A 72,089-nucleotide genomic window follows, 5' to 3' on the forward strand; every position below is an offset into this window, starting at 1 on the left:
TTAAATAATTAAATGAATAATAAGGAAAATAAATAAATAATTAGAGCACTCTATTTATTATGCATTAGGTTATAGAATTAATCTAAATAAACTTTTTAATTATGTTATTAATTAAAATTAGTTTAAGTTCTAACGAAATTTCGGCAGTAACTCCCCTATAATTTGAATTATCCACCGTTAGATAACACAGTATTATAATTTAATGAATACATTTACTAAATAACTCGACTCGCCCTTATGTATATAGATATATATATATATATATATCAATTCTTATAACTAGTTTATCTAAATGTTCGCAATTATTCAGAATAGTTGTTGTTCATCAAAATAGGTCATTCTCAACCTAGCTCATATATGATGTATGAATCAATTCATTCAAATTTTCAATTTAATTGACTAATGATTACTAAGTTTAGAATTTAGACCAAAAATAGGAAATTGGTCTTAGAACGTACCAATTGAAATTGAGCGACGATTCCACGATCCTCGCGAAGAGAGGAACATTCTGTCCCTGGCACCTCATCGGAGACTCGCCGGACCGCCGCCGCCGCCGCCGTCCACGGTGGCCGGAAAAGTTGGGGCCACCCAGAATTGACCCTTCTTCACGCCACCCCACTCAAATTTCATCGAGGAGTCCGTTTTTTATGTCGGTTGTGCGAGGTTGGCCCTCCATTTGGCTGAATTAGTCCCGACAGTAGCTTGGTGCCGCCATTAATGGTGATTTCGCTATTTCAAGCGTTGTAGCCGGAATTAATGGAGGAGAAACACTCACAAGGTGGAGGTGACTCGATCGACGCCTGCCTTTTGTGTTGACGTCGCCGGAATTGCTCGATCTCGCCGGAGATCGAAGAAGGAGAACTGCCGATGGAGACAGTCCCACTTCGCATCACTGGAGACTCTGCCAGTGTGGAAGGAGGTCGGAAAATGGACCAGGAGCTCTAGCGGAGACGATCGCCATCTCGCTCTAGTCGAGCGGTGGCCGGAAACGGAGGGAGAGGGTGGAGGGAGGCTGTCGCGCGCCTGAAGAAGGAGAAGAGAAAGAAAAGAAAAAAAAGTAAGGCGGTTTCTAGCAAACTCTAGGCCATTCCGGTTCGATTCAAACCGGTTTGGTCCGATTTAGTGGTTTAGTCTCATTTTGTTTGATTTTCAAGTTTTTTTCCCTCGGTTTTCGGATTATTTGGGTGGTTCTCGACAAATTAAACTGATTTTCGGGCCTAATTCAATTTATTTTAACCGTTTAGTTCGGTTTCGTAATATTTTCTCCATTTACTCAATAATTATAAAATTATTTATAGTAACAATATTTGATTTTAGGATAATGAATTTATATATATTCATAATAGGTTAAATTACGGGTTTCGTATTATTTCTCAAAAATTTTAACCGTTTACGATTCAAAATTTCTTTTCGACATTTTATTTGGGCTTGGGCCCAACTTGTAAAATTTTGGGCTCGAATTGAGATTGTTTGGTATATATATAGCCCATTAGTTGAAAATCGAGATTTTTGATTTATTAAAAATTCGAAAGTTTTCAAAAATAAAAATTCGGGGTGTTTCACAAATGATCATTTTGAAATTAAAATTACTAAAAAAATTAAATTCTAATCTACTGTGCATCTTCTTCCTTAGAAATAGTGTTACCCTTCTGAATACCATAATTTGATATGCTTATATGTAATTTGATCCCTTAATTATTTATCTCAAGCCTTAATTAATTAGTTTAGTGTTTAAACTAATTAATTGACAACGTTACAAACTCGTCTAATCTCTCCTTTTAAACCAGTTTTAACACCAATATTCCCCAACTTCACCATCGCTTCAGCAAAATCAGCTTTAAAAGACGATGTACTGACGGCGACATAGGAGTCCAGAATCTGTCTGGTTGTATCATCATCATAAAGCTGAGCATCTGATGCTACAACGGCAAACCCATTTCTGATATTATGGAAGATATGATCATCGAACGTTGATTCAGATGACCAATCAAGAGGTAATCGAACGTTAACATCTCCATTAAGAGGACATTGAGCCATAAGGTGTGGTAGAAATTGAGGATTAATTGCAGGGTCAGAATCTCCATTGCCAGAATAATTGTAGAGTCTCTTTGGCATGAAGAAGCATGCAGTTGTCCCAATTGTGTGCCCACCTGAAAATTTAATAAAAATAGAGAAAATTTAATAAAAATAAAGAAATTTTAATAATAAAAAATTGTGTCCCAATTGATGCATACCAGCACTGAGAAGGACAAGGTCTTCCTCTGAGAGGCCCTTTTCTTTGAACTTAAACTTGAGAAGGTGAATTGAGTCATCAACGTCTGGCAAATTTTCAGCAAGTGAAACATTTGAAATCCGACCATCTCTTCTACCAGTTGGAACCTCATAGAATGGTCCACCGGTCTTCATAAACCATTAAAATCATAGCATTATTACACATATACATGCATGTGTATAGATATGTTTTTTTTCTTTTTTCTTTTTTTTTTTTTTTACAATAATATAAATAAAATTAAAGTACCAATGCAATAGCATCACGGGCAGCTAAAGCCACAATGTCTGCACAAGAAACAACACCAGGGCATGCTCCTTCTAGTTGTTGCTTGGCGTTTTGTATCACTTCGAAACCTCCTAAACCCAGGTTCCCTTTTGCCCTTCTCTCACCACCTTCTAGCAAGATTGACCCATCACAACCCTAAACCCCAGAAAAAGAAAACAAAAATCATCACATTAATTATCAAACCTTGATACCCCAATTCATTTTGCTACTTGTTTGGTATAAATTAAATCTACGAGAATGAAATGAATAATTTTTATTTATATTAAATGTGAAAATATGTAATCGTCTCTGAATTTAGTAGAATTAGAATCATTTTCGTAACCATGAGGATTCAAGTCGAAATCCTCACTAGGAACCAAATTAGAAAAGAGAAAAAAAAAAAAAAAGACAACTTTGGAAGCGTGAAGTTCATGAAAGTTTATAATTTTTTTGTATACCAAACATGGCCTTCAGAAAAAGTTTCGGACCTGAACAAAGCAGTCATGGAAAACAAGCCTGAGCAATCTTGCAGCAACTTGACGATCAACAGAAACAGCTTCTTGAACAGCATTGAGCACAATAGATTCAGCAAACGGACATGTTTGGGAGTAGAATCCAGTTTGGAGTTCTTGCTCTTCTGAAACACCAAATACAGAGAAAGAATAAATTATAAGAAGAATAAAAACCAGAGCTTTCATTTTGTAATTGAGCATTTCTTGAAAATGTCATATGGAGATAGTAATAGATGAACTAATTGAGCTAGAAAAGTGTTTTTAAAGGTGTCCAAAACTGGATGCTACTTTGGTTGTAGTTCTTTTTGCCACCTTTTCTTGTCTTCTTCTATTTCGAATCACTCTCTTCTATGCAAATTTTCGCAGCTGGTGTCAACCTTTCTTCCCTTTCTTCATTACCTAATTAATTACATGACCAGGTCTGCTGACCAGAACACTCATGACATTGCTTGCCATGTATAGTAATTTGGATTTGTTGCTTTAGTTTTTGAAAATTAGAACCTATATAATCTCTCTGCATAGTATAGAATTATCACAGTTTATAGGACTCGGATAAAACTAGCATTTGTCTCAAAAATTATGAAGTAATGAGCTCAATTAAAATTACCTGTTAAAATTTAAATAATACATAGATGGACAAAGAGTCATATGGTATATCACGGGTCAAAAGTCTACCTCCATGGTGGGTTATGCATCGATCGATTTGCTCTTTGAACCTAACCCAACTAATTAATAACCGAAATGAGAAAATATAGGTATTTAAAATCGCATTGAATAACATATAAATTCAAAATGAAACCGATTCAATTTGATTATGTCGAATCAGTTTAACTATTTTGAGCATAAAATAAATTTGGTTGGAAGTATATAAAACTGCAATCAAAGAAAAAATGGTTCAATTTTCTATGTGAAAAACCAAAATTTTAAAAAACCAATCTAACTGAATCAATTCAGTTCACTTTTCGGTTAATAATGTTCAACCTCTGTTCATGATCCTACTCATGCTGGGACTAGATGATTTCTAAATTAGAGAAAATAATATTTACCCCTAAATTTTATTATTTTAATTTTTTGACATTTTCAACATTTACTTTGATCGATCAAAGGTCATTGGTTTAAACTCCCATAGTGGTCTTTTCTTTAGGGCAAATTTCTCGTTCTTGCTCAGTATGTCCCCTCTTTCATTGAGTGTTACATTCATTTTATAAATACTTCAACTTATAAAATTACATTTATTAAATATTTTAATTTATAATATTTTTTTATCAAATACATGAACTAGATCAATTAAACACTTTATTAAATAATTAAAAAAATATAAAAGATTATTGTTGCAAAAGGTGTACTAACTATATATCAAATTAAGATTTTGCATTTATGAAAATTAAAAACTCTAACAACTATTGTTATTAATATTCAAAAATATGTAATATTGCCAGACTTTATAAATTTAAATGCATAATAAATCATTACAGCGAATAAAATATAGAGCAAAGTATGCTTGTGAACTCAAACAAATCCTATAAGTTAAAATTTAAAAATAAAAAATTCATACACTACAAGACAAGCCCTCAATTGCTAACTATATTAATGAACGGAATTAGGTTTTAGGTTGGAAGTGTGACGTGCTATCTTTAGAATTAATGTAGCAGTGTAGCAGCTGGCAAAGGCTATAAAGAGAGAGGGAGGGAGAGAGCTTCTTTGTCTTTCAATTGCAAATGGAAATTTGAGATTCTGAGACTCACTAATGCTTATCCTTAATGGATGAGGACAAGCTTCCCTTGGAATTTTATATGGTCTTTTTTCTTTTAAACTTCCTCGGTTAGGTCGCAAGTGGAAGTGGCAGTTAATTTGATTTAGCCTTTGTTTGGATGAGTATGTTTTTTTACCAAAGGAAAATAACTATAAAAAATATCTAACAAAATATAAATATATGAAAAGTCGGAAAAATTAATATTTCACTTATTTTTGATTCAGGTCCATATAATTTGAATCTCTTCAAATTGATGAGAAAATAATTTAGAAAAGTGGAAATTACAATCACTTTTATTAAATTATCTAAATACCTCGAATTAATTAATAAAATCTAACCATTTCTTATATGCCCTATAATTTAAGTGATGATATAATTATTAATTTTCAACGATATAATTTATTTTCCTCTAAAATTTAATTCCCTTACAAACAAAGAAAAATAAATGTATTTTCTTTCATTTATTATATCCAAACACAACTGTGAAAAGTGACTATGAAAAGAAAGTTCACAATTCTATTATTTTCCTTTATCATTTTTTTCCTCTAATATTTTCCTTCCTCTCCTTTCCAAATAAAGGGTTAGTGAGCTTTTAAGGACGTGAAATAGAGACTCACAAGCTCAGCATATCAATAATGTAGTGTGGTATATTTAGCTGTAACCAATAATGCTTATTGTGAAAAATCATTTTAATGCTATATATAGAGCTTGTGATTATCTATTTATTTTAGCAAAATGAAATTAATCAATTCCATTCTAGCTATAGGGCATGTTCGGCAAGATTAATTGTTTAGTAGCTGTTAGCTGTTACTTGTTATATATTGATTGTTAATTGTTAGCTGTTAATATAGCTGTTTAGAGTAAAAAGTGTTCGATAAAAATAATTATTTGATTAGTTGTTGAATTTAAAATGACAAAAAAAAAAAAGAAGATTTAAATATTGAGTTAGAATTTTAAGTTATAACTATAGAAGTAAACTCAATATAATAAAAAGAAAGATTGATTATGTGATGTGTTATTAATTTTTTATGAAAAGAATGTCAATCTATAGTGTATATTCCAACTATATAAAAGGAGGTATCGTTGCAGTATCTTATCTTAGCAACGAGGTTTTGAACAGTTTAAGTATTTACTTCTTGATATCTAAGTAATTGAGGAAGTGATTCACGCTGCAATTGAAATAATAAAAAGGGTTTTAAATTAAGGGCAAGATTACCAATAAATTTTCAATAAAAAAGTGAAACACTAAACGTTAGGCGGATAATGTTTCACTATTATCCACTGAAAGCTTTTTTTATAAACTATCTCGAACGGTATAATATATCAAAATAGTATTTTGACGTAGTCAAAACTATAAACACTCCCTCAATTGCTATTGGTTGCCGAACAAAGCTATAATCAGTTTGATTCCAAAGTAGTGATAAATTTACAATTCAAATTTACTAGTGTAAAATTTGCTGGGAGATATATCTAATGCATAGTGAATTTAGTAAAAGTCAATTTGTTTATTTTACTTACAAGGAATGTTCATGGACACATACTGGAAGTTTATACATATATATCAAAAAGAATTTGAAAAAGAACTCTTAGACAATGAAAAAGAAGGAAAAAATATATCAAAAGCTAACATTACCTTAAACGAAGAAGAAATTGTTATGTAATTCAAAATCTGAAAAATAAAAATAACAAAAATTGAATGTAAATATGAATATATATATATATATATATATATATATATATATATATATATATATCAAAATAATAAAAAGAAATGAAATGAAAAAAAAAAAATTAAATAGAGTTGTTGATCCAGTATTATTATTAGTTATTATTAAATATTATTTTTAAATGATCCAATCATAATATACATAAATAAATAAATAAACTAAAAAAACTTAACAACATTTATTTTAGCTAGAGTTTATACATATATCTACGCTTAGTTCCTAGGAGAGTGATATAATCTAATAGCTAAAATTTAACTTAGAGTTCGTAATTCAAATAATTTATTTACTTATATAGATCAAGTAATTTTTAGACAACACTAATATCCTATCAAATCATAGTAAAGATAAAAGTATCAAATCACAACAAAAATAAAAAGAAAATTAAAAAAAATTATAGAAAAAGTAAAATAAAAGAAAACTCAAAAATTTGTAAAATAAAAGAAAATTACTGGATCTTATTAACACTAATATCCATTAATTTGGGAATATCCCATAAATTAACAAGATGAAATTCGACGAGCATATATAAAAGTTGGACCTTATTAAAATTACGCTTGAGAAGTATCCTATATCAGTTTCAAATAAACATGCTCATCATTTTTGGAGTAGTTGGTTTGATTTATTTTCATCTTGCCTTGAATATCCTATGCTGCATTTTGCTTACCTCGTTATTTATTTGTAATCCTTATGGAGCGTTTGATTTGAAAAAAATTATTGTTGGTAGTTTCAAAAATAAAAAAAAAAAAGGATAATAATGGATTGAATTGTGCTTTTCTTCGACGTGTGGGAAAAAAAAATATTGATTCTTTTGGCAAGAATGCTGTAAAAAGTCTGCAATGATTTGATGAATGTTAATCAACATATTGACAATTTGATTGAAAAGCAAACCAATGATCAAGTTGCATAAATTGACTAAGATTTCAAGTTTCCGTTGATATAGTTCTACCGTTTACCTTTCAAGTTTGTATTTTTAACGGTGAAAATTTAGATTCTCTTAATTGTAAATTTTTTTTTGAACTAATTATAAATTGTTGGCTTCGTACGAATTGTTTTTATATTTTATTTTGTTTTTTAAAATTGAACCCTTCCTTACTTTATATACAATGTGAATTTCATTTGTTTTAATGTTTTTGTTTCTCTTTTAATTGAAAAGGTTGCAAATATTGTTCAACAACGTGCCAATGAATACATCTTATATATCACCGGAAATTCAAAAAGAGATTCTTTTTATCTTTTCAAATAAGATTATATATATATATATATATATAAAGTATGTCAAGAGAAGGGGGGCTTCCTTGAAGTTCTCATTTTGATTAAATTTCTAGTAAATCAAAGATTGTTTGAGCAACTATTGACAGAGGAGAGAGAGAATAAACTTCTCGAAATCACCAGTTTTTCATGATGTTATAATACCCTCATGGTCAATGAGATATTTGAACTCCATATGAAGATATATAAATAAGAACTCTTCTAGTGGGTACCTGTGAATAGATATGTACAAAACACCAGCAGCAACCTACGGAGGTTCTACAAAGATCATTAGTGTGTGGGATTATAGATAAGATTGAGAGGAAAGAAAGAGAGAGCTAGTTATGTTTTAAACTATGTTACGAAATATTAAAATTGAAAAAACAAACTTTATATAACAACCTTTTTTGGGATAGAAAAATGCTTCTAATTTTTAGAAAAATATATTATTTTAAAGATTTAAATATTGAAAATCAATAAGCTACAATTAATAAAAAAATATTCTTAGAAATTTAAGTAGACGAAAAGATATAAAAAAAAGAAAAATAGAAAGAGGAAAAGTAAAAAAACAATGGAAAATGTTGCAGCTGTCACGGTTTGTAAAAAAACGTGCGTCTCAATGCAGATGATAATGTAGTTTCACTTTCACCAAATGTTTTTTTCTTAAAAAGGAAAATACTGAACTAATCAAGCAAAACGTCTAGATTAGATAGTATCTCAAATTTGAAAGCGAATACTGTGAATGGAAGGTCTAGCGAATAACTAAACCTTATAATGTATATAATAATAATAATAATAATAATAATAGAAATGTAATTAATGCTGTTTGTTTTTTAAAATAATTTGCATGAAAATATTTTTCATAAAATTTCATTGTTTTATGGTTCAAAAATATAAGTCAATGAAAATATTTTTCTAGTCAAGGAAAAACTAAGTCCACATAATAAGAAAAATGATTTCCCATTTCAAGAGATTAAAATAATTTTTCGGATTGGTTACAAACTTATTATAAATATGTATTTTTTAATTTATTAATCAACAATCTGTCACTGTTCACTATCACCAGCTACTATCACAGCCTACAACCATCGCGGTCACCATCACCGCCTACAACCATCGCGGTCACCGGCAATTTTCATAATTTACCAATTTTTTACATTTTTCTTATATTTACATAAGGTTTTTTAAAATTTGAAATTTTCTTAATTATAAATATTTTTATGCTAAATATTTTAATATTTTTTAACTAATTGTCAATATTTCAACAAAATAAATCATTTGAAAAATATTTTTAATGAAAAATATTTTCTTTGAAAAATATTTTATAAACGGAAAAGTTATTTTTCATAAATAACTGGAACTTAAAGCACATTAAAACATAACCTAATAATAACTATATTACAACCTAACAATATTTTGAAGTTTGAAATCCCTTTCCAATTTAAAAAAAAAAAAAGAGAAATGCAATTAAGAATATCTTTGAGTATTAATTTATAATGTATACTTGCTCATATTCCCTCTATTTCTGAATACTTTTTAAGTCATTCAAGAAAATAATTCAATTTATTTAAGTTAAAACATATATATATATATATATATATATATATATATATATATATATATATAGCACAATAATAATCTTTATATTTTTGCTATTTCTTGCCTAGTTTAATTTTATTAGTAATTGCCTATATCCTTCCCCCTGCTTAAAGTGGTGCGTCAAGGTGGTAATGTTTAATTATATCCGGGCAGAGACAGGGCAAGCACACACGGGTGGAAAATAAGTGAAAGCCCAGTTAACCGTCTAACCCGAATACAGATCCCAAATCCTCCCTTCTTCTTCACCGTTTATCAAATCCATATCCATCTATTCAAGCCTTCTAGGGTTATAAGTATAAAGATTTTTCACGCCTAAAACCCCAAAATCAAACAGACTTCAATCGGAAAGTTTGACTCAAGAAACAAGAACGAAGCTATGCCTCGTCATAGGGACGAAGACGATGATGAGCTCGATGCGGAAGATGAGGAATACGATGACCAGGAGCAGCAGATGATGGACGACGATGAAGAAGAGGAAGAGGAAGAAGATAGAGGAGCTTCGCACAGGAAGAGGCGAAGATCAGATTTTATAGATGATGTTGCTGAAGAGGACGATGAGGAGGAAGAAGATGATGAGGACGATGAGTATGGCGGTGGAGGTGGTAGGAGGCAGAAGGCTAAGAGAAGGTCAGGAACTCATTTCTTTGAGCTCGAAGCCGAGGTGGATAGCGACGACGAAGAGGAAGAAGATGAAGATGCTGAAGACGGTATGCTGTTTTTCTTGGAAATTTGTTTGTTTGGTTTGCTTTAGTTTCATGCGTTATTAGGGTCATGTTTAATGAATTGACTTTTAAGGTTTATTGATGAATTTGGGTTTCTTGGAACTTTGTGGATTTGGAGTATGGTAGACCCTGTAGTTGGCCTGTTGATTTTGGCGAAATTAGGGTTGAACAGAGTCCGATTACTGACTGACTTTACTGGGTTTGGGTTTTTCTTTTTTTTTTTTTTTTTTTTTTTTTTTTCCTATTCACGTTTGTGTTCTGTAATTCTTATGTTCGGTTGGTTTTTGTTTTGTAGTGAAACCTAATTCCGCTGTTTTTTTTAAGAGAATAGGGATTACTGACAGGAAGATTTTTAATTTGATAGAATTGCTTGTTTATTTGACTACTTGGTTTAGAATTGGTGTTGTGGTTATAGAGACACCTACATTATATGTTTCGTTTCTATCAAATTCAAATCTTTGATAGTATGCACATGCTTGTTTCTTTTGTTCTCTCTGTTTTCATTATTCAAAACCAAGAAATTGAGTGCAGTTTGACAAGTGGAATAACGGGCCTCTGCATGTGGAGATAGCAATAGCAAAGCATTTATACTTGAATGTAGAAATGAACAAGTTTTATGACATGGTTGTGTGCGCACACATTATACTGAAAATATAAATACTGGAATCGAACTCAGAAGAATATATTTAGATATATGATTTAGATGCTTGATGTAGCAGTGTGGTAGATTTCTCATTTATTCATGTGTTTGCCTAATGGTTTTGTTGTGGAAATGCAAAAGACTTGTGGACTTAATTGGTAATCTTATTATCAGTTATAGTAACAGGGCGTTGACTAAGAGCTCTTTTTTTTATATTGATGGAATTCAATAGACAGGTTTAACGAGTTCACATACTCATGTCCTCTCTTGAAATCACAGGATAGTCTTGCCACACATGTTAATATCTATTTTATATAGTGAATGTCCTCTAAATATTTTTATGGCGAAGGTCCTTCTTGATGTCTCTCTAAATTAAAGAAATATTTTCAAATATAATGCACTAATATTTTAATTTTATTTTAGAATGCCAAAACACATAGGAATATTACTTTAGGACTAAAAACTAGACTTGGTTGGTGAAGGAAATATCTATTGGAGATTCGAAACTAGGCTTGTGTATCATATGATTGTCAAATTCAAACATAAATAGACCCTTTGCTCTGAAAACTAGAGCCCACAATTCCAGAGATGGCACAAAAATGCTTATCCACTTGAACTACAGTGCATATTTTCATAATGGTGATAGGCTACCATTTGAACTACAGTGGCAGTCCATACACTTTGCTGAGACCTTTTTTTAATTGAATTTTAAAATAAATTGGTATGCTTATCATTGGCAGATCTGGTCTCTATTCTGCTTTTCTATTGTCTTTTTAGTCTTCTTCTACTTTCATCAAACTCATGTTCTCTATTTCTTATGTGGTAATACCTGCTGTGGTGGTCCTACTTGTGTTATGGTTGTTTTTCTGCTCAGCTAATAATCAGTATCCTTGAAATTTCATCAAGGTTTTTTTTTTTTTTAAATTTTTTTTTATTTTTTATATTCTATGTGATGGACAAATATGGAGAATTTTTCTGTAATATCTGATTCCCGTAGCTTCTTCATGTTGTTCAGTCATTAATCTTGAAGATGACATCTTATTTGAATATTGAAGATGGTGTTTTATTTGAATTGGGAGGTTTTTAAGTGGTATTTTGGCATTTATGTTTTAACATATAGTGATCTATGCTATGGTGTGATATGTGACACCTTTTGCCATAGCATAGGTGTTGAGACATTTGTCTGGATGTGCTTTCTGTTATGTTCCTTTTAAGTGTTTCTTGGTGGTTGTTTGCACTTAGGATTAGACCGACTTAGATACTAGCAATGTCTATTTTTTCTTTTGTGCGTCTATGTGTTGCAATTTCTTAGGGATAATGTTATGACTTAATTCACATCGATCATAAACCCTGTTTGTACTTGCAAGTTTCTAATGTTACTTCAATTTCTTTATCAAACTGTTATAGTGGAAGTCAATTTTTGTATGATCGACAAATTCTACATGACAATAACTTATAGTGGATATATATTGAGGTATTCATAATGGAAAGATGGATATTGATTTTTCTTTCATATATGTGTTTATGTGTGTGTATTTTGGGGTAGTATCTTGAGACAGTTGAGATTTGTAGCCTGTTGTGGTGAAGGCTGGTATTTGTGCTTGCAGATTTTATAGTAGATACCGGAGCTGAACTACCTGATGATGGTGATGGTAGAAGGACGCATCGTAGGCCACTGCTGCCTAGGGAGGAGGATCAAGAAGATGTTGAAGCTCTTGAGAGAAGCATCCAAGCAAGGTATTCAAGATCAAGTCATACTGAATATGATGAAGAGACTACAGACGTGGAGCAACAAGCTCTTCTGCCGTCTGTCCGAGATCCAAAGTTATGGATGGTGAAATGTGCGGTATGATTTATAGTTTTTCTGTGAGTTTCCTGTACAAATTTTCCCATTATGGTTCCCTTTGTTTTCAATGTACTTATTAAGGTGCTTTAACATATGTTAGATTGGTCGGGAACGAGAAACAGCAGTTTGCCTAATGCAAAAGTGTATTGATAAAGGATCTGAGTTGCAAATCAGGTCTGCTATTGCTCTTGATCATCTCAAAAACTATATTTATATTGAAGCAGACAAGGAAGTCCATGTGAGGGAGGTATGTTATTGATATCAAGCTTGGCATTGGCTTCCAACTTACCTTTTTTTTTTTTTTGGAAATAGCATATAGCTCTAATAAATGACTTATTGATTTCTGTTGCTTCAGGCTTGTAAAGGTCTGCGCAATATATATGCCCAGAAAATAATGCTTGTCCCAATCAAAGAAATGACAGATGTTCTTTCGGTTGAAAGTAAAGCAATAGATCTTTCAAGGGATACCTGGGTCAGAATGAAGATTGGGACTTACAAAGGGGACCTTGCCAAAGTATGTTTTATGACTTCTGTTTTACTTGCACTATCATTTGATAGATTTTATGAGCTGATGTTTCTTCCTCTTTTTTTTTTTTTGTTTTTCCCTTTTCTTTTCTTCAAGGTAGTAGATGTAGATAATGTCCGGCAGAGGGTTACAGTGAAGTTAATTCCTAGGATTGACTTGCAGGCTCTTGCAAATAAACTGGTACAAAGATTCTTACTACTTTATCATGCTAGAGTTGTGCTTGCTGGGCATAGAAGTTTTTGCTTCAGAAATATAACAGCATGATGTTGCAAATCTTCTTTTTCTAATTATAAGGCGTTTTAGATTTCTTTTGGCTTGAATTTTTTATAGGAAGGCAGAGAGGTAGTAAAAAAGAAGGCATTTGTACCTCCTCCGCGTTTTATGAATGTAGATGAAGCTAGGTAATGCTGATTTCACACTTTTTCATTGGAGTAAAAATTCTAAGAAAAGTATATGTTAACTGAATACATATATATTTTTATTTTGGGTGCTTATAATGTTTGTTTCCAGAGAACTACATATTCGTGTAGAGCGCAGAAGGGACCCTATGAGTGGCGATTATTTTGAAAACATTGGTGGCATGCTGTTTAAAGATGGGTTCTTGTATAAAACTGTCTCAATGAAATCTATAAGCATTCAAAACATAAAGCCAAGTTTTGATGAACTTGAGAAGTTTCGACAGCCTGGTGAAAGTGGTGATGGTGATATGGCCAGTTTGTCAACCTTATTTGCAAATAGAAAGAAGGGCCACTTTGTGAAGGGTGATGCAGTTATTATTGTCAAGGGAGATTTGAAAAATCTCAAGGGATGGGTTGAAAAAGTGGATGAAGAAAATGTTCATATTAGACCTGAGATGAAGGACCTTCCGGTAAGATTATTTGAAGAGATATTAATGGTTCAGTTCTGCTCTAGTGTGTTGCAAGATCATTATTAACATTCATTTGAAGTTACTTGGTTTACCATATATTGATCGTCAATTATTTATTGGCAGAGAACCATTGCAGTGAATGAAAAGGAGCTGTGTAAATTTTTTGAACCAGGCAATCATGTGAAGGTTGTCACTGGTACCCAGGAAGGTGCAACTGGCATGGTTGTTAAAGTTGAGCAGCATGTCCTCATCATTCTATCTGATACAACTAAGGAACACGTAGGTGATAAATGTAGTACAGCAATTAAGTTCTTAAGTATTATCATTATAACAGTAAAACTAATGTGTGGAAATTGTCGATGTCTGACATTTTCAGATCCGTGTTTTTGCTGATGATGTTGTGGAAAGTTCTGAGGTAACTACTGGTATTACTAAAATTGGAGAATATGAGCTCCATGATCTTGTGGTACTAGAGTAAGTTCTGTTTCCTCAATTATCATTTGTTATTTTTCTGTTTAATATTTGAGGTCTTGTCTATTCTTATTTTATGATGCAGATAGTTTTTTATTTTTGTTATTATTATCATTGGAGTTCTTACACGTTCCCTCTATGTGGTGCAGTAATTCGAGCTTTGGCGTAATTATACGCGTAGAAAGTGAAGCTTTTCAGGTGAGTAATTACTTTAAGTGCCTTAAATATGTGCTGACCTGTCACTTGTTAAATCTTTCTCAAATGTCACCATTAACCTCAGGTTCTTAAGGGGGTCCCAGAAAGACCTGAGGTTGCTCTTGTTAGATTGAGAGAGATCAAATGCAAGATTGAGAAGAAATTTAATGTGCAAGATCGGTTCAAGAATACTATAGCAGCAAAGGATGTTGTTAGAATTGTTGATGGTCCTTGCAAAGTGAGATTTTCTATTGCTATTTGGTTTGTCTTATTATAACATATTCACAGTTTTAAGTAGTTCACCATTTATCCTTCTTATCTTGTTAGGGGAAACAAGGTCCTGTAGAACACATATACAAAGGAGTCTTGTTCATCTATGATCGTCATCACCTTGAACATGCTGGGTTTATTTGTGCTAAATCCAGTGCCTGCATTGTGGTTGGAGGTTCACGGGCCAATGGTGATAGAAATGTGAGTCTTTTTTTATGTTCTACCTCTTCAACAAAATTCCATTTAACAGTTGAAAATGTGAATTTTGATCTCAGTTTAATTATTTGCTCCTTTTAAGGGCTCATGGTTTGGTTTTTAGCCAGTTTTGGTATTAATGAATATAAAAAATAACTATAATTTATTGGCTTAAAATTTGTTAAGTTGGCTGATTTCTATGTATTATTACATTTTACTTGATCATATTGTTAATTTGGAGTATTTTAGTTATTGCTTTAAACGGTGTTTGTGGTTGAATATCTTGAAATCACTAAGGCCATGTTTAGTAGCTTGAATAGGAATAGGAATGGGATTTCTATTCCTCATTCCTTTGTTCACTAGCAAAAGGGCTGGTGGTTTTGTAATAGGTATGACAATAAATCATGTAATAACAAATCCAGGCTTCCCTAAATTGCTAGTACAGAGCTTAGCATTTTTATAAAATACCAGTTTTGCCCTTATGCTGTATATCTTTTTTGGTCTATTATATTTTCTCTTTCCTTGTTTGGTTCATTTCTATCATTATACTATAAAAAAATCAATTTCAATAATTATACCAAGGCATTGCATTTGCACCATACCAAGTCAACATCATTTAGTAAAAATTTAAAATTTCATTTTCTTCTCTTTATGGCTATGAACATTTTATATATATATTTTTTAATTATTAGAAAGAAAAATTATAGGTTTAAAAGGTTTTTCCTTATAATTTCCAAATATTAAACGTAATCATATGGTTGTTCTAAAGAATAAGCTTTTTTTATAAAATAATTAATTGGATAGATTGATTTATAATAAATTTACTAATATGGGTATTTTGGTCTTTTTACAAATTCCTCCTATTCCTTCTATTATTTTTATCAACGAAACACATGAATTTAATATGAATTCCTATTCCATGGTGAATACTAAACAATGGAATAGGAATTATATTTCCTATTCCATTCCTTGCTTCCAACTAAACATGGCCTAAGTTTCATGTGCAATCAACTTAAACCGGTTTGATCATATTTAGTTATTAAATCAACCAAAACTATCAGAGGCAAAGTGATGCTAATCTCACTCGTGAATTAATTCAGGTTGATTCGTACTCAAGGTTTAGCAGTTTCAAGCCTCCCCCTCGTGGACCCCCATCATCACCAGGGAGATTTCATAGAGGTGGTCCTTCATTTGAGTGTAAGTTGCTGATGATTAATAGTTGCCTGTTTCAACAAGTTTTGTCATTATTTGTTTTGAACTATGTTAACACTCCCAATCCCCTACCTAAAGAAAGATGGCTGTATTGTACTATAATTGAAATCTTGCTTGAGAAAGAATCATGTCATCAACTTCAATATTACTGCCACAGCTAGAGGAAGGAATAGGGGTGGTGGTAGTGGTGGAAGAGGAGGGCATGATGCTCTGGTTGGTACCACAGTCAAGATACGCCAAGGTCCTTTCAAGGGCTACCGTGGGCGGGTTAAAGAAATCAAAGGCCAAAATGTTCGAGTTGAGTTGGAGTCCCAAATGAAAGTTGTTTTAGGCAAGTCTATATTAACATATGCTAATTAGTTGGTTCCCTGGTTTTTGCATTTTCCATGTGAAGTGGGGATTGTAACTGCCTTTCTATGTGCAGTTGATCGCAGTAATATTTCTGACAATGTGGTCGTATCTACTCCACATCGGTAATTGACATTCTGCATAAAATTCTTTTAACCAGTTCTATAATTCGTTGTTTCTGATTGTATTCATTGATATTTATATGCAGTGATTTATCTCGGTATGGTATGGGAAGTGAAACTCCCATGCATCCTTCTCGGACTCCACTGCACCCATATATGACTCCAATGAGAGATGCCGGAGGTTCGTTCTTTTGATACTAGTTGTTTTATATTATTTAGTAGCTTGGCTTCTTTCATTAATTGTGATAGATGATTGTCATGATCCCTTATTTTCTTCTCTTTTGTTCTTGCTCTTACATTTGCAGCAACGCCTATTCATGATGGTATGAGGACACCTATGCGTGACCCAGCGTGGAATCCTTATGCACCAATGAGTCCTCATAGGTTTGTCTGTTAATTTTCTTGCTAGCAATTCATTTTCTTTTCTTGTCCTTGATGTTGCATTTTGATGGCCTTTGAGTTTTACTTGATGAGGAAATTTATGTGTGATTTACATGGATGATTGATTGATTTTTTCTTTTCAAGCAATGTATATTTTGTTTCATGGTGTTGGTTTAAAACATACTATTTCAGTATCACCTGCTTGATTAATTCTTTTCTTTACAAGCATTGGATTTCGTAAATGTAATTTTAATCACTGCATTATCATTGCTAAGTGGGAGGCTTAAATTGGTTCATTGTAGAACTCTGTTCTGTTCTGGGTTGGAATCTGTTTCAAAATATTGATAAGGAGTAAAAGCTAGTAGAGTGACGTGATAAATAGGAACAAGCCTATGAAGTTTGATGGATCTGAAAGATTAACCAATTTGTATCTTGTTTATCTTCTTGATGATGAAAATATCCACATACAATATGTTGGAGGGAAAGTGATTTTACTACTATGGAAAGCTGAGAGCCAAGTTGTCTTCGCACCAGATAAACCTAACCTATCTATGTCACTCGACAAGATAGTAGAAATGACCATGTAACCAAAATAGGATTTTTAGTAAACTCCAATTAAGAGCTATGGTGGGAAAGTAAGCATGATTTTTGTTAGTTCATTGTTAAACAACATGAAGGTGTGAGCTATGCAGATCTATTCTGAGAAAAATGATGTATCTGCTTTCTGCCCGCTACATCCAAGTTATGCGCTGTAGATTACTCCAAACAATTGAAGATCCATGACGTTACCTTTTTTTTTTTTTTTTTTTTTTAAATTTCTCCCCCAAAATATTGTCTGTCATGTTAGAAAACTACTCTTTGATGTTTTATTAGATTCAGTTAAAGGCTTCACATTTATCAATGTTGATTTTGACTCTCTTTGTCCTTTCTAAATGCTTTTTCAGCAAGCCATTATTATTTCCTGACAAAATTATATTTAGTCCACTGTGTCTGTCTTATTGTTGACAGAAGTCAACAAATTTCCTTTTCTTTGCTAAGGGTTATCAATTCTTTTGTACTAGCACCATATGTCAAACACAAAAAGCCTTTAATCATGTCAGATCTAGGATTGTTTCTGCAGAATATTTTTGATTTATGTTTTTGACCAATGAATGGTTCAGTTGGGAAGATGGCAATCCTGCGTCTTGGGGTACCAGTCCACAGTATCAGGTTAGGAACATGGCACTAGCGCTACGAATTATTCTTTACTGTTTGTCTATTTGCTGAATAAATATATTGTTTCCTCCGTTTGCAGCCAGGAAGTCCCCCTTCACGAGCGTATGAAGCTCCAACTCCTGGTTCGGGCTGGGCTAGCACTCCTAGTGGTAATTATAGTGAAGCTGGAACACCGAGGGATAGCAGCTCTGCCTATGGTAATTTACCTTCTCTGATTGATTTGAGCAGTAGGGGCATGTTTAGTAGCTTGAATGGAATAGTAATGGGATTCCTATTCCTCATTCCTTCATTCACTAGCAATAGGGTCGGTGGGTTTGTAATAGGTATTACAATAAACCATGTAATAGCAATTCCTAGGTTTCCCCTCTGAATTGCTATTACGGAGCTTAGTTTTTTTTATAAAATACCACTTTTGCCCTTATGCTGTATATCTTTTTTGGTCTATTATTTTCTCTCTTCTTTGGTTCATTCATACCATTATACTATAAAAAAATCAATTCCTATAACTACACTAACGCATTGCATTTGCACCACCAAGTAAAGATCATTTAATAAAAATTTAAGTTCCATTTTCTTCTCTTTATGGCTATGAACAATTTATATATTTTTTTAAATTATTAGAAAGAAAAATTATAGATTTAAAAATATTTTTCCTTATTATTTCTAAACATTAAACGTAATCACATGATTTTTATAAAGAATAAGCTTTTTTTGATAAAATAATTAATTGAATAAATTAATTTATTGTAAATTTACTGATATGGGTATTTTGGTCTTTTATGAATTCCTCATTCTATTCGTTCTATTATTTTTATCAACTAGACACATGAATGTATTATGAATTTCTATTCCATGATACATACTAAACACTGGAATAGAAATTATATTCCCTTTCCATTCCCTTCCATTACCTATTACATTCCCTGTTCCATTCTTTACTCCCAACTGAACATGGCCTAATTGTTATTTCACAGTAATCAACTGTCTGTATTTGCAGCCAATGCTCCAAGTCCATACTTGCCATCAACTCCTGGTGGGCAGCCTATGACTCCAAGTTCTGCAGCCTACCTTCCTGGCACTCCTGGAGGACAGCCAATGACACCTGGAACTGGCGGTCTTGATATCATGTCTCCTGTTATAGGTTTGATTCACGGTTTTAATCTCTGCTGTTTTAGTTATGACATTATGGATCTCTTTAATTTTTCCCAATTTATTTCTAGAAAATTCTTTCCATCTTCTTCTTCTGAAAAGTTGTTAGGCTATAGAAGTCTTGTTACCATCTAGACATTTTTGAGGTATATTGTGATAATTTCTGTAGAATGGGGTTTTTGATGTCAGTACAGAGTGAGAGTTGTTACATTCTCTTCTGGAATTCGAGTGTCCAAGACTAGTTCCAATATCATCAGTTGGTGCTTGATTCCAGAAACAGAGGGGTTGTTTGGTGGGACCTTTTTCTTGCTTTTCCTTGATTTGATCATATTCTATGACAATATAATCTGTTTTTATTGTACTTTGATTACTTGCATGGGTTTTGCTAAATGTCTTGTTCTGTCTATGAAGATTGATTTTGTTGCCTTTATCTATGCTTTTTCAGACCTTTCTTTAGCAATTATGCAAAGCTGACATCCATTGAATTGCAGGAGGGGAGCATGAAGGCCCATGGTTCATGCCAGATATATCGGTTAATGTACGCAAGGCTGGGGATGAATCTTCTGTCGGTGTTATCAGGGAGGTGCTTCCGGTATGTTCTTATGGACTTGATGAGAATCCGCACTTCATTTCTTTGTTTAGAGTCTTAAAAAATGATGTTTGGCCCCTATAAAAGTAAAGATTTCAAAGTTCCTACTGAAGTGTAAAGGTACATCAATTGGATTACTGTATGTCATGGTTATTTTTGAAGAGAAGGGGAAAATTTCACAATAGGTTTCCTAGGTTTTGGCTAGTGAAACAATGTCTCTAATGGCAGAAAGTGGGGATGAAGAAAAAATAGGGTTGAAAGAGGGTGAGTAAATGAGAATGGAAACCAAAATGCTGTCTGCATGCAAATTTCTCTTTGAATTGGGATGGACGGGAAATTCTTCTAATTACCTTTTCATCTCTATAGCAAACTTCTAATTGTACCTTTTTAGAAGCAGAGTTTTTTACATTTTCCTTGTCCTAGCACAACTTGATTTGCTTTCTACAAAAAAAAAAAAATGGTTTAGTTTCAGTTGATAAAATAAAAAAAAATCTCCTAAACTAAACTGAACCCGACATTCTACACTTTATCTGTGGAATTCGAGGCTTTTGAGAGTGGATGGAAAATATTTCATTGAATTACCTACTTGCTTTCAGCATGAGGATTGCTGAACTGTTCATGAATGAATAATTTAATACTGTTACATGGTGCAGGATGGGTCCTGTAGGGTAGTCCTTGGGGCAAATGGCAATGGTGAAACAATAACAGCTCTCCCAAATGAAATCGAGATAGTGGTACCAAGGAAATCAGATAAGATAAAGATCATGGGTGGGGCGCATCGTGGTGCCACTGGTAAGTTAATTGGTGTGGATGGCACTGATGGTATTGTAAAAATAGATGACACTCTTGACGTTAAGATATTAGACATGGTTATACTGGCAAAACTGGCACAGTCATGACTGTTATTAAAATGAATTAATGAAAATTATTTGGGTCTCATCATCTGAGGATTTCATGTGTCTTCCTCTCCCCCCACCCTTCTCTCTCTCTCTCTCTCTCTCTCTCTCTCTCTCTCTCATCTATCAACTTAGAGTCATTTATAATTTTACTGGGTGTTCTGTAACTATCAAAATGCTGCTCTATATGCTGGGTTGGACTGGTGAACCATAGTAGTAGAATATTTTTAATGACCTAGTAATATAGGACAGAATTATATGAATTATATGCATAACTGTTCTTTTTATTTGATATATGCTTGCGCAGCAATGTACAATTTAAACAGGGCAAGAGGTCTAATTTGATTTTTTTGTATTGTAATATCGCTGATTATATTGTATTTTTCTGACTGCTGGACGTGCTATTGCTTTTGCAAATCCATTTGCTCACTTTATTTGATTCCTTGTTGCAAATCCATTTTCTGATAATGTTTTACGGTTTGGCGCGAACAACTAAATATATATACTATCATCTTTTTTTATTTGTTTGTATTATGTTACGTTACAGGGTATGAATTGTGTTTATGAATAATTGCCGTGATTATGACTTAACTATCTAAAACTGTATTCTGCGGTTTAGTTTAGTTTTTCATTTTTAGGATCAAAATAGAAAAATTGTGAAAATTGAAGAATTCAATTTTGATTTGAAATTGGAATCGAGTTTAATTGGCGGTCATAACCGTCTATGAAACCGCCTAAGGACGGTTCAGCTTAAGTTCTACTTTCCCTGCTTCTTTTAATTTCATTTTAACGTTTTGCTTTTTATTAATAATTATTTTTAATATTCATATAATTTATTTGTAAATAAATAATTTTTAAAACTTGTAATATTCAAATTTATGATATTAAACTTTTTTTTTTATTTTAAATTAAAAGAACATAATAGGAATAATAAATGACAATTAACAATGAATTAAAATGATAAAAATACTTAAATGATAATTAGTGAAAAATAATAATTACAACTTACATGATAATAAATAGATAATTAAATGATAAAAATATTTAAATGATAGTTAATGAAAAATAATAGTTACAATTTACGTGATAGATAATAAATAAAGGAGAAGTAAATGAAGTGTATAGATGAATAGACTGTGTCACATCTTAAGAAAAATATGCTTGTTTTATATACATATTGAGCGATCCGCTGCGAGCAGTTGATCTTTACTTTGGTACATAGAAGTAAATCATCTCATGCGATTTTGCACTCTCAAATACTGACTGTATTTACATTCAGAAAAGGGTAATTAACATTAAAAACATACAAACATAAAAAAAGAAAGCAGCTTTCATTCTTATTTCTTGTGAGGAGTAATGATGCTTGTTCAAAGAAATCTATTCTTCCATTCGAATGATGCAGCGGAGACCTTCCCCTTTAAGCATCAAATCAAAGGCTTCATTGATCTCAGAGAAGCGGACTGAATGCGTAATGAACTTTTCAAGTTCAAGCTCCTACAAAACAAGATTGGATAACAAGTCTTTTTATGTGTCTGAAAAGAAAATTTTATTGCTTGTAAAGTTCACAACTTCAAAAGAATTATTTCAGCTAGCTAGCTTACCTTGTTCATGTATTTTTCCACAACGGAAGGAAGGTCAGTTCTTGGCTTGTAGTTTCCAAAGAATGTACCTTTGAGAGTTCTTTCATTCAAGACATTCATGGGATGGGTCTTGAAAACTGCTTCTTTGTGTGGCACTCCAACCAGAACAGCAACACCCCAACCCTGCATAGCAGTTTTCTTTTTTGAGTTTTCTTAAACAAAATATTAATCAAACTGGAAATATGACGCAGAAACCGGTATATATGCTGAATGTACAGAATAATATCTTGAAAGAGCAGAGGATTACATCATGTACACATTCAAATGCAGAGATCATCGCATCAATGTTTCCTGTACACTCCACACTTCTGTCGGCTCCTCCATCAGTCATTTGAGCAATAACCTGAAGTGCAATCAATGGTCAGAATTTTAATATCATTTTATATAAAAGGAGTTGTTACTCTAGTTTTAGTCTTCTAGAGAATACCTCTTGAACAGGCTTTTTGTGATGTTTTGGGTTCACAAACTCAGTTACTCCAAATTTCTTTGCTGTAAACAAACAATAGAAATGAACTCAGCAAAGGTTATATGGCAATTAACACTTACAAGTGAATGGCTAATAGTAATTACCTTCTTCAAATCTACTTGAATTCAGATCAACACCAATTATTCTTGAAGCCCCAGCAATCCTAGCCCCTTCAGCAGCCTAATTACACAGAAAGTTGTTCTTGCTGATTGCAGCTTTTGAGATAAAAGTTAGAAACAGAGAACTATTTTTGGTGATAAATAGTAGATTTTTGTAGAATGTGAAAAACAGAAACTCATATTTGATTTTGGTGATTAAATTAACATGTTCTGCATTAGTTTTACGGAAGGATAGAAATAATCTGAAAACATGACATTTTTTTCATTTGTCAATAATTTCAATCATGTGTAACAACAATACCAAACAAGCTCTTTGGTTGAGATACTTACAGCAAGACCTACAGCTCCCAATCCAAAAATAGCAACAGTTGAACCTTTTGGAGGCTTAGCAACATTAAGAGTGGCACCAAGACCTAAAAAACAAATCCAAAATTAAGGATTTGGCTGAAAAGAGAAAAGGGCCTTTCCAATTAGGCTTTGATCTGCATTCAATTTTTATACCTGTGGAGATTCCACAACTTAGAACACAGACTTTGTCAAGAGGAGCCAAAGGATTGATTTTGGCCACACAGCCAACATGCATAACAGTGTACTCACTAAAAGTGGATGTCCCAACAAAGTGGTAAATAGGTTTGCCCTTAATTGAGAATCTTGATTTTCCATCATTAAGCATTACTCCTCTATCAGTATTTATCCTAAGGAGACTGCACATGTTGCTCTCTTCGGAATTACAGTGAGCACATTCCTTACATTCTCCAGTAAATACAGGAAGGACATGATCGCCTGGTTTCAGATCAGTCACTCCTTCACCAACACTTTCCACAATCCTATTAACAAAAAATTAGAAAAGAAAACAAGACTATATCAAAATATGATTGAAATCGTATGTAATTAGGAACACCTACTAAGAAATTTACTTACCCTCCTGCCTCATGACCATAAATTCTTGGAAATAATGGATTCTGTCCCTGCAGGATAGAAAATTAACATAGAAAATTTAGTTAAGAAGACATTTGAATCAGTATAGAAAAAAGAAACTATGAAATCATGAAGTTAAACCTTGGCTTCCCAAAAGTAAACATCAGTGTGGCATAAAGAAGTGAAGAGGATCTTCAAACGAACTTCATTGGCCTGTGGAGGTGCCACTTCCACTTCTTCAATCACTAATGGCTTCCCAGCCTCCCATGCCACAGCAGCTATAAATGTACCAAAATAAAAATACCAGTTAAGCATATATACATCAACAAAAATTAAATGGCAAATGCCTTTCTAAATATAATACCTTTGCAGTGAATGACTTTTCCTGCAGTGTTTGTCATCTTTTATTTTTCTTCAGAAAAAAAAATATTAAAAGGTTTTAAGTAGCTAATAGAGGTCAAGTTTTGTTCTTGATGGTATATGCAATTTAGATGTATTTATACCCAGGAGATTAGATTTAATTAATTATATTTAAGTATATAATATACGTTTGACCGTTAATAAAATTGAGGATTAGAGTTTTAAATGAGAAAATACAAGAGGCTAATCCAAAACCATTCCCAGGCTTTAGTTCATAGGATTTTTGTACCTGGTTTTATTCAACAGCGTTGTCAAATAATCTGTCTCCACCAATGTTCTTCTCAAATCTCAAAAGCGCGTGATGTGCCATTGGACCCACCAAATGTTTATTTTTTTTCTTTAAATATTTTTTCTAGTCAACCACCTATTGGATAAATTAATATAATAATCGAAATTGGGACAACTCGCAATGATATAAAACAGAATTATGACTTGGCAACTGGCCTGTGAGCTTTCTAGCTCAGCATAGGAAAACAGTGGCTGTAAAGGGTATTAGTCAAGATGGTTTATGGTTTTGGAAAAATGGCATTTTCCTTTTGATTTTCTTTTTCTTCTTATCCAATTGACTTGTTATACATTCTAGCTTAGCATAAGCTTTTTTTATGCACCAAAATCACCAAATCATCAAATGATAGTACACCAAATCATAGTCTAATAATAAGTGTATATATGACTTAACAATAGTTTTATGTTCGAATTATTATAAATATTTTTTATTGACTCCATTTTTTAATTTGGTGAATTTTTAATAAAATATTATTCTTTTGAGACTGATTAGTAGTTATATATCTCGTATTTGCACCAAAATAAAAACTATTGCTTATCTTGTATCATGTACTGAACTCCAAATTAATACTAATAATCACTCCATCAGAACTGAGAGGATGTAATTAAAAAACAAATCTTCAATAGAACTAAAAATGGCCATTCTTAAAAGTATAAACTCCTGTTAAATCCAGGACAGGGTTCCTTATGTATACAAGATAAGAACCAAACTTTTACTTGCACTTATAAGTGCAAAACCACCTTAATAAAAATTTATTCTTTCTTTTTTTAATTTAAACTCGTATTAAGTCCTTTTATTAAATTTCGAAAAACTTATAAGGTGATCTACTCTTCCATGCGGATTAGACATCTAATTCCTTCTCCTTTGAGCATTAAATCGAAAGCTGTATTAATCTCTGACAATGGAACAAAGTGAGTGATAAATTTATCGAGTTCAAGCTCCTGTAATGTCATAATTAGAACTAATTAGTAAAAAATCAGTCCGTTACTTGTTAATTCTATATATGTAATTTAGGGAAATTGATAGATTAAGTATTGGACCTTGTTCAAGTACTTCTCCGCGAGTAAGGGTACATCAGCGAGGGGCTTGAAGTTCCCATAAAAAGTGCCCTTTAGAGTCCTTTCACTCAAGAATTTGAAGGGATGAGTCTGGAACACATCATCTTTGTTAGGCACCCCTACAAGAACAGCAACACCCCAACCCTGCACCCATACATACAATTTGATCCTATAAGATTAATAAGTAAAAGGTTCTTATAATAATTTAATGCCCAGGTGTTAAAGTCATAGTCAGAGAGGCTAACAAGTTACAAGAAAGTCTTGAAGTCTTTGTGCATGCGATGAAAGATTTTAATTGGAAAATTAAGACAAATGTCATAGAGGAAATAATAATTAACTCTAAAAAATAAATGTAGCTACTATATAATTAAAAGAAGGAAGAAGATCATACATCATGAACACTTTCAAATGCAGAAATCATGGCCTGGACATTTCCTGTGCACTCAATGCTTCGATCTACACCTCCATTAGTCATCTCAGCTAAAACCTGTAAAAGAGTTTGTGTGATTAGAGTCTTTTTAGACCATCTTCAGTTTAAGTTCAAGAAAAAAGTTTCACTGCCAAACCTCTTGGACAGGCTTCTTGTGGTCTTTTGGATTCACGAACTCTGTTACCCCAAACTTCTTAGCTGTGTACGAGCAAGGATATTAACAACCACTCTGAATGTACTCATTTCGCTTTCTTGAAAATAGGGTATAATTGCAACTGTTGTTAAGTTTGGGGTGAAATAACTTATCTAAAAAGTTATGATGAAATTGCAAAATAAATGTTTGAGATACTCAAAGTTGTTAAAAATGTTTCTTAAACACCAAGAAATTACCTTGTTCAAATTTATTTGGATTCACATCAACACCAATAATTCTAGAGGCCCCAGAAACTCTAGCCCCTTCAGCAGCCTGATAAGAATAATACAATTAATTTTCCTCATCATGAACATAAGCAAACAAGAATTTTGACTTTTATACTCACAGCAAGACCCACTGCTCCTAATCCAAAGATTGCCACTGTTGAACCTTTTGGAGGTTTTGCAACATTTACAGTAGCACCAAATCCTTAAAAAAAAAGAACACAAAAATTAAATTATTAATTAACAATTAAAAAAAGGACTTTATAATTCAAAAATTTTGCTAATTTTTATACCTGTACAAAATCCACAACTGAGAAGAAAGACTTTGTCAAGAGGAGCCAAAGGATTGATCTTGGCAACACAGCCAGAATGAACTACTGTGTATTGGCTAAAAGTTGAGGTTCCAAGAAAATGGTAAATGGGTTTGCCTTTAATGGAGAATCTTGATTTTCCGTCTTCAATCATGACACCTCTATCAGTATTAACTCTTAGAAGGTCACACATATTGCTCTCTGCTGATTTGCAATGCGCACATTCCTTACATTCCCCAGTAAATATAGGGAGAACATGATCTTCTTGTTTCAGTTCTGTCACTCCCTCACCTACACTCTCCACAATCCTTAATGAAACAAAAATTAACAAAATCACATGATAAGCCAGAATATTTGTATCTATAAATTAAGGTTAAGATAGATTTATCAAAGATTTACATACCCTCCTGCCTCATGACCAAAAATTCTAGGAAACAAAGGGACCTGCCCCTGCAGGGTACATAAAAAATTTGGAAGATTAGATTTAATTATTTAATATATTGTTTTTTGCTTAATTAATTAGAGTTTGATTTTTATTTGCTTGTTTTTAGTATACCTTGGCCTCCCAAAAGTAGACATCACTATGGCAAAGTGCTGTATAAAGAATCCTGAGACGAACCTCCATGGCTTGTGGAGGCGCCACCTCCACTTCTTCTATTACCAGTGGCTTTCCTGCTTCCCATGACACAGCAGCTACGCATAAAAAAACACAAAAGAATTAAAGAAAGGAAAAAGGAAACCTAACTCCATATATATATAATTATGTAATGATCTTTCAATTTGGTTATACCTTTGCATTTTATAACTTGGCCAGCAGTATTTGCCATATTAAGAAACAAGAAGGTGAAATTTAGGGTCACAAAACCTTAGCGCCTCCAGCAGAGTTTTGCAAGCTGTTACTATTTTAAGCTCTGCAGGTCTCTGGTAGTCTAGACTGTTCCACTTTGTCATGGTCGAGACAATTCATACTCCACTAAAAATAGAAGATAAGATAATGCTCGTGTTCCTGTCAGATAATAATGAAATTAAGAGCGACTATTAAAGGGATAAGGCTAAATTTGATTGATGAATTTCGACATAATATATAATTTGTCAAAAATTAATATAATTTGTCAGAAATTAATTTTTCATACAATTTACCTTTTGAATTCACACTAAAAGAATTAAATGCCTAAATTTTTAAGAAATTATTTTTATAAGTTTAACTAATAAAAATTACTTAAATAATTTAAAACTAGAAAATAAAAAATAATTTAAAATATAATACAATTATATAGATCTATAATTATTTGATTTAAAAAACATTATAGAATTAGAAATGATTATATTGAGATATTTGGTTAGAAAAATATTCATTATTTTTTTGTCTAGTTATTTTTTTAATTATATTTGATTTTGATTAAATATTTAATTACTTTTTCATCATATTTGGTTTATATCAAATAATTTATTTTTTGGCATTAAAATTGAGCATTTTGTACTTTGGTGTAAGTTCAAAGGATAAATTGTACAAAAAAATTAATTTTTAGGCAAATTATATATTGCGCCCAAGTTCAGGAGGCAAATTGAGCATTATTCCACTATTAAATTAAGAAACAATTATATTTTGAATTAGGATTTGAAACGTTTCATTTGAATCAAATATAATTTTTCATTTTTTTTCTATTTTCATTGATATTTTATTGCCTTTTTAATATTAGGGAAAAATAATTTATTAACATTAAAATTGATAAAAAAATACCTTCTAAAATTAAATAATTGTTATAAAAATATAGAAAATATAGAAAATATAAAGAATATAGAAAGAGTAGAGAGAAAGATATTTCTTGTATTAGAATCTTAGTTATCTAATCCAAAGGATTAAAGAATTATTTATAAAATACAAAATATGATAAAAAGATATAATCTTTCGTATTAAAAGATATGACCCTTCATCCTAAATGATATGATCTTACAAACAAAATGATATAACTATTCATCTTAAAGGACATACCCTTTTATTCCAAAGGACATAATTTTTGGAGAAATAAATAATTTGTTTAATAAAATTAATAGACATCCATTATATTATATAGTTTTATAATAATAATTAATTTAATTGATTCATTTGTTTCCTTTCATTCTTAAAAATGAAAAAGATAAAAAGAACCCCATTATATATTAGCATTCTACCAATATTACGGCCTTTAAAATCAATACATAAAGCATATAGAAATTAGAGTAAAAAAAATATTTTAGAAATTGATTGATCACTCTTGCACTGAAAATAATGTGGATTTTTTTTTATTGCAGTAAATATAGAACATAGCATCTAGAGGACATGAAATCAAAATAAAAGAAAAGAAAAGAGAACTAATATATAAGTATTTCATAAATTAGATAGAACTCCAACCAGTTTCTAAAGTTAGAAACTCATTCTCTTTGGAAAATCCCAGAACAAACCATAATTTTCTGTGAATTGGTGATATTGCTAGAATGCTAGTTTAATGATTTTACTTTTCCTTTTTAAGAATGAAGCAAATAAGTATTCATTTATTATATATATATATAATGTAAAAGTACGAACAGAGAGAGGAATATAGTGAGTCGGTAAAAAAGGATGTGAATAGTTTTGACAATTAGAAATTACCCTATATTTTGATAGGTTAAACAATAAAAAAATTATTTTCTGTAATTAGGTTATTATATTTCTTTCCTACTTAAATCTATATCCCATTATATATATATATATATATATATAAGCAAAACAATTTACATTATATGAAAATCAAGTGTAAGCCTCTGAAATTGCTAAATATGAGGAGGAGGACAATAATTATTTAGCACGATTGTAAGAAAATAAGGTATAATGATAGCAATTGTAAGAAGATAAATTGTTTTTTAGATAATATCTTTATCATTGATAATATCTATAGTTACATCCCATCAAGATAATGCATTAAATTAAATTAAAATTTAATTAAAATATAAATAACCCAAGCCTTAAAATAAGAAATACTTAATTTATACTAAAACCTAGATTGCACGGACACAGGTCATGAGATCCGGAACGTATGAGATATATGATAATAAATAAACAATCATTTATAATAAATAAAGAATAAAAAATAAAAAAAAACTTAATTTTTTATTTTAATATAATTAATTTAAATTAAAATACATATAACCCAAACTATAAAATAAAAAATATTTGATTTCTTATTTTAATGATTACCTTAACGTATGAGTAGTCTTATATAGCAGAAGTTAGGTTACACAAACACAGGACACGAGATACAGAAACGTACCAGATATGATAATAAATAAACAATCATTTATAATAAATGATAAACATAAAATAAAAAAAATACTTAATTTCTTATTTCAATATAATTAGTTAAATTCTCAAAATTATTATCACTATTGAAAAATCTATATCTATCTATATAATATATAAAAGCAAGGTAGTTTGCTTCGTATGGAAGCCAAGTGTAAGTAGCATAGTTTGTCATTTGGCATTATTTTGAATTATAGAATGACGAATGTTAGAATTCACACAATTTAGCATAATTATAAAAATTGTAAAAAGATCAGTTGTTTAATATTTTCATATAATCCATCTATCTAGATAATATTTACGAAAAAGGTTATCTCTAGCATTTAATTTAATATATTAATATAAATTTATTTATTCTTACAAAACAATTAATAAGTAATTTGCACGCTTAAAAAGAGTATGAATAAAGAATATATAAGCAATTTAAAAAATATAAATTGAAATATACAGGATACAAATTTTTTTAAAAAAACAGTAGGACACCCACACGCTTAGGACACGTTACACTAAATAAGTAATACACTAATATTTCAAATAAATAAACAATAATTTATAATAAATTATAAACATAAAATACAAAAATTAATTTCTTATTTCAACGACACAAAAAATATTTAAAAATACTTCTTTTTTTATTGGTAATAAAAAAACCTTAGTTGATTAATTTGGTGTATAGAGTAGTGAACTGAGTTGCACGAAAACGGGACACGAGATACAGAATGTACATGATATAATAATTTTTAAAAATGGTAGGACATTCACTCGCTTAAAACACACTACACTAAATAAGTAATCATTAATATTTCAAATAAATAAACAATCATTTATAATAAACATAAAATAAAAAAAAACACTAAATTTCTTATTTTCAATGACACAAAAGCAAATTAAAAAAAAAAAAAACACTTCATTTTTATTGGCAATAAAAAAATCTTAGTTGATCAACTTGGTGTATGGAGTAGTCTCATATATTAGGAGTTAGGTTGTACAAACACATGATATGAGATATAAGAATGTATGAGATACGACAATTTTTAAAAAAGGTAGGACATCTACACACTCAAGACACAACATACTAAATAAGTAATATATTAATATTTCAAATAAATAAACAATCATTTGTAACAAATTATAAACACAAAATAAAATAAAAAACTTAATTTCTTATTTAAATGACACAAAACAAATTTAAAAAAAAAGCTTCATTTTTATTGGTAATTAAAAAACCTTTGTTGATTAGCTTGGTGTATAAAGTAGTATCATATACCAGAAGCTATGTTGCGTGAAAATTGGGTATGCAATTTTTAAAAAAGGTAGGACATTTTCACGCTTAAAATATAGTACATTAAATAAGTAATGCATTAATATTTCAAATAAATAAACAATCATTTATAATAAATCATAAATATAAAATAAAAAATACTTAATTTCTTATTTCAATGACACAAAAGCAAATTAAAAAAAATATATATATTTTTATTGGTCATAAAAAAACCGTTAGTTGATTAGCTTGGTGTAAGGAATAGTTGCATATACCAGGAGCTAGGTAGCATGGACACGAGACACGAGATACATGAACGTATGGATACGATAATTTTTAAAAAATAGGACATCCATATGCTTAGGACACACTACACTAAATAAGTAATACATTAATATTTCAAATAAATAAACAATCATTTATAATAAATCATAAACATAAATAAAAAATACATAATTTCTTATTCAATAGTTAAATTCTCAAAATTATTATCACTATTGAAAAAGATATTAATAATGTGTATGCATTTTTTTTTATGTAGATCATACCATGCATGACTTTTACTATTGCATACGTTATGAAAATTTCACATAATACTTAAGAAAATATATCTTAACATCGCAACTTTTTAACATATCTCAATAAGATATAATTTATTATTGTATTAGATAATTTTAATATTTTTGAATGATGGTATAAAATACCATCATCTTTTAATATTACCCTACGAATCGTGCGGATTATAAGGAAAAAATAATTATATTTTCAAATAATATCATACAAGAGGGAAAAAAACTAAATTAATATTAATAAGCAAAAACTATTTTATTTGAAAATAAGGAAGGAATACAAGGGAAAAGAATTCTGATAATTTTCTCTTCAAATTAGAAGGAAAATAAAAAACTATAAAAATAAATTTGTAGAGAAAAATTAATTATTTTTCTTATATATCCAAAAAAATGAGAAATAAAAGTTTTTCCGAAAAAAAATTAGTCCCTTCTTATTTTTTTATTAGTTATTAATAAAAAAAGATACAAAAATAAATTAAAAAAACATTTCACGCGGTACAGAAAAGTACGCGATATAATAATTTTAAAAAAGTAGGAGATCCACATGCTTAGGACACACTACACTAAATAAGTATAATATATTAATATTTCAAATAAATAAAAAATCATTTATAAAAAATCATAAATATAAAATAAAAAATATTTAATTTCTTATTTCAATATAATTAGTTAAATTCTCAAAATTATTATCACTATTAAAAAATACATTAATAGTGTGTGCATTTTTTTATGCAGGTCATACTAGGAGTGTCAAAATGGGTCACGACGCGCGAATACAATTCGCCTAACACACTAAATAAATGGGTTAGGGTTGAGGTTAAACGAATTAGTGTTATAAATGAGTCACTCATTTATGACACAAATATAAACGTGTTGTGTCGCAGGTTGACATGCGGGTTAGACGAGTGACCCATTTATTTAAGAGTAAAGAGGTAATTTTAGTGTTATATATAAATAACTATTTCAATTTTATTGTTGTACTACTTTTTTAGTTTAATTATAAATCTTGAAGAATTTATGCATTTTACGTGTGAAAATTTATTTTTAAATATAAATAGAGTTAAATAGGTTAAGAGTTAAAAATACTATAAGCAGGTTAAGTGGGTCGTATATAGGTCAACACATCCACTTAATCTATTTATGATATTAAGTGGATTACACGAGTTGTATATGAGTCTACACGAGTTGTATATGTGTCAACACGATCCACTTAACTTGTTTATTATATTAAGCAAGTTAAACGTGTCGTATTCATGTCAACCGTCTAATTTTCGTGTTGTGTTTGTGTCAAAGTTATAAAAAATTATGTTATCCTTAAATATTATTCTATGCATCGCGCGAGTTCTAACACCAGTATTATATAAAAAGAAGTATAAATGAAGAGGAGCCTGTAGGGACAAAAAACGGACATGATTAATTTTGAAAATGACAAGTTGCCTTCTATTTGATTGGTTAAACATAAAAGAAAATTACGATCTTTAATTTAATTGGTTAGTTTTCTACTTAAATCTAAATCTCATTTTATCGAGGAATATAATTTTATTAATAATTTTAAATGATTTTATGATTTTTATTGGCTACAAAATAAAATATAATTTTATTACTCCCCGTTCTAAAAAGATAGTCCATCCTTCCCTTTTGGTTTGTCCTAAAGTATAGTCCAGTTCCTATTTTGGATTATAGTTAATCCTTAAATTGTCTATTATTCCCTTATTAAATTTTATCTTATTTTGAATAACTCTCATTAATTCTTACTTATTATTTCCATATAATAATTGCTCATGTGTTGTTTAAAATGGCATAATAGGAAAGTTATATGAATAAAATTGTACTTTAATCATAACAGCTGTTATTTCTTAATCTGTGTGAAAATAGACTATCTTTTTGGGACGGATGAAGTATTATTTGGAAAATTTAATTTTATTATTTAAAAAAATTCCTTAATTAAATAGACTAGTAATTAAAATTAGTATCTTTCTTAATTAAAATAAAAGACTCTTACAATTATTAAAATTTATTGAAGAAATTTACTTTTCCTATTTAAGGTCAATTATATATATATATATATATATATATATATGGGAAGATGGAAGGGAAGGGAATATTGGAGTTGGTAAAATACTGTACAAATTTATGGATTAACAAAATATATTTAAAGCTTTAATTTTATTGGTTGAAAAATAAAGGTAATTTAATTTGATTGGTTGCATTGATTTTCTATTTAAACCAAATTTTCATTGGCTAATAAAAAAAATTATTATTATAATTTATAATTATAAATTTTAATTTAGTGAGAAATTGTTTTAGTTAAAAATTTATTTATAACATAGAAGTTTGGACAAGAAACGTAAATAATTTTATATTATATTTTGACAAAAAATATAATTAAACCGAATATAGTTTAAATGATGGATATTACTAAATGTGATATATGTTTCATCAATACTAAATTAACTATATATTATCAATTATAATTGGAATGTTGTATATTATAAAAGTTTTGTCTTATCATACTAATATATATATTATCATACTAATATGTATATGTTTACTTATTCTAGAAAAAAAAATCACCATAAAGTTTTTTTTTTAAATAAATTATTTCTTTTAGCTATTTTGATTTTTGCTATAAATAATTTTTGGGTTTGCTATAAACGATAGGTTGAAGGCTTCTTGTCTTAATATTTATAATCAATTTTTTATTAAACTAGGTGGAAACCCACGCATTGCGCGGGTTGCTCTATTTGACATACATTGTACTTTATTTTACAAATTTTTTAATTTGTAACTTTATACTAAATAAATAATAAAAATAATTAGAAGTTTTTTAAATAGACTGAACTTAAGTTAAGCATGAAGTTTTTTAGATAAAAAGAACTTTGACCTAAGCCTATTCACATTTTTAAGTCTTTAAATTTATAAATGCACCTACCTTGCATTTTTTATTAACTTAGAAATTAAAAGACGCGACGTCATACTATACAACTCATATAACTCTTTGAAAGTTAGAAAGTTTGTGCCACAATTAATCATCAATAGTATGATATTTTCATCAAATCCATAACTTGAATGTAACATCATTTCAAATACATTTACTCCTGTCAAATATACTAGGATTCATAAGAACTCCAATATTGGAGTTCATTGGAATAATGAAAAAAAAAAAAAAGAGTTATGTTTCATTTATGAATTAAACTCGTCATTTTTCAAGATACATTTACATATCAAAATTTCAAAATCAGATGTGATTAAATTTCAAATATTATAATAATTATTATTAAAATTGTTTATAAAATTTTTCAAAAATACCTTAACATGTGACATAAATAAATATAATTATATTCAAAAATTATAATTATTCCTACCATGTAAGAATGAGCAGCTCTCTACAACCTTGCTCTCACAACTAATGCAATAGATATCACTCTAGCCTGTCTTCATTCAAGTGACATAGTCCTTAAGCCTCGTTAACCATCACCACTTTTGGTGTAGTGGGATCAAAGCAATTCAATAATTTTTGTCTTGTTTGTGGACTTCTCATAGATATCCAGCTAGAGATTCTTAGAGAATGCTTCATAGAATTTGTTATAATCTTCCTTATTCTCAACAATCTCAAAGAAAGCTCAATGCACACTCTTCACTAAATTCTTTTGGATAACTCTCAGAATCTTGTTCTGCTGTAACATTTCTATTGAATGTTTAAGGAAGAAGGCACTCAGGAATAAGCTCTTCTTAGTCAACATATATTATATAGCTCTAATTAGATTTAAATAATACAAGCATAAACAGAAAAAAAAAATTATTATTATCACTAAAAAAATTGCATCCACTCCGTAGAGTATAAAGCTGCCAATTCCTTAACTCCTACAAAGAAAACTGAAGCCAACAAATCAATATTCTTCCGTTAAAATGGTGGCTAATTTTTCCACTCCACTTTGTAAAGTTTGTATAAGACATAGATAAGAAAAAAATAACAACATATACGCTTCTTCTTTTTTACCCTATTGACCATTTTGTTTTACTCTCTCTTAGAATTAAGGACCTTCCTTTCTCGAGTATTAGAGAGATACAAAGATGAGTTGCAATTCTAATAAATTTTATATAATTTTTTTCAAGTTACGGATACAATTGTTCTTGAGTACAAGAAATTTAATAAAGATCTAGCTCTAAAGTATCTTCTTCCAAATCTTTCCAAGCAATCGAACTATTAAATTTGACAAATTGTAAACACTTGGAATTCCTAATTATAACACTACCAATGGAATATGTAGAGATCAACAACTAAAATAATACAACAATTGAATGGAGGTCTTGAGTGTGGCTATTAGCTCTCTTAACTTGGGAAGCGAATATTCAATTTATACCATTTTTTATTTCTAGAAAATATTTCTAAGTATCTCAAAAGCTGTGAAAAATTTCCGGTGTATTATCGATAGTTCTTGATAGATTGTTTTTTTATATGTATGTAAAGAACTTAGGGGTTTTGTCAATTAAGGAACCAAATTCATCGGGAATCTCTCCTTTTAACTTGTTATTACCTTACTAAATAACAATGAGCTTTGTTATTACCTTACTAAATAACAATGTATTATTCTTCCACTTGTTTATTCTGAATTCTTCTATTTTTCTTTTATGACTAATTTGTTCTAGAATTTAGTTGTTGAAATTTTTGCTTTATAAATTCAGTTTCTTAAAAAAGGTCAAATTGTCAAATTAAGGTAATATAAATAGTAGAGGTCGCACAGCTTATGATGAGTTCAAAAACCATAGTAACTCCATAAAAATCGAACTACTCCTCTACCATAGTCTAACCAAAGATTCCAGATCAGATCTAAAAGCTATGCAAATAGAAAAAACTTATAATAATAAAGTAGAAGAAGAAGCGGCAAAATTGACTGCAAAAGAAATGCAAAACTATGTATAAGAGAAACAATTGATTTCTTTTAGCATATCTCGCTACTTCCATCGTTATATAACAGACCATCATACAATGAACTTTCTCATGTAAATATTTCTATTTGGTGAGAATCTATGATAGGGAATACTTAAAATGCAATTATTTTCGGAGCCTATAATTTTTGAGTTTCCATCTAAAAGTACAAAATAAGTAGAGAACATCAATGAAACAAACACAAAAGGAAAAAAAATACATAGATTTTAATGGCCAAAAGAATCTAATTGAAAAGGGTTACTTTTATGGACAGGGTCTCTATTATCCATCATGGGTAATACCTACGCTAGAGAAAAATGAAGAATTTTGAATTAACAAATATAAACCAATATATGTTATGGATAGTAAAGTAGTTCTAAATACTTGTTTATAGAAGATTAAAGGTATGTTGAAATAAAAATAAATAAATAAAATAGAAAATGATTTACTATCCAAAAATAAAAGAAATATCAATTGAAAAGCATACAATTATTCATTGATCAATTTAGTTGTTCGAGTAAAAATCATAACAGAGTTGTTCAACTCTTGCAATTTTTAGATAGAAGCAAGGCTCTCTTCTTCCCCAAGTCATCTTCAATGAAAACAAAATTGCTGAAAATGTCCCATAATTCAACAACTCCCTTATAGTGCAAGGTTAGTGACTCACCCCAGCAAGAATGAGGTTCTGTGCTGTAAGGAATAGAAAATCCAACTACCGAAAATTAAAATTAATGTTGTGACTATTAAATGTTCATCTTTACTTATTATGCACCTATCATTCCATAAGTCATTTAGAACCAAAATCAAATATGTTCCATGTGATCTAAGATGGCAAAATTCTACCTAAAAAACTTTTAGTTTATATTTATAAAACCAATATAAAGTAGCAACCAGTATCCCAAAATAAAACAAATAAAATCAAAAACAAAATAAAAGTGAATTTATCTGTAAGATACCATATACCAAGCTCGGCATCAAGGCCTTGCATCCCGGATACAAAGTGTGTTAGATGCAAATAGCCGCCACATGATCTCGCGCTTATAAATAGCAAGCTGATGGCTATGAAGATCGTCATCATGTGTGATTTGATGGGCTTATTCTGTTAGAAATACTAATTTGCAGATCAAACCTCATTTTATTATTTCTCCAACTATCCATGCCTGATAATCACATAAAATTAATAAAAAAATCTAGCGTCAGTGAGAGGAAGATTGACGATAAAAAGGAAAAGATAAATCAAGGTTCCATCTGCTTTTTGAAATGGACTTGATGCGTTAGACTCGTCGAAGATAGCAGAGTTGGACAAAGGGGTCGGCTCCAGGAACATTTTCTAGGTTGTGGTTTATAGGTTTCGTTTTATATTTAGCTGATAAGAAAAGTTCAAGAAGAAAAAAAAAGGAAAATATGAAATTAAAAGTTATTAATAAATAAGACAAATTATATAAAGTGATCAATAAATCAGAAAATTTATAAATAAAAAAAAGAAAAATAGGAAAGTTGAAAGAAGGAAATGCCAACTCATCATTTTAAAGTTATTTTTTGCTTCAGGATCATGTATATATATATGGTAAATTTTAATATTTTTTAACTAATTTTTAATATTTTTATCAAACAATAGAAAATAGATTTTTCAAAAAAACAAAAATAAGTTATTATTTGAAAATAAATGGAGCCTTAGATTTGCTATCACTTTACATTTTGTGGAAGGTATTTGATGGATAGTTTGCTATATAGAGAAATAACATGTTGCTTATGGTAAATATGTGGTTAATTAATTTATATAATTAATTCTTTTATTGAAAGTTGTCAAGTACGTGTTGATTTTTCTATATTTAATCATAATGTTTAGCTATTACTTTTGTCAAATACACATTTATTCAAAGTTGTCAAGTACATGTTGATTTTTCTATATTTTATTATGATTTTTATTTATTGCTTTTGTCAAGTATATGTTTATTCAAAGTTATCAAGTACATGTTGATTTTTCTATATTTAACTGTAATGTTTATCTGTTCCTTTTGTAAGAAATTTAATATTTTTAATCAACATATTGATATTCTATATTTGGTTGCAATATTTCTCCATTACTTCTGTAAAAAAAAATATATATATATATATATTCTTCAATGAGCTTACAAATTAAAAAGGTGAGAATGAGGTTACAAATCGAAGTTATCAACTACAAATCGATTTTTCTATATTTGACTATAATATTTATCTATTTCTTTTGTAAGAAATTTAATATTTTTTAATCACCATTTTGATTTTCCATATTTGGTTGCAATATTTCTTCACTACTACTGCACGAGATTTTGTATTTTCAATGAGGTTACGAATTAAAGGGGAGAGAGTGAGGTCCAAACACAGATGTAAAAGATTTTTGCCTTGATTATTATCATGTCAGAACTTTATTAGCTTGTTAGTAAGGGCAGATCTACATTGTGGAGAAGGGTGGGGGCGTGCAAAACTGTCACGCTCGACTCTAATCACCAGAGAAATTGTCCGCTTTGGATCAAGCCAAATCCCCCATACAAGATTGGCAAGACCCACACGGTTTTGTCCCGCAGGTGAAATGAGAAACTTCCGAGGAGGTCACCCATCCTAGGATTTCCGTTAAGCGAGCACGCTTAACCCTAGAGTTCTTCCAACTCTCCAGCCATTCCACCAAAAGGCGCCTTTAATGATTAGTTTTTCCCTTTTTGATATATGATTCGATTCATTCATTCCTGTGTCTCGCATTCCACTACCTTAGCTAGCCTGCCATCCTAGAAGCTAGCCAAGAGCTTTGCTCTACCCGCCCTCTTAGGATTGCTTTGCCGGGTCGGGATGTCATAGGCCCACCAGCTTCCGCATTGGAGCATGTTTGCATGATTTAGGCAGGTAGAAAATATTTTATGAATATTATTGGAGAGTTTATGGATTAAATGAATATTATTTCTAGTGTGGTATATAAAAAATTAAATGAGGAATTATTGAAGTGGAGTTAATTTAATTAATTGGTGGAGTTAAATAATAAGTAGAAGAGAATTATTTGAGGAATATTTAGAGCCATTGGATGAGATTACTTAGGACTTGATCTTAGCCACACATTGGGCATTAAATGAGGAAGTAAAATTTGACTGTATCACCTTAAAGTTAACTTCTTTTTCTTCTCTTCTCCTTCTCCAACGCCATTTTCATCTTCTTCCTCTTCCTTCCTTTTCTTCATTTTCTTACCTCCAAATTACCACCAAGCTACCTAATTAAACCATGGAATAGGACTTAATTCTTAAGAATTAAGTAGTAGAAAGTGAGATTGGTGATTAAAAGCAAAGAGAATTGAAGTTACCATTGAAGCAAATAAGTTGTGGTTTTTGAGTTTTGTGAATTAAGAAGTAGAATTCATGGTTTAGACATGTTATTGATGCATTAAATCTTGCTCCATCTATTTCTTTTGTCAATTGTTGATTTTAATGTTGATTTCTCATACTTTGAAGAGGTTGGAGAACCATCCTCAAAAGGTAAAGAGAAAGCTAAGGAGTAAGGCTTTCCAAGCTTATTCAAGCTTGTTCATAAGGTTAGTGCAATCATATTCTCTTTCCCCTTTCGCTTGTTTAAGTTGTGTTTACATGGTTAGGTTTTTGAATGTATTATTGATGGATATTTAGAAGTGCTTGTGGCATGTTGTGTTGAATTGGCGTTTTGGGGTTTGGAGAAAATTGGAAGTGTGTATATTTTTTTTGTGTGGCAAGTTAATTTGTAGGGGAAATTCTTGCGAAATTTTAGTAGGAGACGGTGCTCCGGCACTAATTGTGGCATCCACCGTCTGGTTCTCCGGGATTGGTCGGTGGGTGTTACAAAAACTATCGACCGAATTGACCTTTTGGTTCGGTTCAGTCAGGTGTTCAAGGGATGTTCCGTTAATCGATTTACTCAGCTTAAACCAAATATGTTGTTTGGTTCAAGTTACTTTTGTAGGAATTCATTGTTTGGGCTTAAAATCGAACCAAAATGGCAAACACCAACCAAATCAATCGAATTGACTCGTTCAGTTTCAGTCGATTCAGTCCAGATGTCAATTTCGAACCGATTTCGTCCGTTATAAAGAGTTTCATTTGTATTTTATGACTTTGATTTGGTTCGATTTAAACAGAATCGATCGTTTTGTCACAGAGCAATTTACTTTTGTGAAAATTACAATATAAAATCATTTTATCTTTTGTTTGTTCAGTTTGCCCTCCTTCAAAAATAAAAAATTTTCCTTAGTCATTTTGCTCCTCTTTAAAAAAAAAAATTTGTCTATTTTTATTTTTATTTTTTATGAAAAACTAAAAGACAAAATACAAAGACTTAATCCTAATTTTTCTTTTTCATAATTGTATCTCATTTTCTTTAGACAATCCATAATTAGAATTTATAATAAATTTATTTAAACAAAAATATCATTTTTTATCATGGTGATATTGTTAATAGAACTTCATATTTTATTTGAACCTTAATGCAACTTTTCTATTACAATTTTTTTTTTTTAAATTGTAAAACTCACAAATGAAAATTGTTTAAACAAGATTTTATAAGAAAACAAATAAGAAAATTTTTCAAAAATTTTTTATGGTTTGAAATTAGAACATTTCAAGTTATAGATTATACTCTTTTTTTTATATGTATATGTCCCCGCATGCACTGACATGTGATGAGTATGAACATGCATTTATATATAGCCACATACTTGAATTCATTCTTAAGCTTTGTTACTTTAATCGTGTGATATTCTTAATTTTTATTTTTACCGATCAAACACTTCAACTTATAAAACTACACCTATTAAATACTTCAATATTTAAAATTATTTTATTGAAAACTTAAACTTTGTAAAATTAGATCAATTAAACACTCATTAAAAAGTTAAAATTTATGAAAATTATTATTCCAAATATCTTGCTATATATATATATATATATATATATATATATATATATATATATATATATATAGTTGATATTTCCATATAAAAAAATATTGATATTAGTGTCGAAAGATGTATAATATTACTAAAATTTACAAATTTAAGTACATGATAAGTCATCTATAAAGTTCAAGTCCACAATATTAAAGTTACAAAATTTATGGGTGAATTTATATATTCAACCTTTATATGTTCATATATAAATTTTACCCCTTCTTTAAAAATTTTAACTCTGCCATTGCTTGTTAGGTTATGTTCTAATTGCAATAGAAGTGCCATTGGCCATTTTAGAGAAAAATTATCTCATTTTTTAATAGTAAAATTGGACACAAGTAGAAAACTACATATCTGAATGTTGGATTTTATGAAATTCAATGACTATACTAAAAATTTATATGAATTTTAAAATTTTTTTAAAATTTTTATATCGACTACATGCAATATATGGTTTGAATGTAAGTTTTGGAACTAGTTTTTATATTCAAAGATTCTTTTAAATTAGGAAAAAAAACCTATCTCATAATTAATGGAGTTATTAAAAATCTAATATTTGAACTTACCAACTCAATCAGAAAATTTAAAGATCAATATCTTACAGTTAACATTAAAAAAATTAATATTTGAACTTAATTATAATCCTAATATTATAATTAAATTATTATGATGATGACTAATATCTGTATCTAATATTAAAAATAAAAAAAATCATATTTTAATATCAAAATTAAATAAAAAAGATAAATATTACTAAGGATTAATATTTGAATCAATTTGGATTTATTAGTAAGTAATATTGGATCATGAGTATGAAAACAATAATGGTTGGCAGATAGAACATATCCAGATAAAATGGAGACTTTTTTTCAATTACATAACCAAATTATATGGTGCTCAAGTGTAATTAATGGTACTTAATTTTTTAATGCATATTAAATTTCTAATTCTTTGAATCAAATTTTTGTAATCAATTTTAATTGAATTTTTATTGGTACTCCACTTCACAACACAGATTACATCTAGTGACGGAGCCAGGATTTTTTCATAAGAGGTGAAAATATATTTGCGGTCCCGGTAAATAAAAAATAAATCTGATTAAAAAAATGCCTAAAAATATTGTAATTACATGAATAAATATATTATACGTGATCAAAAAATTTTTAAAATGAAAATAGTATAAATAACAATGAAATAATAAAGATTATTTTAGTATACATAATGATTTTCAAAAGGAAAAATTGTCACGACCCGTTTCCGTGGGCCGGACCGGCACTAGGACCCAGGTAAGCTTAAGGCTCCCGAGGCCCGTAGTAAGCCTAAATTATTCAATCTGTCTACATGATTCTCCTAATTTCAACAAAACAGTAAGCCCATATGACTTAAGATATAAGTTTTATAAAATTTTCAAACATCTGGCCCAATATCAAATAATACATAAAATTTAACCAGGGCCTATTCACAATAACTCATAATTACAATAAGGGCTTACTAGTTTACCTACAGTTAATTGCACAATAATTAATTTATAGCGTAGTGCTAACAATAAGGCCCAATTTAAATACACAGCCCTATAACTGCGGAGTCAAAAAAAAAAAAAATCTGATAAAAGAATAATTTATACATTCAAAATTAAATATCAAGAATATAAAGTTTACATTTATAACTCTGCGGAGAAGATTGCAGAGCTTCAGTCAGATCAACTGCTTCCTAGTACCTGGGAGGTTTGGAGAGAAGGGAGTGAGTTTTGCAACTCAGTGAATAATAATAAATAATACACACCACATACAGTCAAGCAAAATGCACCCTAGTATACTGAATGAACACACAACAGTCAACCATATGACATTACATCAGCACCCACAAACAATATCACCTTCAAATAATCACATCACATGGAAATTAGTCAGTGGAGTCACCGAACCCCCGATGAGCCGTCCTCCCACATGGCTCATCCTCTCACATGTGCACCAGGGAGCCGATCCCCCATACTGGCCGACCGGTCTAATCCTCACTTGACCAGCCCTCTCATTGTTTTTCCATTCTCTCTTTTCTTTTCATACCAACAGGAGGTAACCCGGTCGTCTCCATCAAATCTAGATCATCAGACGCTCACAACAGGAGGCCACCCTGCGGGCTGCGATCAAATCTAGATTATCAGGTGCGCCCAATAAAGAAACCAACCTGTGGTTTTCCATATCATACAGATCATAGCAGTAGGTGCACACGGGGGCGCCGATCTCCCATTTACCCGGCTAACAGTAATCATATTGGATCCATATAACGGTACGGTCTCACAGTCCCATGGTGACCCACTTCATCCCAATTCCACACAAACAAATCACAATATATGCACAACACAATTATTCAAACAATTCTTTCAATGTACTGCACCAAATACATCAAAATATACAATTATGCAACATAAAATAAATATGAGCTTTAATATAAAAATATATATATGTATATATATAAGGTTTGTAAAAAAAAATGCTATGCAAATGCATGTTGATATGCATTATTTATTATTACTCACAGTGATGGAGAGCGAAGTTCTAGTTTTGATTCTGTCCTGGAGGAGCACTAGATGGACCCGGGCGATCTCGAATAAATTTTTTTTTTTTTTGTCGGATTTTTTGCTAGATCGGAAATTTTCACGCGTGCCGGATCGGAGCTACGCACATCGGGACTGCGAGCAAGTGGCGCGATCTACTGGACAGCAAAGATGGTGGCGCGATGAACTCGAGGAGCTGTGGCGCTGCGATCTGGCCGAGGATGACGCGCTGCTGCAGGCGGAGCCGCTGGCTGTGGCGCGCGAAGGAGCGGCGAGGCGGTGCTGCCCGCGATGGAGGCGGTGCGACTGGCTGTGGATCACGCATCTGCTGTTGCTGGCTAAGGTCGGCGCAGGCGCAGTCACAGCAAGAAAGAAGAAGAGAGGAAGAAGAAAAGGGAAAGAAAGAAAGAAAGAAAGAAAGAAGAAGAAGAAGAAGAAGAAGAGGAAGGAGGAGGCGCTGCTGTGATGGTGAGGAGTAGAGAGGTGCAGCGTTGGAAAAAAAAGAAAGAAAGGGAATTTTCTAGATGGTTTGGGTCGAACCGGTTCGGTTCGATTCGATTCGGCCCAAATCATCGATTTTTAACTGGTTTTCAGCTTTTTCAATCGGTTTTCGATCCGGTTTCTCACAGTATTCGCACTAAAATATTAATATTAATTTACAGGCTGTCGGTTCATTAAATTTAATTGGAAAATTTTTGAAAATAAAAATTCGGGTTGTTTCAGTCTTCCCCCCTTAAAAAAAATTCGTCCTCGAATTTTAAAGCTAACAAGAAACTACGATGCAACAGTTGTTTACTACAATGGTGGTTGTGCTTCTCACATAATGCTGCAACTGCTAAAAGTTATGACATTCACACTCAGGAGAATACTTATTCTGATGAACAGTTAGATATCTACCTTATCACTATAGTTAATTTAAACTTGAGTTGTATTATATCTACAAGTCGTCAAATCAAATAAACTATTCATAACCCAAGGCACAGATTTGACACTAGTATTCACCTTTACGCGTAAGAATTTTAATCACTTATAACCTCTGCTTAAGTAAGGGTTATTAATCTCATTAGCTCTAAATCATGTGTCCTTACATTGATATATCGTCATTTATTCTCTCACTAACTATCATTGGCAAAGATCATCGCTCCATAAGAAACTCATACACAAACCAAGTATTTAATCTTACTGATATAAGAATCCGTATCTCAATTTGGACTCCTTATTTTAAAATTCAAAACCTACATGCTGACTCATCCATTTTCCATCAATTCCAATTCCATATATTTGCCCTCATAATCATTGAAGTTGTTCATAATTAAATAAGATGATTGCTGCCAATTCAAGAAAGTTTTCGATTATTATCAAATTCTGCTATTAAGTACTATTTGATCATTTCCAATTAAAGAGAACAAATTCTTGCCACTACTACAAGCTTATTTCAAACAAAATCATGACATTTCTCTAGCTAAGTAAGAGATCAAGAATGTTAAACCCATAATTCAACTCCTGATTAGACTATGTCCTTTGTCTTATGTTTATTCTTAATCTCATGAATGCCTATGAATATTTAGATAATAATATCATTGAGTTATTCCTTTTTCCAAGTCCATCATAATGTCTGTCACCTCCAAAAATTGTAAAATTTATACCTAATACGATCTAGGAATATTTTCAACCTTAATTATGTTCTCTCTATGTTCTTTACTCCAAACAAAGTTAATACCTCATTGAATTCTTAAAAATGGACCTAACAAATTAAGTAGTCTCTTAAGCCACCAGATATGTCACATCTGCCATTTATAACACAATTATATTCATTCAATCATAATTGCCACCAATTACTAAGAACTTCAGAATAGCTTTACATTGACTCCAATCATATCTTAATGACTCTCATCACAATCGATATCTTAATAATTCCATGAGCAAGTTTTCATTTATTAATGGTCTGATCGACACCCATGAGTTAGCATTCCAATAATCTTAAACCATACCATTATCACATCCAATAATCCTATAGTTTATATTTTCAATTTTCAAATACTACCATGTATTCTCCTCGCTAAAATTGTTAAACTATCCCAAATTCACCTATTTATTCTTATACCAAGTTTCATTGTTCCAAACAAATAGTAAATTCAAACTTAGCTAGCTTACTAATGAAATAAAATACTCTAATTACATCCATGTTCTACTAAGGACATAAATATAACTAACCTTCTTTATCCAATAAAACAAGTATCTTGCACAAATTGCACTAATTAATAGAAAGTCCTTATGTTTATATACTTTCCACCAACAAGTTACATGTATTCACATTCATTGTCATCTTAAGCTATATCCCATGACCTTTTATCAACTCTTATTCCCAGTTATTACTAGTAATAACACACATCACTTGTACATGATACATTTATAAGCTCAATATATGGGTTCAATTAATATAACTCATAAAACATAATACACTTATCAAATTACAGAAGTCAAAATTTTCTTATCTCTTTCTCTCAAGCAGAAAATCTATCTTTCTTTCTGAATATAAGTACTAAGTTCTTTCGTCACCGGGATTACAATCCTTAAATCATTATCTATTTGTATACCACCAGACATTCAATAACTTCCTACCTTTGATCTCTTTTTAGAATATGAATTTACTATATATGAACCACAAAGTTCTCAAAACTCACCTTGCAAGGACCCGATTAACTCAACTTGCAAGGACCCGATTAACTCAACTCATAAGGTTGGTTTATAACATTATCAATTATTTATTTAATATTCTATTAGAATTATCACCGATAGTGATGACTATTTTAAACCTCAAAGCCATTTCCCTACCTTCAATAGTATACATGTTCCATCTTTCTACTTCTAATAATATTTCACTTCTTTTTGTCTAACTACCTATTCTTAACTACTTATTCTAAAGCATCTTTTGAACTTTCACAACTCTTCTCTTTTTTTTTTTTTTTTTTTTTTTTTTTTTTTAGATCTTAATTTAATTACATCATAAAATTACTCTTCATGATCATTTAATTTCTTAACATTCACATTCTCTCTATACTCCAAGAGATAACAAGAAACTGTTTAATTATACAAATATTATTCTCCTCTATTCTTTATATTCAAATTATATTCAAGCTATAATTTTCCTAATATAATTATCATCGAATATAATAGCATTTCAATCCCAAAACCACTAATTTCCTTTGCTATCGTTTACTTTTATTTTATTATACTTGGTCCATAAGCTTAGTCTGGCTTATTAAACATTCTACATGTACTAAGATCTTAATTATATCACACATGGATCCATAACTCTTTCATGACTGTAAACCACAATTTTTCTACACTCATGAAATCCCAAAATATAGAGGTCTTTATCTTAAATCCGCTGATGTATCATTATTTTTATTTTCATCGAATCTTGTTACCCATAATCCCTAATTTATTAAATCTCTAATTACTGACTATCCTCATTTAAATCATATTAATTTATACCCTTCACGTTTCTGTAATTGATTCTTTTCTTAATATCCATACAATAACAGGACTAGATCCATCCTTACTTATCTAATTCATTAGTATTATATCAATTCAATAATTGGACAATTATCTCTCCATGTCCGATGTCATTCACCAATACACTTAATCATCAGAGCCCACTATTTACATAACATAAGTACCTTAATTCCCTTATAGAGTCGTTCCTCGGATCATAGAATCTCTCATTAAACAAAAATCATTGTTTGTAATTCACATACCATCGAGTGTGCAACAATTATTTTAAATATCAAAAGGCTAAATACCATTAGATTTAATTCTTACTTGTACCATATTAAACCATAAGATGCCACAACCCACACAATATCCATTACTAAATGCATACAGAGTAGAGTAATTTGTCTCTTACTACGGATCACAATTTACTTTTCTTATAACCACAATAATTTATATTATTCCCTATATTCATACACTTGAAAAGAAATAGTTGATGAATGCCACAATACACTTTACTCCATCAAGCAGTAATTACTTCTCATAATTAAAAATCACTTGGTATAATAATTCCACCAATATTATTCTTTATGAAAAATACTCATCACCAATTATTATAGCAAATCACACCAAATCCTTCAATATTTAAACCTTATAAAAATCAGTTATGTACTTATACTAATTAATGTAATTATTCCATCCAGAAAATATTTACCCCAATAACTATAATAAATTCCACCAACCAACATCATGTAAATGTCACCAAATACATATATTAATTCAAGGCACCAATTAAATATATTCTAATGTCCTCAAATCCGAATCGTTTGGTTCTCTTATTAAATAAAACTAGCAACTAATTCTCAATTCTGCAGGCACACATATACACGCACTCATGCATCTTTTTTTTGTATGTATTCTACATTCAACACATATTAAATAAAATAGTACACTTACAGTATTTGACTTCAACTTATTATTCATATGCAACTTATCTTCTTACATACTTAATTTATATATGACTATTATTTATTCCATAGAAGGATTTTTGTTTAAACCATCTCCTAGCATCAGTAACTAAATCACATCTCTAACGAACAAGGATGCAAATTTTAATCATTAAACAACTTGACTTCAGTCTGGTTGCGAACAATGCTGAAGGGAAAAGCAAGGAAGACAATGTCAAGACATGACAGGAATTACTCCGCAGTTACATCTAAACTTATAAACTTATGCTCTGATACCACCTTTGTCACGACCCGTTTCCGTGGGCCGGACCGGCACTAGGACCCAGGTAAGCTTAAGGCTCCCGAGGCCCGTAGTAAGCCTAAATTATTCAATCTGTCTACATGATTCTCCTAATTTCAACAAAACAGTAAGCCCATATGACTTAAGATATAAGTTTTATAAAATTTTCAAACATCTGGCCCAATATCAAATAATACATAAAATTTAACCAGGGCCTATTCACAATAACTCATAATTACAATAAGGGCTTACTAGTTTACCTACAGTTAATTGCACAATAATTAATTTATAGCGTAGTGCTAACAATAAGGCCCAATTTAAATACACAGCCCTATAACTGCGGAGTCAAAAAAAAAAAAATCTGATAAAAGAATAATTTATACATTCAAAATTAAATATCAAGAATATAAAGTTTACATTTATAACTCTGCGGAGAAGATTGCAGAGCTTCAGTCAGATCAACTGCTTCCTAGTACCTGGGAGGTTTGGAGAGAAGGGAGTGAGTTTTGCAACTCAGTGAATAATAATAAATAATACACACCACATACAGTCAAACAAAATGCACCCTAGTATACTGAATGAACACACAACAGTCAACCATATGACATTACATCAGCACCCACAAACAATATCACCTTCAAATAATCACATCACGTGGAAATTAGTCAGTGGAGTCACCGAACCCCCGATGAGCCGTCCTCCCACATGGCTCATCCTCTCACATGTGCACCAGGGAGCCGATCCCCCATACTGGCCGACCGGTCTAATCCTCACTTGACCAGCCCTCTCATTGTTTTTCCATTCTCTCTTTTCTTTTCATACCAACAGGAGGTAACCCGGTCGTCTCCATCAAATCTAGATCATCAGGCGCTCACAACAGGAGGCCACCCTGCGGGCTGCGATCAAATCTAGATTATCAGGTGCGCCCAATAAAGAAACCAACCTGTGGTTTTTCATATCATACAGATCATAGCAGTAGGTGCACACGGGGGCGCCGATCTCCCATTTACCCGGCTAACAGTAATCATATTGGATCCATATAACGGTACGGTCTCACAGTCCCATGGTGACCCACTTCATCCCAATTTCACACAAACAAATCACAATATATGCACAACACAATTATTCAAACAATTCTTTCAATGTACTGCACCAAATACATCAAAATATACAATTATGCAACATAAAATAAATATGAGCTTTAATATAAAAATATATATATGTATATATATAAGGTTTGTAAAAAAAAATGCTATGCAAATGCATGTTGATATGCATTATTTATTATTACTCACAGTGATGGAGAGCGAAGTTCTAGTTTTGATTCTGTCCTGGAGGAGCACTAGATGGACCCGGGCGATCTCGAATAAATTTTTTTTTTTTGTCGGATTTTTTGCTAGATCGAAAATTTTCACGCGTGCCGGATCGGAGCTACGCACATCGGGACTGCGAGCAAGTGGCGCGATCTATTGGACAGCAAAGATGGTGGCGCGATGAACTCGAGGAGCTGTGGCGCTGCGATCTGGCCGAGGATGACGCGCTGCTGCAGGCGGAGCCGCTGGCTGTGGCGCGCGAAGGAGCGGCGAGGCGGTGCTGCCCGCGATGGAGGCGGTGCGACTGGCTGTGGATCACGCATCTGCTGTTGCTGGCTAAGGTCGGCGCAGGCGCAGTCACATCAAGAAAGAAGAAGAGAGGAAGAAGAAAAGGGAAAGAAAGAAAGAAAGAAAGAAAGAAGAAGAAGAAGAAGAAGAAGAGGAAGGAGGAGGCGCTGCTGTGATGGTGAGGAGTAGAGAGGTGCAGCGCTGGAAAAAAAAGAAAGAAAGGGAATTTTCTAGATGGTTTGGGTCGAACCGGTTCGGTTCGATTCGATTCGGCCCAAATCATCGATTTTTAACTGGTTTTCAGCTTTTTCAATCGGTTTTCGATCCGGTTTCTCACAGTATTCGCACTAAAATATTAATATTAATTTACAGGCTGTCGGTTCATTAAATTTAATTGGAAAATTTTTGAAAATAAAAATTCGGGTTGTTTCAAAAATAATTTCCTAAAATTTATACATTAGAAATTACAATGAAAATAAATATTTGTTTTTAAAATTTTTAATATGTTATTGTGCTTTTAAAATTTAATCAATTCAATTTCAAATTTTTTTCTAAAAACTATTAAAATAGAATCATGAATTATAATATTAAATTCATCTTTTTTTTGAATAAATTAAATATTATAAATTAAATATCATATGCGTTTATTCAATGAATTTAGAATTCTAAAATTTTTTTCAAGTAGTTAAATTTTAATTAAATAGTAAATAATAAAAAATTAAAATATAAATTTATAAAACTGTTGTATATTTTAATATTTATGTGAATTTTATGTATTCATAAAATAGAATCAAATTCAAAAATAAAATTAAAAAAAATTATAAAATTAATAACCTAAAATTAAAATTAATAATATAAATCATTTAATGGAAAAAAAGTAATTAATTAAAACTGTGAAACTTTATGTGCTTTTATATATATAATTGAATCTATATAAAAGTTAACTAAAACTTTCTTGTATATAAGAACTAATTAAAATAGCTAGTTAAAACCATGTATATGACTGAACTAAGAAACAAAAAACTGCAATCTTCATGGTTCTGATCCCAAGACTTCAAACCTTAACAACAGGAGCTACACCACTAAGCTGAAAAATTCACTGTGAATGAAGGCCTACCCTCCCTTGGCTCCGTCAGTGATCACAGCGCCACCTTTGCCGACAATGGACACTAGAGTGAGATTTCCAGTGATATTCGTTGTTGGCTGCATTTGCTCAACATTGGCCTTTGGCATTATAGAACCTTTTTTTTTTCCTTTTTTCTTCTCTAGCTTTCAGGTTAATCTCGCTTTTATCCTTCTTTTTTTTTTTTTTTAACATGCTCATGCTTTCCTAGTTTTCTATTGGAAAAAGATAATTTAGACCCTAAACTTGTATACAAAAAGCAAAAGTCTTATATTTAACCTGTTGAGCCAATTTCAAAAAGAGAGAGATTAGAAAAGAATTCCATTGTCTCCTCTTCTTTTGTTGCAAAGATGGATAGTTGTTGATTTTGGTGTTTGTGAAAAGTAGTATTAGTAATTTGCTACGGTCTAATCGTTTCATTCTAGTCCTAATGGACACACGCTTTAACTTATATTTAAATGGACTAAATTGAATTATTTTATATGAATTGCTATTGGAATTGACCCAAAAGGTGAAATACAAGCTTACGCTCTTTGTATACAAATTTAGGGGCCAAATTGCCCTTTATTCTTTCTTTATTTCTAATGATAAGGTTCTTCCTTCTTTCACTCCATTGGACTCTTCCTCTCTCCTCAATCCTTATCTCCTTTTTTATATTTTTGAGTATTTGTAGGAAAATTATAGATGGCACAATTCGTGCCAAGCCATGACACTATTTTAATTGACAAAAAAGTTGAGATGCAGGGGTCATGTATAATGCAGAGAAGACTTTTTGTCTGAGTTCGAGATTGTAAGTAAAGGATAAATGGGTAATTTGATTAATGCTCAGTTGGCTTTGAATGTAACACATAATCCAAGTTTCAATTTCACCTTCCTAATTTCCCGCCCCTCTAAACATCAAATTGCGCGCCCCTTAACTTGGAAAATTGGAAATTAAATTTCAAATACAACCACCTTAATTGTAATAGAAGAAAAAATATATTTGATAAATGAAAAAAAAAATTCAGCCCAAAAAAATAACAATAAAAATTATATGAAATTAGTGAGTTGTTGGAATTTTATAGAGAGAGTTTTTGGGTAAAAAATTACTTATTATTATTATCCAATTTTTCCTTATATTCACAATGTATTATGATATTCTATGTTATATGAATATACGAGGATTAGATAATTACACTATAGTCATGTCTGAGCTAAAAGTTACTCTCTTTGTCCCAAAATATAAATCGTTTAAGGTTTTTGCACAAGGATTAAGAAAGCAATTAATTATCTAAATTATAACAAACTCAAAGGTAAAATAACCAAATTATCTTTTATCTCAAAATCAATAGTTGCTTCTGAAGTATTTATTGTATTTAGTGTAAATAAGGGCAATATTGGTAAAACATCATTTATTACTTCTTGAAATACACAAAACAACTTATATTTTGGGATAAAATAACAAACTAAAAATGATTTATATTTTGAAACAGAATGAGTAATGTAATCTAACTTTATCAATAACATAAATAAACAATTTACACAGAGAATAATTTTAGATGGACGTCATCTATTTATTTATATGAATATACAAAAATATAAGCCAATTTATTGTGTGGCGTAAAGTTAAAAGACTTATTTACTTAATTAGAATTAAATTATTTCTAATTTAAAAGAAATATATAATGATTTTAGTTAATTTTTAAATTTAATTAGCTCCTAAGTACTAATTAATATTAGGTTGTTAATTGTTAACTTAATAGTCTTTTAAATTTTTACAATAGTTAAATAATTATTCGTATTCAATTAATAATAATTGTGAATCCTGAATTAATTAAGGAGTCATTTTAATTTATGAAAGTGCAATAATTAAATGAAAGTGCAATAGTTAATTGTGTTCAATTAATAATAGTTGTTAATTGTGATTAATTATTAGTTGTTGAATAATTAATTGTGTTTATTAAATTAAGGATTGTCTTCGTTTTTTATGTTTTTATTTTTTTAGTAGGACTGATTTTGCATGATATATATTACAATTAAATTAGAATTTAGCATAAAAAGCTATACAAAGCTACTATTCGTAATAAACAAATTGAAGTTGGCAAAATCAATAGGGATTGATGCTCTTTTCGTTGAAAGTGATAGGTCCTAGGACTTCACGTGACTCGTCTTAACCCAATTTACTTTGTGTAATCCATCTCAATTCGGTAGATGTTTGAATAAATAATAGATTGAATTGCCGAGTATTTGCGGTAGGGTTCATCTTTTTGTTCACTGTAGGAGGACTCACTGGAATAGTCCTGACAAATTCTGGGCTAGACGTTCAGCTTTATAATGATTATGACAATGACATTAAGAAATTTGAGTTTAATATTATTATTAAAATATATTTATTATCATTTTAATTTGATTCAATATGGCGATCAAACTCAATCCGATGGATTTTAAGATATAATGAGTTGGATCAGTTAAGTCATTTTTATAATGATTATGACGATAACATTAAGAAATTTGACTTTAATATTATTATATATTTATAGTTTGTGAAAATAATTTTATAATTTTACTTATAAGTATATGTAATTTTTTTGGTAAGTTTTCTCAAATAGTTATATTTTATTTAAATGTATTTTATTATTTATCACCTATGCCATTCACAAATTGACATTAAATCTGTACAAAATTTGGGAGTGCACACATTTAATAAATTAGATTAGGCAAAAAAAAAAATTATTGACTCGCGAACATGTGTGAAGTACTTTAAATCAATAAACTCAACTCTCGGGCAACACTAATAGCTACATGGTGATTGAAATGATTAAGGGTGACATGACTACTCCTTGGTGAAGGTTGGTTCAAGATGTTAATCACATTTACAGGAAAGCAAACCGATATATAATATAGTTAGTCTCTTATGATGAGTCTTTACCTTTGGGTACTCATGCCCTTACAAGTAACCTTACGAGATTAAATAATTGGATTTTTCATGACTCTTGTGGAAGTAGCTTACTCCAGTTTGTGCTCTTAGAGGTTTTATTCCTCTAACTTTTGTAAACTATAATTTATTATTTTTTAATAATGCTATAATGCCTATTAACGTATCAATGCAAATATTACTGATATATAATGTGACTTTGTATATTTCAGTCTAGATTATATTTATAATTTTCATCGATTAGGAATTAAATACATTCTTTATTATTATCGATAATATATTTTTTAAAGTATATGATATTTAATTATAATAAAAATTTTTGTTTCAAAAAAAAAAAACACTATAATGAAAATTCTTAAAAAAAAATATTAGTTCAATATATTCTTTCTTCTTGTAACAATAAAGTTTTTAAATATTAAGTACAAAATCAATATAATCAATCAAATTAATAATTTCATAAAAATAATAACTTTATCAAATTTAATCTTTTTTTTTTCATCATAATTCTTATGTATATATATGAAACACCATGAATTTTTATTTTCAAAATTTTTAAATTTTTATTAAATTAAAAATCAGAAATTTTGACTGTGTAGGCTGCGAATATAATATAGTATCGATTCGAGCTCAAATTTGCCAGTTGGGCCCAAGCCCAAAAATATGTTATTGGAAATTTCGATTTGAGAACACTTAAAATTTTCGAGAAATAATATAGAACTCCAGCTATTGATCTGTTATAAAAATATATGTGCGTGTAACACCATATATGTTAATTATCCTAAAATCAAATATTATTATTATTATTATTATTATTATTATTGTTGAGTAAAATAAGGAAATTTTCTGAAATCTAAGTAAAATAATTAAAAATAAATCAGGTGAAAACCAATTTGAGTTTTTCAAAAACCAGGTGAAAATCCATAAACTAAATAAAAATAGAGTCAAATTACTGATTTGGACCAAACCGGTTTGAACTGGAATAGTCTAGAAACCCAGATTTTCTTTCTCATTTTTTTTTCTTTCTTCTTCTTCCTTTCCTCTCTAGCGCCGACCTCGCTCTCGCCCTCTCTTCCTCTCGTTTTTCCGACCACCAGAACCAGCGCCTCCTCGCCGCGCCTCCTTGTCACGTCGCCTCCTAACTGCAGTAGCTCCGGCCTTCCTTCCTCTCTCTCCTTTCGTTTCTGGCATACACAGTAGCCGCAGGAGACTTGCGAGTTGGTGATCGAAAAATCGTGTCGCCTCTCTAGCTCGACTCTCCGGCGAGCCATCGACTCCAGCTTCATCCCCGTCGACGGTGTAGCTCCGCTCCCTCCTTCTCCATCGTCGTTCACCTGCTGGTATAGGAAATCGCAAGGAGTTGCGATATCGTTCTTCGGCCGGGACAATGGCACTTCTTTGGTTTCTTGCACTTTTCCGACAAGAACCGCCACCAGCCGGCCGAACTAGCTCCTCCGTCGTTGTCGTCTCTTTACCGCACATCACCGCTCTTTCCTCCGGCCAAATTAGCAACGGCAGAACTGGAACTTGATTATTGGAGCTGTTTCCGGTCACTTTTATCGAAAATATTCAGTTTTCCGACATTTTCGCAACTGGGTTTGCAATTTCCAACCTTTCTCTTAGTAATATATGTTTTCTTTCGAATTTGATAGAAGGATTGAGCATAAATCAAAGCTTATGAAGGGATTTTCATTTCTAGCTTCTGTTCATGCTATTTTATTAGAGAAATTTTGATTCTTCATACTAAATTTAGGCTATAATTAAGTTAATGAGCAATTTAGTACGATTAGGATTAACTTCTCAAGTAATTTTAAAATTTACTTGATGATCATCGCTGTGAATCATGATATTGGAGGAAAAACTAGGTGCTAAGCTAATGTTGAACAAAATTCTAGGAGAAGTATTTAAATTGATATGCAATTGAAGCTAAGAGTTGAATCCTTATAAAGTAATGATTAGATTGTTGTTATAATTGCTTCCACATTATTCTATTACTTGAACTTTGAGAATGATGGGATGAGAATTGATGCGATAACTAAATTTCTTGCCGAATGGCGAATTTGTTAGCATGTAGGTTGTAGGTTTGATTAGAAACTTGGTTTTTGTATTGGTATGAAGAAAGAAAGACACGTATAAGTTTATGTACGACTTATGAGGTATATTCATATAAGTGTGTAAGAGGAGGTTAAGCTTGAAGTTTTAAATGCCTAGGTACCAATGAAAAGATATGGAATAAGAATTAATCGTGAAAGTTAATTATGCACATATGCTTGTATATACATACATATGTATCCAATGGCTGATAAATGATGTTATTTAGAATACGAATTAAGCTTATGTAAGTTGTTATGGATGTTAAATGGCGATATTGTCATTTAAAGCAGGATAGGTATTCGATTTGATTGATTGCCCGACGGATGGACTGTGTTTATTGATTGATAAATATATAATAACATTGTGATATTTAAATAGGCAGATAGTCCTATTTTTAGGGGAGGTTCTACCAAAATTTTGATAGAACCTAGGCTAGTCTTAATTAATAATATAATTAATAGGTTTAATTAGATTAATTCTTTATCTCTATTTATATTATTATTGTTATCATTAGTATTCATTATTTATTTAATTATTTATCTATTTTCATCGTTATTGTTTATTATTGTTATTATTTATTTTCTTATTATTGTTTATTGTTAATACTATTTATTTATTTATTTGCATTCGAATATGGATGTCTAATTGTACAGTGCATTACGATGTTTAATTGATTAATATGTCTGTATTTAATTGCAATGCTTGATTAATTGTGTTGTGATAATGCTATGCCTTGTATGTGTGGAGTTGGGATGAAGTGGATCACCATGAGCTTGTGAGGGCGGTACACGAGACCGTTGGCCGTATGGTAGATCGGCACCTCGTGTGCATCTAATGATATGATATGGATAATATGGATAAACCACAGGGTGACCTTTTGTTGGTATGAAAAAAAAAAAGAGGATGGAAAAACAATGAGAGAGCTGGTCAAGTGAAGATTAGATCGGTCGGCCATGTATGGGGGATTGACTCCCTGGTGCACACGTTATGAGAGGGTGGGTCATGTGTGAGGACGGCTCATTAGGGGTTTCGGTGACGCCACAGACCAATTTTCACGTGATGTAATTATGTGAAGATGTTAATAATTGCAAGTGCTGTTGTTGTACCATTTGTGTGACTGCCCGCGTGATCATATAACTAGTCGGATGACTAGATTTAATTATTTACACATTCATGTAAATGCATGTTGTGCAGTAATTGTGATTCATTAATAAACTCACATCTCTTTTGTTTAATCTTTTAGAAAGTAGCTTTTCCTAATTCCTAGCTAAAGTTCTGCTTCCTACATTGTTAGAAAAGAATTCTCTAATTTTAGTATTAATTCATTAAATAGATAAATGTCCGAAAACTTATCTGTATATATCTGTTAGTGAACTCCGCAGTTGTAGGATTTGTATACCTTTAGTCGTGTATTATTATTATAGATGAAATAATTTGTTAGAAAAGAATTCTCTAATTTTAGTATTAATTCATTAAATAGATAAATGTCCGAAAACTTATCTGTATATATCTGTTAGTGAACTCCGCAGTTGTAGGATTTGTATACTTTTAGTCGTGTATTATTATTATAAATGAAATAATTCTGTGAGCCCATATTATAAATATGGTGTATTGTAAGCTGAGCTAATTTGTAAAAGTTTAAGATGTTATAATTTTGGGCTGAATTATAATATGAATATGAGGTTTGTTTTCGCATGGCAATATAGGCTTAATACTTAGAATTTACATTGATAAAATTGAATTTGTTTTTAGTTAGGCTTACTACGGGCCTCGGGGACTTTAAGCTTACCTGGGCCCTAGTGCCCTTGCCCATGGAAACGGGTCGTAACAATACACATATATGGTGTTTTTTTTTTATTTGAAAGATATATACAGTGTTGATTCTTAGCTAGATGGTGAGCTTCCTAATAGTCACAGTAATTATAGTCCCACGTGTTTAAGAGGCAAACTACATGTATTCTTTAAACAATGTTGATATCATGTTCAAGTGTTGTTATCATTGAACTGTTCGTTTTACCCTTTTTTTTACATAGAATTTTACATATTGTCCTATCACAATACATTTACATTATGTATACAACTATCTAACTGTGGCCCACCACAATTATAGAATATGTGTCGTGCTGTGGCGCGCCATCTATCAGTGCTCTAAGCAGACTATAATATTAGGCTTCACTTCAACCAAAAACACTAAATTTCCAGATTAGATGGCGATGGAGTTACTGATGGCTTGTGTTCCTTTTCTACTAAGCTTAGCCCTTATTCAAGCTGTAATTTTGATATCAAAGGGAAGCAAAAAAGCTAGTTCCGGCAAGCTTCCACCAGGCCCAACACCTTTACCCATTTTAGGCAATCTTCTAGAACTTGGTGATAAACCTCACAAATCCTTGGCTAAGCTTGCTAAAATCCATGGTCCGTTAATGAGTCTACAACTAGGTCAAATTACGATAGTGGTAATATCTTCTTCATCTTTAGCCAAACAAGTTCTCCAAACATTCGATCTCAGTTTCTGTAATAGACCTGTAGTTGAAGCAATCCGAGCCCGTGGACACCACAAAGTATCTGTAGCTTGGGCACCTGATGGGAGCGGGTATAAAGCGGAAACAATCCTCTTCGAAACCATATGAGGCAAACTAAAAACATTATCGAACAAATCAATAAACTGACCTCTTGAAGCGCAGAATCGCTCACCGGTCTTCTTTCCAGAGATCTTGGAGTCACCCACGATCTTCTGCAGTAATCCCTAACTATCTCTCTTTTGGAACTCTCTGAGTGGCAGAGAATAGAATAACGTGCGTCTCTTTATTCTTAGGGTTTTGCAATTTTATATTAAAAAAAAAACTCTCTTCGATAGGAAGATATTTTTTAATATAAAATAAATTAAATAAAAAATTATTTAATTAAAATAATTATCAATTATTTTAAAACTAAATAATTTATCTATTATTCAATACACCCTTAACTTTCCAAATAATTAGGGCACTACAGGGACCGCAGGAATAAAATAAATCAGGCTACTAATTATAATAAGAACCTATGTAGACCAACATATTCTTATTATAATTAATCATGAATTATTCCACTAAAAATTCATGACTGAACTCCTTATTTATTTTATAATTCCACAACATAATAAAATATGTTCCCCACGTTAAGATTACAGATGCTGTCATTTAAATAATTTACTGACAATTTATTTAAATCACAATATAACTTTAAGATTGTCGCTCAACTTATTTCATGTGTCGGATTCAATATCCACCTGCAGGGTTTACACTATGAAACCTTATAAGCTTACTTAACGTGCATCATCAATCTCTAAACTGAGACATGGATTCTATCATTAATTAATATTTCACAAACACAAAATATCTTTGCCCAATTCACCGAGAATATTATTCCAATAATGAAACTCACCCTTTAATGAATCAAAGCACAAGCCAATCAATGTTTGCTCATATTAAAATAAATCAAGATTAAGAACAATAAACATTATTTCTAATGTCCTAGAGAATATGTTTAACAGTCAGTACTAAACATCCATTCTCTACTTGGTCCAATTAAATACATACAAAATGTACTAATCACAATTATTGTTCATATGCTAATAACATTTATTTAATGCAAATTTCCAATTAAATACAAAGAAATAATTGTCAATAGAAAATCATTCATAGCTATACTATTACATATGCATGGTTAATAGTATATCTCTATCAATCTCCCACTTAGACTCATAACCATGCATCTATAACTTTAACTCCCATTCCTTCTACATGACTGTCAAAAGTCTTTGCTGGTAAGCTTTTTGTAAAAGGATCTGCCAAGTTGTTTTCCGATGCAATCTTTGTCACTACCACATCTCCCCTTTGAACTATGTCTCGTATCAAATGATACTTCCTCTCAATGTGTTTTGCCCTTTTATGGCTCCGTGGCTCCTTCGAGTTTGCAACTGCCCCACTATTATCACAATAAAGTGTAATAGGCAATTGCACTGAAGAAACTACGCCTAGATCCATAAGGAAGTTCCTAAGCCATACAGCTTCCTTTGCAGCTTCAGAAGCTGCCACATATTCAGCTTCCATGGTTGAGTCAGCAACACAAGTTTGCTTAATACTCCTCCAACTTATGGCTCCACCTCCCAAGACAAAAACATTACCAGAGGTTGACTTCCGAGAGTCCTTATCAGTCTGAAAATCCGAATCTGTATACCCAATGGGTATAAGATCGTCAGATTGATAAACTAACATATAATCCCTAGTCCTTTTCAAGTACTTGATTATATGCTTGACTGCAGTCCAGTGTTCTCGCCCAGGATTAGATTGAAATCTGCTAACCATGCCAACAGCAAAACAGATATCAGGTCTGGTACACAACATTGCATACATAAGGCTTCCAACTGCAGAAGCATATGGAACTGCCTTCATGTTCTCTATCTCCTCAGGTGTCTTAGGACATTGGTCCTTAGATAGAGTGATTCCATGTCTGAAGGGAAAAAAACCCTTCTTGGAATCCTGCATGCTGAAACGAGCAAGAATGGTATCAATATAAAGTGCTTGAGATAAGCCAATCATCCTTTTCTTGCGATCTCGCATAAGCTTAATCCCAAGAATATGAGCAGCCTCTCCCAAATCCTTCATATCAAAACGTTGGGATAGCCAATCTTTGACAGAATTCAACATACCTACACAATTCCCTATAAGCAGAATATCATCCACATATAGTACCAGAAAAACAACCTTACTACCATTCCATTTCATATACACACAAGACTCATCATGACACTGATCAAAGCCAAAACTTTTAATCGCCTGGTCAAAACAAGTATTCCATGACCTAGATGCTTATTTAAGCCCATAAATGGACCTATTCAATTTGCAAAGCAAATTTTCTTGTCCATTGTTTATGAAACCTTCTGGTTGCTTCATATAGATGCATTCATCAAGACTTCCATTTAGGAAAGCTGTCTTGACATCCATTTGCCAAATCTCATAATCATAATGAGCTGCAATGGATAGAAGAGTTCTAATAGACTTTAGCATGGCTACCGGCGAAAAAGTTTCCTCATAATCGATCCCTTCTTTCTGAGTAAACCCTTTCGCAACAAGCCTTGCCTTATAAGTTTGCACTTTACCGTCTATACCCCTCTTTTTCTTATAGATCCACTTGCATCCGATGGGTTTAACCCCTTCAGGTGGTTCTACAAGTTTCCAGACTTGATTAGAGTACATGGACTCCATCTCAGATTTCATAGCTACAAGCCACTTATCAGCATCTTTATCTTGTAGTGCTTCATCGTAACAGACAGGTTCAATATTCACTTCTTCAGGGATTCTATCAAAAGCTTCTCCCAAAAGTGTATATCGAACCGGTGGTCGTCTAATTCTCCCACTACGACGAAGTACTACAGGTTCTGCAATCACACCTTCATCTTGCTGTGGCTGTAAAGCCGGCAAGTCCATGACTGGTGGGACTACATCTTGATCATGTTCTGGAACTTCAACATGTCTGTCATCACCAGGAGGCAATGAAATGTTAGAAGCCCCAACATTGTGCTCCTGTATATTTGGATCAACAGCTGCCACTTCAGTTTCTACATAACTCCCACTACTTTCAGGTGGTAGTGAAATGTTAGGTACTGAATATTCAGGCTGATGTTGATTTACTCGTCGACTAACATTTCTTCCACTACGACTAGGCAATGGAATGTCAGCTCCAACCATTGATGGTTTAGGTTGTTGTTCTAATGGAAAGGTTCTAGTTGGTATATTTTCTCCTCTCAATTCATACAAGGCTAATTGACTTTTGGGAATATGGTTTTTAATATAGTCTTCCTCAAGATAATGTGCATTGGTGCTAACAATGACCGTTTTATCTTGAGAACTATAAAATAAACCATCTTTCGTTCCTCTAGGATATCCAATAAAGAAGCATAAGTCTGTTTTTGATTCCAACTTGTCTGCTTTCCCTTTCAGCACATGGGCTGGACAACCCCACATCCGAACATGTCTTAGACTTGGCTTTCGCCCAGTCCACAATTCTATAGGAGTTTTAGGTACTGACTTAGATGGAACCAAATTCAGAATATATGTTGCTGTTTCTATGGCATACCCCCAAAACGAAATGGGCAAATCTGAATAACTCATCATTGATCGAACCATTTCCATAAGCGTCCTATTTCTTCTTTCTGCTACACCATTCTGTTGTGGCATACCAGGTGCAGACAACTGTGAAGTAATTCCTTATTCTGATAAATAAGTAATGAATTCCCTAGAGAGGTATTCGCCACCACGGTCAGACCGTAACGACTTGATATATTTTCCATGTCGTTTCTCCGTTTCTGCCTTGAACTCTTTGAATTTCTCAAAGCATTCAGACTTACGGCGCAACAGGTAAATGTATCCATATCTTGAGTAATCATCTGTGAAAGTCACAAAATACTCAAAACCACCCCTAGCTTGGACACTCATTGGACCACACAAATCAGAATGAATTAATTCAAGTACATCATTAGTTCTATTACCCTTTATAGGAAAAGGCCTCTTAGTCATTTTACCTTCTAAACAAGATTCACAGGTTGGTAGTGCCTCCACTTTCAATGAACTCAATGGTCCATCCTTGACCAACCTAGAAATCCTATCTAAATTAATATGACCAAGCCTTAAATGAATAGGTATGACTAAATTCAATAGGACGTTTTCTTTTCAATGGAACAATGACATCAAAGTTATTAACTTCAGAATTAGGAATTTGCAGTTCAGGTGAAACTTTGAGAATATAAAGATCATCAATCATTGAGCCAGAACATATCATTTGTTTTCTAAATTTAATAACGACAGAATCATCATAAAATTCATTAAAACAAACCGAATATCCATTCTTGCTCAAACTAGAAACTGAAATTAAATTCCTTCTAATTGAAGGTACATATAAAACATCCTTCAAAAACAATGTTCTATTATTCTCAAAATTCAAAGAAACATTTCCTATAGCTAGAACTGCAACTTCTGTGCCATCTCCCAGAAAAATGCTTACATCTCCTTTATTTAGCTGATGAGTTACCTGAAACTGTTGCAATGAATTGCAGACATGATTAGTGGCTCCAGAATCTACACACCATTGAAGTGTAGTCAACATCGCTAACTAAGTTTCAACTATCAGCATATAAAATAGAGACATACCTTGCTTCTTCTTGGCTAACCATGTTGGACATTGTGACTTCCAGTGCCCAGGTTGCTTGCAGTGAAAACACTTACCCTTAGGCTTTTTCACAGCAACACTTGCACTAGTAGATGCAGCACTTGTTTTAGGCTTAGCCTTGTGAGCATTTTTCTTCTTCTTACCCTTGTTCAGGGCAGAAGAAGAGCCTCGCTCAACATTAAGCACAACAGGTGCAGCTCCTTGCTTAATGATAGTCTCAGCAGCCACCAGCTCATTCAGCAACTTAGACAGAGTGAAATCCATCTTATTCATGTTATAGTTCAAACGAAACTGCTGAAAACTGGTTGGCAAAGTGTTCAAGATCATTTCTATCTGTGTAGCATTGTCAACCTCAGCACCAAGAACCTCCATGTCATTCAGAAGACTCATCATCTTCAAGACATGAGTTCTAACTGGAGTTCCCTCCTCCATTTTGGAAGTAAGAATATCCCTCAGTGCATTTTGCCTTGCTGCACTAGTTTGATCTCCAAACATCTCCTTGAGATTTTCGAGCATGTCAAAAGCTGTGTCCATCTTCTGATGCTGATGTTGCAAAACATTTGACACAGAAGCCAAAATGTAACATCGTGCCATCTCATCAGCTTTAACCCATTTCTGGTAAGCTCTGGTGACCTCCTCAGAGGCACCCTCACCGGGTTTTTCAAGACAAACTTCAGTAAGCACAAACTTATACTCCTCAGCAGTAAGCAAAATGTCCAAATTCCTCTTCTAGTCAACATAGTTTGGACCCTCAAGTTTGTTTTGGGTTAAGATGTTTGCAAGGGGACTGAATGATGCCATTTCTATATCATGCATTAAACAAAAATAGCATATCAATAATAAACATTAAATAAATCAAAATTGCAAATATACAACATTGATATCACAATTCAAAAAAAATACACATTCACAACATTCATGAATAGCAACCTCGATGGGAGAATTCAACCAATCACATGTTTTGCATATTATAATTAGATAAGACCGGCACATACTACTCGATGGGAGATAACATGCCTCTTAAATTAACATTAATGTGTGAGAAAATATTACATCTGATTCATGTCACTAATTAATTTACTCAGATGGAGAGTTAAATCAATACAGACAAATTAGACTAGTTCAGTAATTATATTAAAACATGACATCTTCCGATGGGGAAGAAATGCAAATAATTACAACTAGAAAGTAATAAAAAACCACTCACAAATTAATTCATATAATTAAAATAAATTAATTATAATCAAAATTGCAAAATAATATATTTTTAAGACAATTTTGCAAATAAAATTAACATTTTTGGTTGAAAATGTTAAAAATTTAGTGTTCTGGTCTATTTACGCAAAAAAATTAAAACATTCTGGGTTTATCTTGCAAAAGCAGAAAAATTCTGGGCCATTTCGCAAATTTCAGAACTTGTTTGGACTATTTTGCATAAAACAGAAACTATTGGGCCAAAATTACAAAAACCGGAAATAGTCTAGGCAATTTTAATAAAACCAGAAACAATCAGGCTCACTTTATAATTTAAATAACTCCAGGGGGCCAAAACGGAATAACTGATACTTTCTAGGTCAAAATGTAAAAAATTAAAGTCCAGGGGTTAAAATATAATAAACAGAAAGATTCAGGGTCAAAAAAAAATAAAAACTTAAAGATCAGGGGTCAAAAATATAAAATTTAAAAAAATTGAGGGACCAGACAGGAATTTTGGCAAGCAGCAGCTTCTTCTTCACGAAGAAGCCCTAGCCGCCGCTGCCCCTTTTCCCTTCAACCTCCATTTACTGATCTTTTTTTTTTTTTTTCGTCTTTTCTTGCCCCTTTTCTGTTCATCGAAACAAAACCCAAAATATATATATATATTATATATTAATGCCCATTAAAAACCACAGTTTCAAAAACAAAGGTTGTATCAGGTACTGCACTTTTGTGCTGCTGTCCTTCAAAAACTCTTGAAGCTCTTGTAACCATGTACCAATCAAACAATCAAAACAGATTATAGATACACGATTGAAACATGACAAAATAGCCACCATCATACAGTTTCGTATGGTTCTGATATCAATTGATGGGAGCGGGTATAAAGCGGAAAAAACCCTCTTCGAAACCATATGAGGCAAACTAAAAACATTATCGAACAAATCAATAAACTGACCTCTTGAAGCGCAAAATCGCTCACCGGTCTTCTTTTCAGAGATCTTGGAGTCACCCACGATCTTCTGCAGTAATCCCTAACTATCTCTCTTTTGGAACTCTCTGAGTGGCAGAGAATAGAATAACGTGCGTCTCTTTATTCTTAAGGTTTTGCAATTTTATATTAAAAAAAAAAAAACTCTCTTCGATAGGAAGATATTTTTTAATATAAAATAAATTAAATAAAAAATTATTTAATTAAAATAATTATCAATTATTTTAAAACTAAATAATTTATCTATTATTTAATACACCCTTAACTTTCCAAATAATTAGGGCACTACAGGGACCGCAGGAATAAAATAAATCAGGCTACTAATTATAATAAGAACCTATGTAGACCAACATATTTTTATTATAATTAATCATGAATTATTCCACTAAAAATTCATGACTGAACTCCTTATTTATTTTACAATTCCACAACATAATAAAATAATGTTCCCCACGTTAAGATTACAAATGTTGTCATTTAAATAATTTACTGACAATTTATTTAAATCACAATATAACTTTAAGATTGTCGCTCAACTTATTTCATGTGTCGGATTCAATATCCACCTGCAGGGTTTACACTATGAAACCTTATAAGCTTACTTAAAGTGCATCATCAATCTCTAAACTGAGACATGGATTCTATCATTAATTAATATTTCACAAACACAAAATATCTTTGCCCAATTCACCGAGAATATTATTCCAATAATGAAACTCACCCTTTAATGAATCAAAGCACAAGACAATCAATGTTTGCTCATATTAAAATAAATCAAGATTAAGAACAATATGTTGGATTTAATTTTCTATTGTGGGCTTAATATGTAAAATTAAATATGTACAGCAGTCCAATTGTAAAGTCAATTTCAAATGTGGTCTTGATTGTGAATAATTGACTATTGAGGTATCAACTAATTATAGATATTAAGTGTAGAGACCATTATATAATTCCTATTTCGTTAAAGGACCGAAATGGGAATTGTACTAACCCTACAGGTATATAAAGGTCGTAGTCCCCAGAGGAGTTGAATACGATTCAGTTTTACGTTCCTTTCGTACTGCTTCCGCTAATCGATTCTTCAATTCTCTGGAAGGCTGCAAACCTAATTCTATACATCAAGATCGACGAACAACGATGTCAGGTACGCAACCTTTTCTTATTCAATCTATTTTGTTGAATCTAGTGGTTTGCACGATCTAGGTTATTATTGAATTATTTGAGATTAATTCTTAACAAGTGGTATCAGAGCCTTGTGCATAATCGCTAGATTTTAGATTGATTTTCGTATGTTTGTTTTTTATTTATTTACCCTACTGTTTACGGATTGAGGGTTTTGTTTAACAAAAAAAAATAAAAAATTGTTCTCACTGTTCTTCGGATTTCCAAGAACAGGTAAGAGGTTTTGAACTAACGCCATTAACGATTAGTTGTTCGTTTGGTATTTTTTTTATTTTTTTTTTTGCTGGCTGGATCTTGTTTAAAAAAAAAAAAAAAAAAAAAAAAGAGAAACAGGCTGGTTTCTTTGGAGAGAGTCGGCGGAATGGAGGTTTCCGTCTCTGATGGTTTTTGGTTTTTAGGGTTAGGGATGGAAAATTACAGTTAGGTCCCTGGAAAATTTTGTATTAGGTCCCTAATTTTTTTGTAACTTCAGATTAGACCCTTAAGTTTCTGTAACTTCAGATTAGGCCCCTAATTTTTCTGTAACTTCAGATTAGGCCCCCTAATTTTCTGTTTTTTTTTTTTTCGTATAGACCCATAAACATATATTTAATTAAATTAGACTCCCGAACTTTATTTATTCAAATTTATTTAGTCCAATTTTATAACTTAGTCTCTAATTTAGTGACTTAAAGACTAGATTATATATATATATATATATTTGGGCTAAATAATTTTAGATTATTAAATATTTAGACAATCAATTCATTTAATTGCAATTGTTTTGTTTTAATTACAATTAAATGATTTAATTTGTCGACTTGAGATTAAATTTGGAGTGATTAAGTCCCTATTGTGTTTGATATTTGTTAAAATAAATTGATTTGATCAATAAGTCACCAAAGTGACCTCTATTGCTTGAATTGATTTATTTTAGAATATTAGACAGGTGTATTAGAATTCGTTGCGGATAGTTAATCGGCCCAAAGGAAGGTTACTATCTGGCTGAGTTTTAAATACATGTTTGGCAATAAGTATGTGATAATTGTTTGATTATTTTCCATGACAATAATATATCGGCCCAAAGGAAGATTTATTATTTGTCAGGACTATGTTATCAATATTTGATTGCTGCGTTGAGATACTTATTACAAGTTAATGTTTTACATCCAAAGATGAGAATGTTAATGTTGTGTCTGTATCTTATTTCCATTTTTTGATCTCTACTTATGTGAATTGTTTCATTTGTGGATTGTGAGCTTATACTTGTCTATTTGTTTATTTTCTCTGATGTCAGCTAACATGTCATTTAATCCTGATTGTGTCCCTAAACTTGAGGGATCAAATTTTGAGTCTTGGAAATCAGACATTATGATCTTTCTGGGCTGTATGGATTTGGATCTTGCATTCAGGATGGACGAACCTGCTCCTCTTACTGATACGAGCACTGATGTTCAAAGGTTTCAGTATGAGAAGTGGGAGCGTTCTAATCGCTTAGGTCTGATGATCATGCAGAAAGGAGTCCAAGAACATGTTCGAGACTCTGTCTCAGCTGAAAAGAACAATGCTCAAAACTATCTTGCCGAGTTGGAGAGGGCTTATGTCAAGAATGACAAAGCCGAAGTGGGAACACTTTTAGGAAAATTAACCTCCATGAAGTTTGCTGGCAATGGTGGTGTTCGGGAGCATATTCTTAGCATGTCTCAGATTTCAAAGAGACTGAAGGCGCTGGGTATGGCTTTACCAGATGACCTTTTAGTCCATATGGTTATGAATTCTCTTCCTTCTCAGTATGGATAAATTAGGACTTCCTATAATTGTCAACCGAATAAATGGACTCTTAACGAGCTCATTTCTCATTGTGTTGATAAGGAGGAAAAGATGAATTCTAACAAAAGAGAGAGTGCTCATTTTGTTTCTTCAGCTGGGAAGGGCAAGAACAAGAAAAGAAAGAGGCCTTTTGCAAAGACTGTTGAAAAGGCTATTGAGAAACCTGCTGCTGCTACTGCTGTAGATCCAGTACAAAAGAAGCCTTATGTGCCAAAATGCTTCTTTTGTGGAAAGACGGATCACTTGAGAAAGGACTGTCCTAAATTTGCTATTTGGCTTGCAAAGAAGGGTAAGTACCTTGTTTTAGTCTGTTGTGAAGTTAATTTAACTTCAGCTCCTAAAAACACTTATTGGATGGATTCTGGTGCTACCGCTCATATAAGTGTTTCATTGCAGGGCTGCCTCAACTACAGAAAGCCAACTGACAGTGAAAGATACGTCTATGTGGGAAATGGCGATCTGGTTGAAGTAGAGGCAATTGGACATTTTAGATTATGTTTAAGTACTGGCTATTTTTTGGATCTTATAGATACTTTTGTTATTCCCTCTTTTAGAAGGAATTTGATTTCTGTTTCCTTTTTGGACAAATCTGGTTTTCATTGTTCTTTTGGAGACAGTGTATTTACTTTATCTATGAATTCAAAAGTTTTGGGTACTGGTTGCTTGAATGAATGTGATAATCTATATATGTTAGACATTGATACTAGTTATCATGAATCCCTGCATGTTACTACAAGAGGTACCAAAATAAAGTTGAATATTGATAACTCAGCTGTACTTTGGCATAGACGTTTGGGTCATGTATCCAAATCAAGAAGTGAGCGTCTTGTTTCTGATGGTATCTTAGATACACTTGATTACACAGGTTTGGATTCTTGTATTGAGTGTATTAAAGGAAAACAGACTAAACAAAAGAGACTAGGTGCCATTCGATCATCCAATGTTTTAGAATTGATTCATACAGATATTTGCGGTCCATTCCATATTGCAGCTAGAAATGGCCAAAGATATTTTATATCATTCATTGATGACTATTCTCGTTATAGTTACTTATATCTCATTCATGAAAAATCTGAGTCTTTGGAAGTGTTCAAATCTTATAAAGCTGAAGTTGAAAATCAACTAGGAAAGAAGATTAAATCTTTTCGATCTGACCGTGGTGGTGAATATTATGGTAAATATGACGGTTCAGGCGAACAACGTCCAGGACCTTTTGCGCTTTTCCTACAGGAATGTGGAATTGTCCCTCAATATACAATGCCTGGTACACCTAGCATGAATGGTGTATCTAAGAGACGTAATAGGACTCTTATGGATATGGTAAGGAGTATGATTAGTCATTCTACTTTACCAGAGTCTCTATGGGGTAAAGCGTTAAAGACAGCAGCTTATCTTCTCAATAGGATTCCATCTAAAGCAGTTGCTAAAACACCTTATGAACTTTGGACTGGACGTAAGCCTAGTCTAAAGCATCTTCATGTTTGGGGATGTCCAGCTGAAGCAAGGCCTTACAAGCCGAATGAAACAAAACTGGACTCCAAAACTATCAGCAGCTACTTTGTTGGATATTCTGAGCGGTCTAGGGGTTACAAGTTTTATAATCCTACTTCCAGAACTTTTTTTGAAATGAGAATTGCAACATTTTTTGAGGATGTTGATTTTGGAGGGAGAAATAAAGAAAGAAACATTGTCTTTGAAGAGGAACCAAGTAAGGATGATTCGGTTCTCATTCCTTTTGTTGTTTCTGATAGCGTACAGACTCCAGTTGCTCCTGTAGCTATTCAAGATCCAATTCAAGACAATGCTATTCTTCCTCAAGAACAAATACAACAACCTCAAGAATTAGAGCCTGTTCAAATGCCTTTGAGGAGATCTACTAGGGAGAGAAGAAGTGCTATTCCAGATGATTATATAGTGTTTCTTCAGGAACATGAGGATACTGTAGACATGATAGATGATGATCCAGTTAGTTTCTATCATGCCATGCAGAGTTCTGACTCTCATAAGTGGATTGAGGCAATGAACGAAGAGTATAAGTCTATGCAAGACAATCAAGTTTGGGATCTTGTTCAATTACCTGAAGGAAAGAAACCCATTGGTTGCAAATGGATATTTAAAACCAAAAGGGATTCTCAAGATAATGTGGAAAGATATAAAGCACGTCTTGTAGCAAAAGGCTTTACTCAAAAGGAAGGGATTGACTATAAAGAAACCTTCTCTCCAGTTTCTTTGAAGGATTCTTTTAGGACAATCATGGCCTTAGTTGCAAATCTTGATCTTGAGCTTCATCAAATGGATGTTAAGACTGCGTTTCTCAATGGCGACATTGATGAAACAATATATATGGTGCAACCAGAAAATTTTGTAATTAGAGATCCAAAATATCTGGTATGCAAATTAAAGAAATCCATTTATGGACTCAAGCAAGCTTCTCGTCAATGGTACTTTAAGTTCAACCAAGTAATTGTCTCGTTTGGCTTTGAGGCAAATGCTGTTGAAAATTGTGTGTACCATAAGTTCAGTGGGAGTAGATTTATCTTTTTGGTCTTATATGTGGATGACATACTTCTTGCTACTAATTGTA

At 31.6% G+C, this 72,089-nt stretch overlaps 5 protein-coding genes and 1 long non-coding RNA gene across 7 annotated transcripts in view; 2 read left to right on the forward strand and 4 right to left on the reverse strand.

Annotated features, from left to right (window-relative positions):
- Positions 1-1,654: 1,654 nt before the first annotated feature.
- LOC149493555 (peroxidase superfamily protein) lies at positions 1,655-3,293 on the reverse strand. Its single transcript, XM_089726093.1, has 4 exons — positions 3,025-3,293; positions 2,519-2,692; positions 2,235-2,400; positions 1,655-2,150 (listed from the first exon to the last, which is right to left on the reverse strand). Exons 1-4 carry the CDS (start codon positions 3,247-3,249, stop codon positions 1,741-1,743), a joined length of 975 nt encoding a protein of 324 aa, XP_089582219.1. The 5' UTR covers positions 3,250-3,293; the 3' UTR covers positions 1,655-1,740.
- Positions 3,294-9,501: 6,208 nt separating this feature from the next.
- Positions 9,502-21,066, forward strand: GTA2 (global transcription factor group A2). 2 transcript variants are annotated; one of them, XM_089725965.1, is made up of 22 exons: positions 9,503-10,082; positions 12,345-12,583; positions 12,684-12,830; positions 12,939-13,097; positions 13,206-13,289; positions 13,440-13,510; positions 13,620-13,977; positions 14,101-14,256; positions 14,354-14,451; positions 14,598-14,646; positions 14,729-14,881; positions 14,971-15,114; positions 16,209-16,305; positions 16,478-16,651; positions 16,745-16,793; positions 16,877-16,971; positions 17,096-17,174; positions 18,332-18,380; positions 18,466-18,583; positions 19,384-19,527; positions 20,027-20,127; positions 20,778-21,066. In XM_089725965.1, exons 1-22 carry the CDS (start codon positions 9,752-9,754, stop codon positions 21,021-21,023), a joined length of 3,141 nt encoding a protein of 1,046 aa, XP_089582091.1. In that variant the 5' UTR covers positions 9,503-9,751; the 3' UTR covers positions 21,024-21,066. The 2 variants fall into 2 exon arrangements, 1 of the variants encoding a protein (XP_089582091.1); XR_016322564.1 differs by lacking the exon at positions 20,778-21,066 and having other exon boundaries at positions 9,502-10,082; positions 19,361-19,527.
- Positions 21,067-22,118: 1,052 nt separating this feature from the next.
- LOC149493557 (alcohol dehydrogenase-like) lies at positions 22,119-25,032 on the reverse strand. Its single transcript, XM_089725829.1, has 10 exons — positions 24,528-25,032; positions 24,305-24,441; positions 24,167-24,213; positions 23,747-24,072; positions 23,576-23,658; positions 23,231-23,306; positions 23,088-23,149; positions 22,908-23,003; positions 22,622-22,783; positions 22,119-22,514 (listed from the first exon to the last, which is right to left on the reverse strand). The coding sequence occupies exons 1-10, from the start codon at positions 24,562-24,564 to the stop codon at positions 22,398-22,400; spliced, it is 1,143 nt and encodes a 380-aa protein (XP_089581955.1). The 5' UTR covers positions 24,565-25,032; the 3' UTR covers positions 22,119-22,397.
- Positions 25,033-25,470: 438 nt separating this feature from the next.
- LOC149493558 (alcohol dehydrogenase 1-like) lies at positions 25,471-28,067 on the reverse strand. Its single transcript, XM_089725828.1, has 10 exons — positions 27,876-28,067; positions 27,642-27,778; positions 27,489-27,535; positions 27,068-27,393; positions 26,897-26,979; positions 26,748-26,823; positions 26,494-26,555; positions 26,319-26,414; positions 25,910-26,071; positions 25,471-25,810 (listed from the first exon to the last, which is right to left on the reverse strand). Exons 1-10 carry the CDS (start codon positions 27,910-27,912, stop codon positions 25,694-25,696), a joined length of 1,143 nt encoding a protein of 380 aa, XP_089581954.1. The 5' UTR covers positions 27,913-28,067; the 3' UTR covers positions 25,471-25,693.
- Positions 28,068-49,511: 21,444 nt separating this feature from the next.
- Positions 49,512-51,013, reverse strand: LOC149493559 (uncharacterized). The gene is made up of 2 exons (XR_016322713.1): positions 50,693-51,013; positions 49,512-49,873 (listed from the first exon to the last, which is right to left on the reverse strand). It is a non-coding gene; the product is annotated as an uncharacterized LOC149493559 (long non-coding RNA).
- An 8,320-nt stretch (positions 51,014-59,333) lies between these two features.
- Positions 59,334-72,089, forward strand: part of LOC105629204 (geraniol 8-hydroxylase) — a 16,454-nt gene continuing 3,698 nt past the window's right edge. The window contains exon 1 of the mRNA XM_089725640.1: positions 59,334-59,716. Coding sequence (XP_089581766.1) covers positions 59,334-59,716 — 383 coding nt within the window. The remainder of the gene's footprint in view (positions 59,717-72,089) is intronic.

Source organism: Jatropha curcas, chromosome 9 (genome assembly GCF_041381405.1).
Source record: "Jatropha curcas cultivar XTBG-Jc1 chromosome 9, XTBG_Jcur_1.0, whole genome shotgun sequence".
Lineage (NCBI taxonomy): Eukaryota > Viridiplantae > Streptophyta > Magnoliopsida > Malpighiales > Euphorbiaceae > Jatropha > Jatropha curcas.

What these genes read in the sequence shown, in the direction of transcription:
- LOC149493555 (XM_089726093.1), bottom strand. Translation starts at nt 3,249, where the DNA reads ATGCTCAATTACAAAATGAAAGCTCTGGTTTTTATTCTTCTTATAATT. An exon ending in TCCATGACTGCTTTGTTCAG is followed by an intron (nt 2,693 to 3,024) that starts GTCCGAAACTTT and finishes TCTGGGGTTTAG; the next exon opens with GGTTGTGATGGGTCAATCTT. An exon ending in CCTTGTCCTTCTCAGTGCTG is followed by an intron (nt 2,151 to 2,234) that starts GTATGCATCAAT and finishes TTAAATTTTCAG; the next exon opens with GTGGGCACACAATTGGGACA.
- GTA2 (XM_089725965.1), top strand. Translation starts at nt 9,752, where the DNA reads ATGCCTCGTCATAGGGACGAAGACGATGATGAGCTCGATGCGGAAGAT. An exon ending in ATGAATGTAGATGAAGCTAG is followed by an intron (nt 13,511 to 13,619) that starts GTAATGCTGATT and finishes GTTTGTTTCCAG; the next exon opens with AGAACTACATATTCGTGTAG. An exon ending in CTGAGATGAAGGACCTTCCG is followed by an intron (nt 13,978 to 14,100) that starts GTAAGATTATTT and finishes ATTTATTGGCAG; the next exon opens with AGAACCATTGCAGTGAATGA.
- LOC149493557 (XM_089725829.1), bottom strand. Translation starts at nt 24,564, where the DNA reads ATGACAAACACTGCAGGAAAAGTCATTCACTGCAAAG. An exon ending in AAGTTGTGGAATCTCCACAG is followed by an intron (nt 23,659 to 23,746) that starts GTATAAAAATTG and finishes TTTGTTTTTTAG; the next exon opens with GTCTTGGTGCCACTCTTAAT. An exon ending in ACAAAAAGCCTGTTCAAGAG is followed by an intron (nt 23,004 to 23,087) that starts GTATTCTCTAGA and finishes ATTGCACTTCAG; the next exon opens with GTTATTGCTCAAATGACTGA.
- LOC149493558 (XM_089725828.1), bottom strand. Translation starts at nt 27,912, where the DNA reads ATGGCAAATACTGCTGGCCAAGTTATAAAATGCAAAG. An exon ending in CCAAGTTATAAAATGCAAAG is followed by an intron (nt 27,779 to 27,875) that starts GTATAACCAAAT and finishes TTTTATGCGTAG; the next exon opens with CTGCTGTGTCATGGGAAGCA. An exon ending in TCCAAATAAATTTGAACAAG is followed by an intron (nt 26,556 to 26,747) that starts GTAATTTCTTGG and finishes GCTCGTACACAG; the next exon opens with CTAAGAAGTTTGGGGTAACA.